The sequence below is a fragment of the Mauremys reevesii genome, linkage group 1 (assembly GCF_016161935.1).
Source record: "Mauremys reevesii isolate NIE-2019 linkage group 1, ASM1616193v1, whole genome shotgun sequence".
Lineage (NCBI taxonomy): Eukaryota > Metazoa > Chordata > Testudines > Geoemydidae > Mauremys > Mauremys reevesii.
Window position 1 is genome coordinate 281,200,225 of NC_052623.1, and position 72,089 is coordinate 281,272,313.

The 72,089-nt window shown below is 42.5% G+C and overlaps 1 protein-coding gene and 1 long non-coding RNA gene across 3 annotated transcripts; one reads left to right on the plus strand and one right to left on the minus strand.

The window, feature by feature from the left end:
• The first annotated feature begins 14,993 nt into the window (after window positions 1–14,993).
• Window positions 14,994–54,360, plus strand: EPYC (epiphycan). The gene is made up of 8 exons (XM_039497037.1): window positions 14,994–15,047; window positions 20,685–20,776; window positions 23,071–23,251; window positions 39,638–39,788; window positions 47,314–47,472; window positions 49,486–49,688; window positions 51,317–51,412; window positions 53,623–54,360. Exons 3-8 carry the CDS (start codon window positions 23,084–23,086, stop codon window positions 53,791–53,793), a joined length of 948 nt encoding a protein of 315 aa, XP_039352971.1. The 5' UTR covers window positions 14,994–15,047; window positions 20,685–20,776; window positions 23,071–23,083; the 3' UTR covers window positions 53,794–54,360.
• Window positions 54,361–58,124: 3,764 nt separating this feature from the next.
• On the minus strand, window positions 58,125–66,819 carry LOC120378472. Of its 2 annotated transcripts, none has more exons than XR_005587514.1 (4): window positions 66,398–66,819; window positions 64,409–64,507; window positions 58,591–58,984; window positions 58,125–58,178 (listed from the first exon to the last, which is right to left on the minus strand). It is a non-coding gene; the product is annotated as an uncharacterized LOC120378472 (long non-coding RNA). The 2 variants fall into 2 exon arrangements; XR_005587513.1 differs by having other exon boundaries at window positions 58,150–58,178; window positions 58,906–58,984.
• Between the last annotated feature and the right edge of the window lie 5,270 nt (window positions 66,820–72,089).

Sequence of the window (72,089 nt, forward strand, 5' to 3'; positions counted from 1 at the left end):
TCAGGGATCCAATGCTGAGCAGACCCTCCTGTCCTCGCTCCTACTCATGAGTGAGCTGTACCAGAGCCTCACAAGACTACTGTGTCACTGAGCTACAGGAGCCTCTGTGGAGTGAATCCTCAGCCACTTTCAGTCCTGAAGGAAAGTAGGGGAAAAAAAACAAACAAAAAACATCATGCCTCTGTGATTTTCCTAATACTCAGCACATCTACTCAGGCCTGGTCCTGATTTCTGGATGTGTCCCTTTCTTCTGATAAACAGTAGTTAAAATTCTGCCCAATAGGGAATTCCTAACTACACTGGCTCTGACAGAGCAAACCCTTTCACAAAGTTACTCAGATACTGTTTCTATTAAAGCAGGGGTTCTCAAACTGGGGGTTGTGACCCCTCAGGGGGTTGTGAGGTTATTACATGTGGGGGGGGTCACAAACTGTCAGCCTCCACCCCTAACCCCCCTCTTCTCCTCCAGCATTTTATAATAGAGTTAAATATACAAAATGCGTTTTTAATTTGGGGGGGTCGCACTCAGAGGCTTGCTGTGTGAAAGGGGTCACCAATGCAAAAGTTTGAGAACCACTGTATTAAACTAATAATAAAGAGATGACAGCTTTTCCTCATAGAACAAAGAGTATATGGTAACTGATGCAGTCAGTAGGCCATTAAAGTTTCAGTAAATGCTGGTTGCAGACTAATTCTCAGTAGAGAAAGTCAATGACAATCTGAAAGCAATTAAGCAAAAATATAAATAAAATAACCCTTAACAAATAAGATCTTTCAAAGCCACCCGATGAGAATCATTTTTAGGCTCTGTCAAGTTAGCAAAGTCATGTATCAGTCACAGGCACACATGAAAACATCATGCAAAAATCATACAAGAACTGGAAAAATGGGTTATGAAAAGCCAGTTCAACCAAAAAAAAGCATGAAGCACCAATGTAAATGTTTCCCCTGAAACATTTATTCCTCAAACATATGGCTAATGTCTGATCTGCATCCTGGTAGCAGAAATTCATTTTTTGTTTCTGAACCAATATTAGCCTTCACCTGTGTTATGCAAGTAGAAATCTGCACCTTTTCCGATTTGATACCGAAGGTGATCTTTTCTGGGAACCAATGATTTGTTAAATATATTACAATGATAGGTTTAGAAACCTGGTTAATGTGATATTTTACTCTGAGCTGCTCACATAATATTTCAAATAATTTAAAAAGTCTCACTGACAAAAAATAGTATTAATTTTCAAATGTGCCCTTCTGCCAGGTGTTGCTGGCAGCAAAGAGAGCCAGGTTCAGTTATCTAGGAGTTCCTTCTGAAAGCTTAAACCACACCAGCTGAAACCCCAATCCAGAAACCCAGGAAATCAAAATTACCTCCCTTGAGTGTCCTTGATAGGCAATACTTCCTCACTCACAAGTACTAATTTTGTGAAGGAAGGGAAGGATATGGAATAAACTTGGGAAAGCCAGAAATTACAACCTCAGGCAGGGCCGGCTCCAGACCCCAGTGCGCCAAGCGCGCGCTTGGGACGGCGTCCCGCGGGAGGGCAGCAGGCGGCTCCGGTGGACCTCCCGCAGGCATGCCTGCGGAGAGTCTGCTGGTCCCGCGGCTCCGGTGGAGCATCCGCAGGCATGCCTGCAGGAGGACCACCGGAGCCACGGGACCAGCGACCGCCAGAGCGCCCCCTGTGGAGTGCCGCCCTGCTTGGGGCGGCACAAATCCTAGAGCCGCCCCTGACCTCAGGCCTTCTCTCACTCATGAGTAGCTAATGAGGCAATGTATTCTAGCATTAGCTACCTCCCTCCTCCCTGACTCTGCACTCAGTTTGTTTTCCAAAGTCAGTGGAAGCCAAAATTCAGGCAAATCCAGTTCATAATGGAAGTGCTGCCTATTCTGCTCCAGAATAAGCAATTACAGTTTTGTTGCTGCATAGGTAAATCATCACTAGCGTTCATCAGGTAGGTTGCTGCTGCTTTGTATAGCTTCAGCCCAAGCCACCTCAGCACATATCCACTGCCTCAGCTCTACTGAGTCCTCAAAGAGAGATCAGTGGCATATAGAATCCTTAACATAAGTGAGACACTCCCAGCCCCTTCCCCCCAAAAAAGTTCTTTTTCTCTGTGTTTAGCCCTGTGCAGGGCTCCTTTACCTCACAATTTCAGACTGCAGTTCTGGTCATAGTGACTCCTCACCCCAGGTAACATCAGTACAGTTTACTGGCCCATTAGTTCCCACAAGGATAATAGCTTTACAACATCTCCAAACTTAACTGAACTTTTACCGAAATCACAAAAACTCTCCTATAATAGAAATGCAAACGACTGCTGGCCTGCTCACTCTTTTCCCCAACAGATGCTGTCAGAAAGCTCCCTCCCAAAGGGCACTTCTGAAGTTTTCAAGCAGCTCTGCGGTACTCTTCTCTGTGTTCACCAACAGTGTGTTCACCTCAGTATGCTCCAGAACACAGGGTTTATACTGACAGCCTAGAAGGCAAATCTTGTGTGATGTACAGGACCCTCCCTTGCGTAACGGAGCTCTGTGGCCATCTCCCCAATCCTGAGGTCCCAAACCCTCTCCACAGTTTCTGCTTGTGTCTCTCTTCTCAGAGAGGTCTAGTACCAGAAGACTTTTCAATATCTGCCCTGCTGGGACACTCTACCATTATACACCGACTGTCAGTGAGGAACCCCACCCACAGGGACATATGGCAGTAGGGAAAGAAGCAGAGTTTCAGACTGCACTTCTAGGGTAAGATACAGAGCAAATGTAAGTAGCCACAGAGCATGGTTACAGTCTCTGCTGGAGAAATATAGGAATGCCTGAATCAGATCAGATCTATGTAGTCTAGTATCATGTCTCTGACACTGGCCAGCATATGTTTCTAACATTTCCTCTATCAGAGGCTCCTCAACTCAGGATTCTCAGAGTTTTCCACAAGCATAAAGATTACCAAATGTAGGTCGGATAGTCGAGATCAGTTTTACCAGAGATCCCTGAGTAAACAGCTAACCCAGGCTAAAAAGCATGCCACACTAACAAGTACTGATTGTATACACCCTGGGAATAGGTAAAGTCAGCAACACATGAAGTGGGGGGAGGTGAGGCAAGGCAGATGAGTTCAAGCCCACTCCTGTTCACTACCAGTGGTTATTAGGATTGCAGCTCAACCCTACTCATAAGTATGACCCTGACTTCATTCCAGATGATTTAGGCTGTTGTATTACTATCTGGGCCAATGGCAGCAACAATTAAAAAAGGGAAGAATAGGCTCAAGCTGCCCAAAGTATAGATACCTATATTTTCTTTATAAAGCTGTGCTTATTACTATAAATAATCCACCTGATATACATAGTGTGAAAAATGCTTACAAGGGACAGTACCTAAACGTGATAGGAAATTTTACATGGCTGCCCGATTTCTGCCATCAGATACATTCACGAGGTCCTACTGAATTTCACCTCAATTCCAAAGAGTGGGTGGTCGAGTTCTGCTTTCAGATAATTACATACAACTGTCACTGGCCTCTCTCTGAGCCCTTTGACTCACTATTTACACATGGTACCATTGACAGCTTACTTCAAAATGTTAGTAGAAGACAACTATCTTTTAGGCCTGTATAGTCCTTAAACAAACAAACAAAAAACAAACAACTAAAGTTGGATAAAAGTGTTTGCATTTTCTAAGATTCTATGAAAAATGCTGGAATACATTTTAAAAAAAATGTATTCTAGATGTTTACAAGTTTAGAGAGAGGTGGACATTTTAAAAGAAAAGTAAAATAATACACACAAAGAACATTGTTTTAACTGTGAAAATGTTTCTGCATTTTTTAAACCAGCTCTACCCACAGCCATTTTTCCATGGTGTGCTTTCCCACAGCTTGTGTTTAACGCAGCCTCCCTTTTCCCATGGCCTATCTTTGCTCAAGCATTCTACCAAGGAAAGATGTCTTTAAGTTGAGATGGGTGCCATAAGAAGTTATTTGGCACCCAAGAGATGCATTGAATCATTGTATTTCCTGAATTCCCAGATGGAGCAGGAGTTGCAGTCGCTTATGCCACTGTGCCCTCCCACGAGGCAGACTTTCCACCCCGCTGACATCAATAACTGGAGTTCTGCCAGTTGAAAATATCATTAGAGCACAGAGTAGAGAACTGCTATTGTGATGGCTGCCATATTGGCTGACACGTACCCAAGATTGAACTGGGGGCCTCCAAAGCAAAAAAACCATGAGCTGCTACAGATTGAGCTAACGAGCTAAGTCTTTGTAACTAACTGCTGTAACTACTCGTATCATCTGTAGAGGACCTAAAACACTCACTTAGTGGGTTATGCTGTTACTGCAATGCACAAAAATCTATGTGTTACTACCTAAATGAAATTCACCTGATTTTGCAATAAATTATATGAAAAACATATGGCCATTAGGTCTGAATTTTAGAAATTAGATGAAACTAAGTTTGTACACTTCTGATCTTCACCTTGTAAGCATTTTTAGAATGACAGTACAGGGCATTAGACTCTGCAGGGATATTGAATGTGCATTTCCAAACTAAAAATAACCATAATTTCATAGTCAAACATTATATACAAAAAATAGGGTCTGTATAAAATTTACGGTAATTATAATGTGTGAAAACCCACTTATTTAAACTTTGTTTTCCAAATTTCAAATTTGCTCTGGATGGTGGTTGGCATTAATATCCTTGTGCTATGTAAAGGAATTCTAGGTGCTATATTTAGAAACTACAATATAACACACTGTCTTGAATGTGTGTGTGTCTCAACTCTGCAAGTGGATAGGACAAACTGCAACATACAGCATGTCCCATGGACAATTTAAAACTCTTGCATTACTGAATCCTGCTTCTGGTTGATTGATGCATCCCAAATGAAACTTTATAGTTTCTTTCAGTGAAGAATACAATAACTCACATCTGAAGTGTATTTGTTTAGCCAAGCAAGAAAATTCTAAACTAAACTTTTCCATCTCTGTGGCCAGGAACTGCATTTTCCTGAGAGGGTCTAACACCAATCCACAAGCTGGGCAGGAACTACAGGCCATAACTCTAAACGTTAATAAAGAAACATTCTGCCACACCACATGTTTGCATGCTCAGCAGAGCTACCTTATGTTCAGCTATGATTAAAGAAAGATCATATATTCCTTTTCCCTCTCTCAAAACTGTGGCAAATTATACCTTTTCAAATGTAAATTTGGTTTTAAAAGAATGGCAGTCTGTAATGTGAATGAAATATAAGCCAAGAAGAATCAGATCCAGCAGCTATTACTCAGGCCTTTGGCCTTTATGGGATTTCTGTCTGAGTAAGGACCGAAGGATTTGGTCCTAGAAGATTTCTATGTGATCTACTGTAAGTTCTTCAGAAATGTCCCCTGCTCCCCAGGTATATATTAGGCGTTGCTGAAGAAGTTCTGATAAAGTTAAACACCTCTCCAAACTATGCCAAAGCAAGACCAAGCCTTATTTTTGACATGCCAAACAGTACATCTAACTTTCTTCTCTCATTTAAAAAAATAAAAAAGTGTTATGTAGCTTTGAATTCCCAGATTCTGACAGAGTCCAGAGCTAGAGATGACAAAATCTCAAAGAAAGGGTATTCTCAGGGAGACCTCGGACCCAAATAAAAAGAAGAAATCTCATGAAAAAGACTGTCACTGAGAGATTCTTCAGAAGTTTTAGCAGACATTAGAGGTTTAGATAGTTTGAATTTATACCCTGTGAACTTTCAGATGCTTATTCAAGGCTAACAGCTAAAAATGCCATATGGTTTGCCCATCATTAATTTATATTGACAATCTGGCTTGTTTTTTATCTCCCTGGGCACGCACAGAAAAAAAATGGACTTGAAGCTGGAAGTGGATTAAGCAGGATCTCTTTAATTCTGAAGAACTTCCATGTCAATAGGCCTGATAAGGACCATTGAAGTCAATGGGCAGTGGATCAGACTCAAAGTTTACAGTAAGGACTGGGGATTTCAGAAGCAGGTTTTGTGGATTCTGTAGCATCTCTGCAGTGTGGCATCTGGGAGGCATCCATTCCTGCCCACTTCCTCCTCCTCTTTACCTCCCCCCATATATAAAATATGAAAAGCAATATGAAAAAACAATCAAATAGTTATATACAGAGAGCTATTTGATTTTGTACATTTTTTTTCATATTGCTTGCCTAAGTTTACTTTTTAACAAAGCTTGATGATGAGTCTTAAGAATTTCCAAATAAGTTGAATGCAATCCTGAAGACTCAGGATTGCAGTATCACTAGTCCTGGTTTAGTGGATACACACATTTATGATTCATGCCTCCATTCTGGAATATATTAAATTCCAGGAACCTTTGTAGACCATCTTCAGAACCCTGGAAAGCCAATGTTTTTAAAGATTTTGAGATCTCACAATTAGTGAACAATGGTAACAATACCTAGTATATATATATCAAAGCATTTCATAAAAGGTGTGTTATTGTTCTCACATTGTAACTAAGGAAACTCAGGTCCAGAGAAGTTAAGTGACTTGCCTTAGGTCACACAGGAAGATAGCGGCAGAACTAAAAAAGAACCCAATTAATAGGATTTTAATTTCTGAGGCTTTCCTATTAAATCATGTTCCTTCCATAAGTTCAAGAGGCGAAAGAGCTCGACTCCTATTGGTGAAAAGGCAAAAGTGATACCATACATAGCCGAATTTGCATAGGATACCTACCCACAATTCCTCTAATGACACTTGGGGAATCACCATAACTATATGTGAACTTCCAAGCAGCCAGAACTCTACTCAAGGGATGTTGGCTTTCCTCCTATACAGACTTTGCTGCAAGAGCTTTTATAGACGGAGGACTTCATGACAAGAAACAACATAGAGGTCATCAGCAGACACAAATGGAGTCTTTGCCTGCCAGAACCTTAATAAAGCTGAGTCATTAAGCTGTGTGACAGGGTGGCAGATGTCAGCAGAACACAGCAAGCAGCTTCCCTGTGTTGTGAGCTGGTATGGGTGTGTTCTCTCTCCATATGCTGTCCCAGCCCTGCACGAGTAGTTGGTTCAGCAGACCTCGATATTTCTACCCAACAAGAAAGACCACAGGCACTGTAGAGTGGGAAGTCAGCCAGGTTTATTGCCCTCAATGTACAGTATTAGCACCCTGGCTCTATGGTTACGGGTACACTAACATGTATGCCCAGTGGCAAGGATCAGAGGGGTAGCCATGTTAGTCTGGATCTGTAAAAAGCAACAAAGAGTCCTGTGGCACCTTATAGACTAACAGACGTATTGGAGGATAAGCTTTTGTGGGTGAATAGCCACTTCATCAGACACAGTGGCAAGGAGTGTCTCAGTCAGTAGCAGCAGTCTCTGCTGTTCCTTAGGCCACACAAAGGGTTAAGGTGAGGTACTCCAACATTTATAGACTGAGAAATGATTTACATACCACCTTTATGTGTTTCATGAATCTACTTGTTACCTTCCCTTGTATCTTGCTCCAAGTGTCTTGGACAAAACATCCCTATTCATCACTCTGTCAAACCCTCTTATTCTGTGTCAGGTTACATTGTATCTGTGCTAATCTTTTAGAGTGGGTAACTTCACACACATATTTAGTATCTGTTGCTTTTTAGGAGTGCCTGTGTTCTAGCAACACTAGCAATATCTTTTCCAAGGTCGTGTATCGGACAGTAAACTTGTAAGCATCTGCTTTACTACATGGCTTGACTTTGGTTCACGACATGACCTAACTTTGCTGATTATGATTCAGGCCTCAGATCTTACACCAGGCCCAGTGCTCAAGGCACTTTCTCTCTCTCTTCCCCCCCCCCCACCTTGGAACAAGAGACAGACATGCAAAGAGACACGTGGACTATTGCTACTCCTCACTGATCCCCACCATGACTAGGATTTGGTAGATTGTGTAGGTTTGGGGTTACTACTCCTGGGACATTCTAATCGGTGTGTGGGAAGGAAGTTAGATGGGCTACTGCCAGAGTTATTGGGAGGGAGAGTTGTTTTACTCTTTATTTGTGTATGTATTCTATTGCTATGTTTTCCCAGTTTATGTCTGGATCCCAAGACTGTGTCAGCTGCTCCTTGATGAGTGACAATATGACCTTACAGAGGCCCTCCACAATTATAAAATCCTCCTGCAAGTGCAGAGGGGGTAAAGAGAAATCTTACCACTATTCTCTGGGGCTTAAGTTCAGTGAAACATGTATGTGCTTAAATACCATTGATGCCAGTTGAGTGGGAGTAAGGAGGTGATTTTACCTCTTTATATGGTGGAACTGATACTAGAATACTGCATACAGTTCTTATGCCCACATTTTTAAAGGGATGTTGGAAAACTGGTGAAGGTGCAGAAAAGAGCCACACAACCTGCTCCAGGGCTGGAAGAGATGCCTTACGGTGACAGACTTAGAGAGCTCAATCAGTGTTCTTTATCAAAAAGAAAACTGAGAGTTTACTTGATAACAATGTATAAATAACAAGTACCTTCACAGGGCAAAAATACAAAGTACTAACTAGTGGAGAAAGGCCTAGTAAGAACCAATGGCTGGAAACTGACAAATTCCAATTAGAAATATGGCACATAGCGGTGGGGGTCATTAGTACTTAGAACAAGCTGTTAAGGTATTAGTGGATTCTTCATCTCTTGAAGGCTGCAAATCAAGACTGGATGCCTTTCTGGAAGACATGCTTTAGCCATACAGGTTATTAGACTCAATATCAGTATCTGGATGAAATTTTATGATCTGCATTATACCAGAGGTCAGACTAGATGCTCTAATTGTCCACATAACCTTCAAATCATTTAATGTGCTTGTAAGATTGTGTACTCATGACCTATAGTGTCCCTTGTGCCAGGGTGCAATGCTGTGAGGGTCCTTGTGCTGGCCATCTGCTTCTTGCTGGGTTTTCCATGGCTTAGCCTCTAGCCAAGTCACACAAAGTTCAGTCCCCTTCCAGGGTAAGAAAAGGTCCACTTGAAATTCCTAATGCAAAAGAGCCTTTGCCCTCCTCCATCTTGGGCAATTCCTTGGCCCTTCCTTTGGGGTCAGTTTCCAGCCCCACCCTGGGCTCAATTTCCTTCTATTGGGCTTCCATGCCCCTTCCTCAGGAGCTGGTAGGGGAACCCAGGCCCACTCTCTACTCTGGGTTTGGCTCAGGGACCCTGTATTAAGCAGTTAGCAGCATATCTGAAGAAGCAGACCTATCTCCAAGCTCTCTTGTACTGCCTCCCCACAGCTTGTGTTTAACACAGCCTCCCTTTGATTCTCAGGCCTCTGGCATATCCCTAGATCCTCCCATCTTCTCCTTTCTCTGCTGATCTAATAAAGCTCCTGGTCTACTCAGGCTCCACTAATGCTTTTACTGACCCTACCACAGGGCTTCCCCCACAGGACTCTAACCCGCTCCTGTGGAGTTCTTCCTTTGTTGCTTCTGGTCTTAGCAGGCTTTCCCTCTCTTCCTCCAGGACTTTGGCAGCTTGTCCTAGGGATCTCCCTAGTTTGTCAGCCCTAGCTCAGGGCTTCCCCCACAGGATCCTATGCTGCTCCCTGTGTGTCCACCTCCCTGACTTCTCGCCTGTTTAAGCCCTGTCTCAGACTCCCAGCCACTAGAGCCTGACTCTGCTCCTGGTGAGTTTTCCTCCCTGTGGGAGGGCACTGCTTCCTCTTCAGCCTGTCCCCTCAGCCAAGCACTCCACTGTGATAGCTTTTTCATGACCCTTTCACAGCTGGAATCGCTAATTATCCTTAAGATGCCATATCGCCATCAGCTTGGGGCTAGCTGGTACGCCACAGGCAATGCTGAGACTGGCTTGCCTTAAAGGGACAGCTAGTCTGTGACACTGAAGTATGGACATAAGTGAATTTGGGCCCAAGCGAGCAAGGTGGGGGAACTAAAATTATCCGTATTCATCACCCTCGAAGCACTATAATAAGTGTTAAGAAGTTGTCTGCATTCTTACCACCATGTGAGAGGAGACAAGGTGCCATGAAGAATCTATTACCTTTTCTTAGTATCCCTCTCCAATTAGAAGTAAAAAACTCTTAAGGAAAGGGTAGCACACTATAGATTTCAGTATGTAACTGACAATAATTAGAGATATGAGATCTCAAAGGTTCATCATGTGATGGCACAGGCCTTTCTCTTTCATTCATTCCTGAATAACAGCTAAGAGTCAATCTGTACAGATATTTCTGCCAAAATCTTAACTTCTTAAAAGAGAACTGAAAGGGTTTTTTTAAAGATGTCCCAGAATGTCAACTTTTACATATAGGAGAAGAGCTGGGCAGACAATTTACATCTAAATAAATTAACAAACATTTAAGAGTTCTCTCCCTGACCCAAAGATAAAGATCAATCTTCTCTGGCTTGAGGGAACTCCAATAATTTAATCTCTCCTCAGCCTGAATCAGAATGGGGTTATTGTTACTCTACAAGTGAGAATAGAATGTTCCCCCTTTGTTGTATCCACCTGCTCTTATTTTATGTTTAGATCATACAAGCTTTTTGGCTCGATCTTGATGGGCAAAAGGGAGTTATTTTCATTTGAGTTAGTTTAACCTGACTGAAAGTTTCATCAAGACTCATTTAAAGACTTATGAGTTGGTCTCATTTTAGCCAAGTAAACCACAATCTCTGGAGTCTCCCTCATATAGCCAATGAAATTATTGTGTGCAAATTAGCTGTAGAGTAAGGGCTGTGATTGGTTGAGTTACCATTTATATCAATATTCTAGGACACTTGGTATGGCATAGATATATGCCTTACTGTCACACAGGTGCAATTTGTAAAGTCAAAATGGCTGAAAACTTAAACATTGGATGGTAACAGACCAGTTGCTGGTAATCCCAGTGATTATTGAAGCTGGTGATATTCTGAACAAAAATAACTCAACCATGCTTGTAGCTGTTTTTATCACTTCACACTGACTCAGACATTCTAGATTTCAGAGTAGCACACACAGTGACCATCCTGAAATCTTATTACATGGATAACTATGAATAAATAATATCACTAGAAATGAGCATAAACAGTTTCAAAAGACCAAACATATTTTGCACTATTGCCCCAAAAGTGATTAGTAACCACTTTTCTCTTAAATCACTGATAACATGTTGACAGTTCAGGAATTTCATACTGATGTCACCTCTTCCCCAGAGAAATGCACAAACACATAAAACTACTCTATTTGGCATTCAGAGACCAAGAGGAGAGCACACACTTATTGGGGAGGTACTCTCTTGCTCAAGATCCTTCCCTGGACTTTTGTGCTACTTATTGACTATAACTGACTATAATAGCAGTGAGCAGGAAACTGGATGGGAATAAAGAGACCTGGATCTGCCACAGACCTGCTGTTTAATCTGGGGCAACTCATGTTACACCAGTAACACTATTTGTAATGATACTCACCCTCCCTTGTAAAGATTTTTTCAACCTATGGATGAAAAGCACTATACAGGGCTGAGTGCCATTATTATTGAGGGAATTAAGAGATAATCATTCCTTAAAAAAATTGAGATGCAACCAGTGGAACCATATATCTGTTAACCAGAGGAGTTTAGAGCTGCAATAGAACTGGTACTTTCCAACATGAAATACAAAATCCCAAATTAATCAATTGAAGTTACATTGATTTTACTTTAACTCTTTTCCCTGTATTAAAATTCAAATTAAAGAGGAGGAATTCCTTGCAAACATTAGCTTTAATTAATAAAGGATGTGTCTGCCACCAGAAAATCAGAAATCCAAAAGAAATAGGTTACAGTTGGAGTTATCTATAGACACTTACGAAAATAGTGCAAGTATGTATAGAAAGAAAAGTGTATGTGTAAAGCAATAACATGACGTAATATAAGAAGCATTACCACTTCAGCCATGAATTCTCTTCTACTACATGCAAAATGTATTACATACTATATAGGGTTCTTAATGCAATCAAATTAGCTCTTTTTGTTAAAAAAAGTTAACTCCTTGTCTGCATTTATGGATGCCCAGTGTCTGCCTAGAGAACAAGTTTAGAAATCAGATTTAAAATGACTAAAGAAAATTTTTAGCATTTCCATTATGACACACTTCTAACAGTTGTCTGATTAAGTATAGGTGGTACCCTTTGCTTCAGGCGAATCCCCAACAAGATCTGTGAGAGTGTTAGGGAATCCATGGTGTACACTGTTACCTGAGGTTCTTACAACCCAAAGCTCTTGGTAACTTTTACTCTGTGAGAGGCGGTGTCAGGAAATAAATCAGGGAAGACACGGCCATCCGACTGCTACATGGCTGGCACAAACAGGACAACACAAGAGTGTTTTCACTTAAAACCACACTTTACTTAGTCTCAAGCACTTACACACATCCACAACAGATTAGTAAGTCACCCCCAACCCTTGATAATTACCAAAGCTGAGTGTGGCTCTCGAGTGACACAGCGGCAGGCTTCCGGTGGCCAAATCTTCTGTCTGCTGGTGGGGACCGCAAGATGTATCCCGAGGGAGAGTCCAAAAAGAGTCCCCAAACGAGTCCAATTATCTCAAGCTTTTCCCCCTTATTTATATATTAGTAATAGAATGACATATCCCTTAAAGAAAACTTGTTAAGCAAGCAGTTCCAATGGGCAAGCAAGAGGATCCTTCTGATTGTTGATTAACCAGGTGTGGGTTTTTCCAGAGTTTGCAGCCTTGAGACCCCAATAGACATTCCTGAGGCTTATCCTGCTCTGTTAAAATGCATGTATCGGCAACTTCAACATAATTCTTATCAGGAAGGACGCAGGGCAAACTGCCCTTTCTGTGGCACCCCAAACCTCTCCGCCTCCTGCCTTGGTCAAGCTGAGACTGCTGAATGGCCAATTTACAGCTTGTTGACTAGGCTGCCTTTCATAATAAGCCATAGTGCTTTCAGGCACTTTACTGGTTTGCCAAAGTCTCCCTGTACATACACCTACATGGATCAAGACGGATGACACAGCTGTAGCTGGCCTGGGTCAGCTGACAGGCTTGTGGGGCTTGGGCTGCAGGTCTAAACATTTCTGGGTAGGCATTTGGGCTCAGGATGGAGCCTGAGCTCTGGGACCCTCCAACTCTCAGGGTCCCAGAGTTCAGGCTCCAGCATGAGCCCAAGATTTCACACAATGATTTTTCAGCCCTGGAGCCTGAGCTCAGCTGCAGGGTTCTTTTTAATCCCTCTGTAGACACAGCCCATATTGTAAATGGGCAGGAACCCCTAGCTTTTTCAACAGGGGCCAGACACATTGAATTCCTCTCCTGGATGTACTTTAGTTCTATGCAGGTGACAATGTGGCCTTAAGCTTATTGTTCTCATTTTTGATGGATCTTTTACTGCTTTTACTATATGATGGAAGATCTAGGGGAAGATCATGCAACCTTAGCTTTGCCAATTAGTTCATCCTTATTCATGTGAATAATCGGGATGAAATCAAAGCGACCCCTCACCTGGGGTTCCATTCTGCCCTTCTTACTTATGCTGAACACTTACTCCACATGAGAAAGGGTGGATGACTTGGACCCTAATGGTCAGATAAGGACTGTAGGATCTGGCCCTTAATAGGAAAGACACAATGTATCTCTTTTAGAGACGGACCTAATTTTCAGCTTTTACCCGTAAAATACCTTGTTTCTTATTGTAAAGTTTTTAGATCTGAAGCCTGTGATCCCAAAAGAAAACAAAGCAAAAAACAACAACCCCCTAATCAAATGGATGCTGACAGCTGGAAACACATGCTGAATATTTTATATGGCACATTGTGGAAGAGCAAGATGACACTGAAGCTTTGGGACTGAATTCAAGTTCTCAGTCAGAGGCCTTTCCATCTCCCATAAAGCTGAAATGCAAACAAAAACTTTTGCAAAACAAGTAAATAAAGTAATTCATTTAACTTTGTCATCTAGTAGATATCAGGAATGCATGTTAGATAGTAATGTGTTAGGCAATAAACCACAGCTGCATGTAGTTGCATCTAAGGCCTTGATCCAAAAACAAATGAAGGGAATAAGAATCCCTACATTGACTTCAAATGGGCTGTGAACCAGGCCCTAAGTTAATACATGTGAAAGCAAGATTGGCAAGTGATTGACAAAGTTTATAAGGTTTATGGTGCTTTAACATAAGAAAGTCCTGTTAATTTCATACTGTATATGGAAAAATAGATCTAAAGTGTATGCTAGCCAGTAACCTATTTCATGATCCTCTGTAGTAACAGACTGCAAGACTAAGTCTACACTACAAGGTTAGGTTGAATTTAGCCATGTTAGGTAGATTTTATAAGCAATGCAGCTACACAACCAACCGCATTCCGCTGATCTAAAGGGCTCTTAAAATCAACTGCTGTACTCCTCCCCAAAGAGGGGAATAGTGCTAAAATCGACCTTCCTGGGTCGAATTTGGGGTAGTGCAGATGCAGCACTGTGCAATTCGATGGTATTGGCCTCCAGGAGCTATCCCAGAGTGCTCCAATGTGACCGCTCTGGACAGCACTTTCAACTCCGATGCACTAGCCAGGTACACAGGAAAAGCCACAGGAACTTTTGAATTTAATTTCCTGTTTGGTCAGCATAGAGAGCTCAGCAGAAAAGGTGACCATGCAGTCCCAGAATCACAAATGAGCTCCAGCATGGAGTGAACAGGAGACACTGGATCCGATTGCTGTATGGGGAGAAGAATCTGTGCGGGCAGAACTCTGTTCCAGAAAAAATGTATCTTCTTAAATTCTAGAATGGCATGCAGCTGATTATAGAAATTCTACTCTCCTGTTCTCCCCACCTACCCCCGCCCCATCATGAACATACAGCTAAGGGTAGCATAAAATCCCTTCTTTACCTGTAAAGAGTTAAGAAGCTCAAATAACTTGGCGCCTGACCAAAAGGACCAATAAGGGGAGAAGATACTTTCAAATCTGTGGGGGAAGGTTTTTGTTTTGTCTCTCTCTCTGTGTTCGCTCCGGGTCTGCGAGGAATCAGGGCAGGAAAAATACATCTCCCAAAGCCATACCTGAACTAATCATCTAAGATTACAAATTGTAAGTAATAGGAAGGAAATGCATGAAATTATCTTTTGTTTAAGCTTGTGAATTGTCCCTATGCTAAGAGGGAGGTTTATTCCTGTTTCTTGTAACTTTAAAGTTTTGCCTAGAGGGGAAGCCTCTGTGTTTTAAATCTTATTACCCTGTAAAATTACTTTCCATCCTGATTTTACAGAGGTACTACTTTTACTTTTTTCTTTATAATAAAGTTCTGTTTTTTTAATAATCGGATTGGTTTTTAGTGTCTTAAAAACCCAAGGGTCTGGTCTGGTCTGTGCTCACCTTGTTAACCTATTTGGTTGGTATATTATTCTCAAGCCTCCCCAGGAAGGGGAGTGAAGGGGCTTGGGGGAATATTTTAGGGAAACAGGAACTCCAAGTGGTCCTTTTCCTGAATCTTTGTCTAACTCACTTGATGGTGGCAGCAGTACCCATCCAAGGACAAGGAAGGATTTGTGCCTTGGGGAAGTTTTTAACCTAAGCTGGTAAAAATAAGCTTAAGGGGTCTTTCATGCGGGTCCCCACATCTGTACCCCAGAGTTCAGAGTGGGGAGGAAACCCTGACACCCCCTGAAGCTGCAAATGTTTCTATGCTCCCCGTATCAACTCCATCCCTGAGGTTATCGCAGATTAGAAGGCGAAAAAAATGCACTTGCAATGACATGTTTTCAGAGCTCATGCAGTCCTCCCACACTGATAGGGTACAGCTGAATGCATGGAGGCATTCATTGGCAGAGGCCAGGAAAGCATACAGTTAAAGTGATCAGAACATGTAGGAGGAGATGCTGAGACTAATGGGGGAGCAAACTGACATGATGAGGCATCTGGTGGAGCTGCAGGAAAGGCAACTAGAATACAGACCCTGCTGTATCCATTGTGTAACCGCCTGCCCTCCTCACCAAGTTCCATATCCTCCTCACCCAGATGCCCAAGAACATTGGGAAGGGGAGGTTCCGGGCACCCAGCCACTCAACTACAGAGGATGGCCCAAGCAACAGAAGGCTGTCATTCAAACAGTTTTGATTTGTAGTGTGGCTACAATAAGCAATGTGGCCTTGTCCTTCCCTCCTCCCCCACTCCAACCGGGCTACCTTTTACTAGTCAGCGTTGTCAGTGATCTCAATATTTTTTAATAAAGAAAGTATGAATGGGTTCAAAACAATAGGAACTTTATTTCCTGTGCCAGCTGGGCCGAAGCAGGGAGGAGGATTGGCTTACAGGGAAGTATATTCACTAAAGGGGGCAGCTTTGCATCAAGGACAAACATACACAACTGTCACATCATAGCCTGGTCAGTTGTGAAACTGTTTTTCAAAGCCTCTGATGTGCAGCGCACCTCGCTGTGCTCTTCTAATTGCTCTTGTGTCTGGCTGTTCAAAATTGGCCACCAGGCGATTTGCCTCAACATCCCACCCCACTATAAATGTCTACCCCTTACTCCCACAGATATTATGGAGCACACAGCAAGCAGCAACAACAATAGGAATATTGCTTTCACTTAAGTCTAAACTACTCAAACAGCGCCAGTGCTCTTTTAAATGTCCAAAGGCACATTCTACCACCAGTCTGCACCAGGGCCGCCCAGGGGGGGGGGCAAGAGGGGCAATTTGCCCCAGGCCCCGCGTCCCGCAGGGGCCCCCACGAGTGTTTTCCGGGGCCCCTGCGTCTCCGGTTGAGCTCCCGCAGCCATGACTGCGGCAGGTCCACCGGAGCCCGGGACGAGTGGACCTGCCGCAGGCATGACTGCGGAGGGGGCGCTCGTCCCGCGGCTCGGCTGGACCTCCCGCAGGCATGACTGCGGCAGGTCAAGCGGAGCCGCGGGACCACGGCACCCGCCGCAGTCACTCGTCCCGGGCTCCGGTCGACCTGCGGGAGCTCAACCGGAGCCAAATGCCGCCCCCCAGGGAAAGGGACGCCCCACGCACCTGCTTGGAGCGCTGGGGTCTAGAGCCGACCCTGAGCGGGGGCCCCCCCGCCGCCGAAGACCCCGGGCCCCCGGAATTCTCTGGGCGGCCCTGGTCTGCACTTGCTCAGCCTATAGTTGAACTGCTCCTTACTGCTGTCCAGGCTGCCTGTGTATGGCTTCATGCGCTACAGGAGCAAGGGGTAGGTTGGGTACCCAAGGATAACTGTTGGCATTTCAACATTCCCCACAGTAATTTTCTGGTCTGGGAAGAAAGTCCCTTCTTGCAGCTTTTCGAACAGCTCAGAGTTCTGAAAGAGGTGAGCGTCATGCACCTTTCCCAACCATCCCACACTGATGTTGGTGAAATGGCCCTTGTGATCCACCAGGGCTTGCAACACCATTGAGAAGTACCTCTTGTTGTTTCTGTACCGTTTGGCAAGGTGGTCCAGTGCCAAGATAGGGATATTCGTTCTGTCTATCACCCCACCACAGTTAGGGAACCCCATTGCTGCAATGCCATCCACTATGACCTCCATATTTCCCAGAGTCGCTACCCTTGTTAGCAGAAGGGTATTGATTGCCTTGGCTACTTGGATCACAGCAGCCCCCATGGTAGATTTGTCCACTCCAAATTGATTCCCGACTGCCTCTAGCAGTCAAGCATTGCAAGCCTCCATTGGGCTATCACCACTCACTTCTCAACTGTCAGGGCAGGTCTCATCTTGGTATTCCTGTGCTTCAGGGTGGGGGAAAGCAACTCACAAAGTTCCATGAAAGTGGCCTTACGCATGCGAAAGTTTCGCAGCCACTGGGAATCATCCCATACCTGCAACACTATGTGGTCCCACCAGACTGTGCTTGTTTGCTGGGCCCAGAATCGGCGTTCCACTGTATCAATATGCCGCCATGATATCCTAATTGCCACATCCTGTGCTTTCAGGAACATCAGTATCCATGTCCTCCTCACAATCTTCATTGTGCTGGCAGCTGGCTTCCTAGCCAGGCTCTGCACATACTTCAGGATAATGCATGAGGTGTTTACAATGCTCACAAAAGCAGTGCGCTGCTAAGTGGGCTCCATGATTGCCGTGCTATGGTGTCTGCATGGAGAACCCAGGAAAAAAGGTGCAAAATGATTGTTTGCCATTGCTTTCAAGCAGGGAGGGTGTGGGAGAGGGGAGACTGACGACATGCATCCCAAACCACCCATGACAATGTTTTTGCCCCATCGGGGATTGGGAGCTTAACCCAGAATTCCAATGGGCAGTGGGGACTGTGGGATAGCTACCCACAATGCACCACTCAGTGATGCTAGCCACAGTATTGAGGACGCACTCCACCGACCTAATACGCTTAGTGGGAACATGAATGATCAACTGTATAAAATTGCTTACTAAAGATCGACTTCTATAAAATCAACCTAATTTCATAGTGTAGACAGGCCCTAAGTGTCAGCTAGGGAGTCAGGGATCTGGGGTCAATTTCTGGCTCATCTACAGACTTCCTGTGTGACTATGAGTATATCACTTAATCACTATATGCCTTGGTTCCCCATCTGTACAATGAAACTAACAATACTTCCTTTTTCTATCTGTTTAATCTAAGCATTTTTTTTTGGGGGGGGGGGGGGGGGATGGAATGTCTTTTACCATGAGTTTGCACAATGCCTAGCACAATGTGGCTCTGATCTCAGTTGGGCCTTCCAGAGGCTAATAAAATAAATAATAATATAATGTTTGAGAGTGAATGTATTGCTGTATAGTCAATAAAGCATATTGTAGTAGTCTGGGAGGAGTCCAGAAAGCAAGAAAAATGAGTTAAGCTGAGGCCTGCAGCTAAGGGGATTTAAATTGTATTTGTCCTGATAAAGGCAAATCACCAAAGCACCACTCCTACAGAGCCACAGATGTAACGAGTCGCAGGTTCTAGGCTACAATATGTCTAAATCAACCTTACTATGTTAGGAGTATAAGAAACATGGATCTCCCTTTATGATCAGCTTACCTTAAACAGTTACCAGCCTTAGACAGGCTCACCAAAGCATGAGGGATCAGGGCCTTCTGTGTAACAGAAATTCAAACACTGAACAGCATGCCTGTCTGGAAAGAATAATTCTATAAAGGAAAAAGACATATGGAAAGTGAACTGAAGTAGAAAAAATCCTTCACAAATACATGAATGAATAAATCAATTCAAAATAAATTAATGTAAAGATAGAGCATAGGTCACTCTAGTATCCAATCAGCAGGTTAAAAAAAACAAAACACTTGTATAACCAATGGAGGTAGAAAATGAGCACTAGATTGCTCAGGATGGTGCTTACTCATTTTGCTGCAGTGCGTGAAGGTACAACTGCTTGCTTTGAGGCCAAGTGGTAAATGCTCAAAATGAAATCAGCTCACTCCTTTCAGAGGAGAAGTACAATCTGTTAGGCTTGAGGCCAGTGTTGCTTGATTCAAGAGCAAAGAGATGGAATTATTTGTAGAAATAGCATATTTTAAAGTGGGCCTACTTCCGCATTCACTATCTCAATTGTCTAATGGAGGAAGCAGTTGATATAATGGAAGGAGACCCAGGGAAATGAAATGACAAATACACTATTCTCTTAGTTAAGACCTACCTTCAGAGAGCAGAATGAATGGTCTTTAAAACAAAAGGGCAATTGAAGAGGGGATATTATCATGAGATAGGGACCACCATCATTTAAACAAGAGCTATTTCCCAAAGACTGGGAAAAGAGTATTTGGATGAGGTGCTTTCTAAGGATATTGCTGCAAGAGTGCTCAGTGAAATGTAAGAAGAAAATATTAAGCAGTACATCTGAATGCACAGTATCTGTACTAAGCTCAAATTCAGTTCATACTGTCAGGTATGCTGAACCAAAAAAGAAATATTACTTGCAGGGAGAACTATTTAATATTTAATCCAGTTTGCTAGAGGCTTGCACTTACAGCCAGGGAAAATATGCATCCTCAATCTAATGGGACTCAGTGTTTGCTTGCAGAAGCCTGACTATGTGTTACTTTTTGAATGTTTTACATGGCTTAGCCAAAACAGGTTTTCCACTTGGTAATAAGGGGCCACATTCAACTCTCAGTTAAATCATTGTAAATCCAGAATAACTCAACTGAATCTGGACTAATTCTATTGAAGTCACTCAGGTGTAATTTAAATCAGGATTTGGCCCAAAGTTAAAATCAATACAAATACCTTTTAAAAGTATATAGATATTATCCTGGATTTTGTTACATCTAAATTACATTTTCTTTTACCATCAGGGATATCCTGTAATTAGGTATATTCTTTACTTAATATCTGAATATTAAATAGCAATAAAGACAAACCCTTCTAAATATAAAAAACCTTGTTGTTCCAAGTCTTTGATTCCATTTGTTTCATTGCATTAAAGCATCCAGTACATCCTTGCATAGATGTAATACATAGAATGCAAGTAATTTGCTTTTTCCTTTATTGCAGAACTTAAATGAATGGACCCTAAAATTAAAAGTCTCTCTCTTTCTGCTCCTGAGATTTGAGGCACATTGATGGATTTTTTATTTTATTTTTGTAACATGCTCTGTAACTTCCGAAGTAAACTGTACTTGCTTATAATACTAGCTTTGTTTGACTTCACTTCAGTTTGATTCAGCAACATTAATATCAAGACCAAAAACCTTCTCAGAATGAGGTCTCCACTTGAGGGTAAAAATTGTACCACCCTCCCACAGGTCCAAAATCCCACTGCCATTGGTCAGGGTCAAATACCACAGGCTCTGCATTCTGAGTAACTCTGTGCCACTTCAGAAAGTAGAAGCCAAAGGTAAGTTTTACTACTTCTTTTCTTGATTGGTAAATTGGATTCTTAAAGATGGAAATGTTTTTGATATTTGTTTTATTATATCATGGAAAATAGTAATTCAAATGAGGTAGATTGCTGATGCTATTTACTTTATTTTTTTTCTTTAAACATTTCTTAGTTCCTTCCCGTGAAAGGTGTACATGATCTTCAACAAAATATTTGAACTGACAGCTACAGTAGATGCCAATATAATTACAGTGTGTTCCAATCTCTGATTTATAAAAAAAGTAGAGAGACACAAACTTTGCAAGCAGGTCCAGATACTACAGTAGCAGTTATAGACATACAGTTTAATAGAGGTGAGAAGATAACTGATTACTTATTTTGTTGCTGATATTCTTGTTACGTGAGATGAAGTATTTAAAAACTCATACATTTAAACTTTTATATCTAGGAAATGTAAACATGGTTTTAAAATTATTTGAACATAAAGAAAACAGACAATTCTTAAATGATTAATTACATGTAATATTGATATACAGGAACTGCTCAGAAAAGTTTACACAATGCAAAAAGAAACCTATGCCTGATACGTTAGTGATAATACACAGCACACTTGGACCTTTGGGGATGAATGCCAGAATCAAGCCAACCATAAAATGAGGCCAGTAACAATCCTGACAAAAATAGGGAACAGAAAATAAAGACAAGGAAAAACAAATTATTTCATGTTTTCTTTGGCTATTAAACCAGCACCAACAATTAAAAAAACTGGGACTACACAACTGAGTGAGGCCATAACGAATGTATTCTTATATTTGAAGGCTCTGTAATAGAATTATTTGTAAAACACCAACTTTAATAATCTTGTAAGACACCATTGAAAAGCTGCCATTCAATTAAGACTTGCTCAAAGACTAGCTAAGCTGTCCCTAGGTTTTCCCAAAAGCAGATAAAAAAATTGTTTGAAAAAGCACTGGAAGGAAAAATGAGTGCCTTGTGCAGTTCATCATCCCCACTGGAATTTCATATCCTCGTGCCTAAACCTGCTTCATAAAGACCTTCTTTCAAGTAGCTGAAGTTCAGTCTGTTGCTCAAAGTATGCAACCTCAAAAGGAAAGTTTCTCATGAATTTCTTATCTCTCATACACTGGGTAGTTTAAGCAACTAGAATTTATAAGTGAAATAATAAGATACCATAATACAACTGAGGATTGTACATAGTATCTTTGGGAGTATGGCTTATTAGCCCTTATTGGATCTAGTCAGCAATTATTACTGTCAGTACTCCTGTTGAAATCAATTGTAGCTATAGGTAAGTAAAGGATTGAATAAGGAATGCTAAATAGAGCCCTACATGTGGATATTGTAGATAATAGTGAACGGATCACTTTAGCGTGAGAGGGAAGGAATGTTAATATTCAGTCCTATCCTATTTTCTACTGATTTTATTAAAATATGGAACATTTATATCAATTTCACACGTTCGATATTCTAGCTGGGAAGAAGAGGTGACTATCACACCCCCAGTTTTCATTGGAGCTAGTTAAAAAAATGGAGCGAATGGGTAAGAAAAAAATGGAGCATACCATTCCTTTAAGTAGTGGTGGGGACATTTTTTTCAGTTGGAGATCTGCAGAAGGGATATTTTTTAAATATATCATGCCTTCCAACCAGTTGAAATGCCATATTTCAACATATTGGTAAACAGAGTAAAAGTACTTGAAATAAGATACTACTAGAATGGTGGAAAAAAGATTCTACTCTTGTTGGGTTTGTAGGGGAAATATAGAATTCTGTTGCTGGACATTTTGAAAAGTGAATCATTACTGTGATGTATAAAAAGTCTACTAATTTGGCCCTTGATTAGCTTCTCAAGCATCATTTTATGCTGGAATTGAAAGGGCCAATGTTGTGAGAGTCAAAATGTATTCCTCATTTAGCTTTTCAGATCTATTCTCAGAGGCATGTTTTGTCAAAAAATCCTCTATTAATGCTCTCATGAAACATGTGAAAATCAGTGGGCCAGATCCTAAGCTGTTGTAAATCAGCACATGCCCAATGAAGTCTGCAGAGCTATGCTGATATATACCAGCAATGGATCTGACTGAATGGTCCTGATTCAAATGAAATTGTAAGGTATATTCACATTAAAAAATCATCAATAAATACTTTCAATCAATGATCTTGGAATTTTTACAAAAGCTCCTCAGCCTTCAGAATTCTTGATAAAATTGCATATCCTGCTTGTATAAGATTGAAATTTTGCAGGTTATTTGCAATTATATATTTATGCATACTATGTTTCCATTTAGAAAGAATTGAACAATGAAGACATTTGCAAATATTTTTCTGGGACTTTTTATCTTTGAGACCATTGTGGCTGCTCCTACAATAGATACCTTAACTTATGACTCTGAAACCTATGATGTAGCATTGGAAGACTTGGATAATCTTTACGACTACAATGAAAACCTCCCCGTGGATCAGGCAGAGGTAATCTGAACTTCACTTGTTTTGCTTTTCCCAAAAGTACAATGCATAAATGCATTGGTTATTTAGGATTTTTTTTTAACTATTCATCATTGAGACAGGTCTATTTGTGTGGTGGCTATTGCATACAGTTGACTCAGTTTTCTGTTTAATTTAATATACCATATTTAACACATGATTTCTCCCCATCTTCACATGTGGTCCAAGATGTGACCCTGAATTTTTTAGAGCTAATCCTTGAGATTATAGCCAATAGCCTCTGTTTCCCTTAGCTTTCCTCACTTGGCTCTGATACATGTTGGAGGCTCTCATGGTGGTACCACTATGTTAGTGGGACAAAACCGAGAAATGGAGAAAGTTGGGATGGAAGAAACATCCACAGCTCCTCATAAAGTGGGATAAAGCGAGGCTGTTTCCTGAGGTTGTATTATGGAACAATGGATACACGGGATACAGGTATTTCAGCCCACAAGCTCGTTCTATAACTGTTGGAACAGAGAGGAAGGAAAGGATGAGGGAAGGAAAAGGGAATAAGAGAAAAGAAAGAATGGAAGAAAAATAATTAAGGAGAAAAGACTAAAAGAGAACATGATTAAACTGATTATAGTCCACTCCTGCTGTAAGGACTTAGGCAAACTCCCAAAGAGGCAATGAGGGGTTGCCTGAGTCAGCACCGAGTGCTAAGAAAATATGAAGAATAAAAGAATGTTAACTAATGTTAGATTTAGATAATAAAAACAAGACTTGTATTAAATATTATATGTTGGGGGTTCTGAATCTGAATCCTTCCTGTGCCATCAGATGTTGATTAGGACACAAACAAAGCAGTCCCATCATGCTGTTTGCCAGAAGGACTAGCTTGTTGTGTTTCTATAACTTCTTTATGTGGACAGGTTTTTGGCCTCTCATTTAGCCCCTAAGCTGGATCACCAGTGAGTGCTTCTTGTCTGGCCCTTACCCTTTGACATGCTCAGTTTGGACGGCCCTGCCAGGAGTAAAAGTTCCTACCCGCACAGCTCTCTGGGTCATTGGAATGTGCAAGGTTGCATCACAGTGTAGTCCCAACTCCACAAAGTTTTGGTGCTCATTACCTAACAGAATTATACAGGTTTACAGGAGTTGTTATTGTTTTAGGGTTTCATAATCGAGGACAGTAACTGTAACTAACATTTGGTAACTATGTAATAAACATTTCCCAGCAGTCAAACGGTAGGCCAGAGTCAGATAGTGTAAGTTAGCATAGGTCTATTGAAATCAATGCTGAATACTAGCATAGAATCTGGCCCTAAGATCATAAACACTCATTGATGTAATGCAGGGGAACTGCACTGTTCCTTTTAAAATAGGGAGGAAGATTTCTGCTAAGCCAAGGATCAGCCTTTATGCAAAAAATGCTTGAAATGGGTTTAAATGTTCTCAAAATACAAGGTCCACAATGAGCTGGTTGCTCTTCGGGGTGTTTGCAAACAGCCTGCTAATGATCATCTTCCTTCCCTGCTCCAGAAGCAACACAGTCATGGTGAAAAGGTGGCTGACTCTCCCCTACAGAGATGACTTCCCTTAGTCTATCTCCCCTATGCACAGCCTCCATTTGCAGACACCCAGCTCTCCCCACACTCATGTTTCCTGCATGCCTTCCCTGAGAAATTTACCTCCACTCACCAGAAGCTCCAGCTGCATGGCAGCTGAGTATATTTGATGTTGATTAATATGTGATACTTATGCCATGCTTCCATCTGGGAAGAAAAAGGAACCTACACCACAACTGTAGGGCTTCTCATATTTAAGAGAGACAATTTTGTGATGTCTTAAATAAACCACCGAATGCTAATGGTGAATCAAATGAATCCCATGCACTCTGTTCTCTTTGTGAGTCACCCAGTAAGCTCCCATCTCACCAAGACATGGAGTGGCTCTCTTTACCAAATTCCAACAATTAAGGATCGAAACAGGGCTAGCCTCTTGTGGCTCACTTCCCGCTAAACGGTAGTGCAGGGTTCAGTTTTTAATTTGTGCCAGGGCTTGTCTGGACTGAGTCCTGGCACCTCTAGGCTTGACCGTTCATAGCCCTGGCATCTCTGGGCTCCCAGACAGTAGCCATCACTCTCCAGTTGCCAAGCTCTGAAGACGGCACTGCCATCAGCAGCAGTGCAGAAATAAGGGTAGCAGTATATGGTGTATTGCCATCCTTACTTCTGCACTGCTTCTGGCGGCAGCACTGCCTTCAGAGCTGGGTGCCCGGCCAGCTGCCACCACTCTCTGGCTGCCCAATCTGTGCTGGGGCTTACCAGGGCTGAGCCCTGGTGTCTCTTTCATTACAATTTAAGCAGTGGCAGGGTTCTCAGCCCAATCTTTGCTCCCACCAACCAAAGAGAAGAAGTCTCTCCATCTCAATTTCCCTCCACTTCCCTATGAAAGTAATAAATGGGAGGGGTGAGAGCCCCTCAATAGGAAAGAAATCAGAGCTAGAAAAGCCCCATTAAATTTTTTTATCAATTTCTCTCCTGAGGCAGTATTGTCTCCTATTACTGAGCAGTTAAGTCTTATTTTAAATTCCTTTAGTGATGCATCATCCGTCACAGCACTTGGAAGGTTTTGTAATTTAAAAGACCTCCCGGTAAGAATATTTTCCAGCTATCTAGCCAAAAATTTCCTTTGCTTAGTTCCATCTCTTTACCCCTTCCATGTCCCATCCTGAACAAGTCAAGGCACTCATAGTTCCCTGAAGTCAATGAGAGTTCTGAGTGCTCAGCACTTTTTGAAAATCAAGCCACTATAAAGTAGGTGTTTAAATATGGATTTAGATGCCTAGGCACCCAAGTTTAAAAACTGTGGCCATAAATTCTATTTTAATTGCTACAAACAAAATTTATCTCCTCATTCCATCACTCCTATGCCTCCTATCTGACATGGAATCCAACTGTACTTATAGATCTGAGCTACATAAAGGGCTTTGTTTAGAGAAATTATTCATACAATTCACACAGATTATAGATATTGGTGTCAAGTGATGAATGAGTGAGTGATAGTGCAAAAACTCAGGCTAGCTTTAGAATCCCAGTCTATCCCATTTATGGATGGCTGCTTAATAAATAATAAAAATTGGAGATATACCAATCTTCTAGAACTGGAAGGGACCTTGAAAGGTCATTGAGTCCAGCCCCCTGCCTTCACTAGCAGGACTAAGTACTGATTTGTGCCCCAGATGGCCCCCTCAAGGATTGAACTCACAACCCTGAGTTTAGCAGGCTAGTGCTCAAACCACTGAGCTATCCCTCTCCATAGACTTTTTAGGGACCTGACACTTCCATTCACTTCAGTGGGCTTTAGATCAAGCCTTAGACTTAAGGCACTGCAGATAATTATTCTACCTCTTGCATTAAGGACTTTAAAGTCAAGTGACTTGTGAACCTGTGAATTTTTCAAAGTGCCTAATTTACACAACAACATCCCATTAAATGTCAATGGGACCTAGACACCAAAGTCAGTTAAGTGCTCTTCAAAATTCTACCCAACAGGTATTATACCGGAGTATTCAAATATGCAAGCACCAAGTTCAGTTAGATCTCCACAGACTGGGAAAAGAAATAAGGGTATTGAAAGTCTCAGTTCATTCACCATCTAGGTCAGTGGTAAACAGTGGGTGAGAGAAGAATCAGGTCCATTTAAAAAGAAAGAAAGTGTGTATTTGATATTCTTTTATGGAAGTCCATCTCTTCATGGTGGAGATCATGTTGTCTGTGAAGTGAGCACCATCTCAGCACTGAATTAATAGACCTGGAAAATGACAACCCTTAGACATTTATCTTGAACACAAGCACAAATAAAGAGCTGGTTGTTTTTTCTAGACTTGCAGGAGTCCACTGATGTGAAGCTGCTGGAAGGAGCATAGGCAGATGATCTTGCAATAATGTGAAGTCATATGAGTGTGGTCTCAGAACTGAATGTTTGAGAAACATAGTCACTAACACTTGCCCTTTGGGGTTTGTTGGTAGGATGTATCGGGATGAGTAAGCCTGAAGAGAGGTATCTGTAGGAATGTTTGAGAGAAGAAAACCATTTGGGAAGTAGGCTAGGAAAATGGCAGCTGTAATTAGTGGAAGAGATCATGGGGGTTGTTGTGGGCACTTTTAAAAAATTGCCTTGTTGGCCAGATTTATTTATTTAAGTATATGAGCTCAGAGGAGAGATCTGGTTGGGTAACTTAAGCAGCCTGCTAGAGGCAAAGAGGGCCTTAAAGATCCTATCAATTTATTTCCTCTGATTCTGAGAAGAGTATATTTCCTTTAAATTTTGTGCTTGGGGTCCAGGTCCGGGGTTCATTTCTGTGTCTTCTGTTTTAGAGATTCTTTCCTTGGGGAATCTTTGTATGCCAGTGAAAATAAATGTATACCTCTATGGATTTTGTGGACTATTTTCTGTGAATCAGGTCACCTAGCTCATGGTTGTTGAAGTTATCTCCTGGGAAGCCTCTGATTTGTTAGTACAACTTTAATGTTTGTAGAGTTAACATGCTACAAGGATGCTGTCAGTTACCACTGTATATGCATAATAGACCTAAATTCGTCTCCTTCAATGTGTTCATCTGGTATAATCAGTGTGTGGGAAACACGGTATATGGATGTTAGAAGGGTAATATAGATGAGGTTTTGTATTACTTAGGAGAAATGTACTCAATCCTTAATCAGAACTGGGGGGCAGTATAATAGGTAAGGTTACATTTTGGCTATGAAACCCAAAGTTCCTTCTAGCACCATTGCCCTGAGACCTGCAAGTTCTACTATGGCTTTGTAGTGGAAGGAAATTTATTGTCGGAGAGCCTTAAGTAAAAGAAAGAGGTAACTCAACTAGAAATGTATGTGGTGTTTGTAAACAGACTAGTGCCAACCATAGACAACAGGAAAAAGAAAATAAACTTAAGAACCAGGAAGAAATGCTGAGGTCCTAACAGAATGAGACTAGGAAGGAGAGATTTAAAAGGCAGCCTTCAAACTTTTTAAACAGGGTTTATCTTCTGAAACTGACGATCATAGTTTAAATATAAGTTGAAATACCATATCTTTTCCTCAAAATATTGTTATTAATGATTTATATTATAGTAGCAACCAGAGGATCCCAATCAATATTGGGGCTTCCTTGTACTAGGTTCTATAAAAACCATATACAAAGTCATATTTTCTTCCCCAAAATTGGTATAATCAAAAGACCAGACTGTCAAAGGCACTACTCATGTGAGTAAAATGATCACTGATTCAGGGGTTCAGAGACTTTCATTCAAAGAGGGCTTACACTGAATTCTGTTAAATGAAAACTTCATTTGAACAGCACGTAAGACAATATTGAGAACTGGAGACTGATTTATGCATATTTCAGCTAATAAACTCAAAGAAAATCCTAGCACAGTCTGATTAGGCACATGTAAATATACTCTGTAATCTCTTTTCCTTACAGCAGACAAAGCTGCTTTACAGCAGAAGGAAGGACAAATTAAGACTACATCTAACTATGAACTAGGGGTGTGATTCCCCCACTGTTGTAGGCTTACTTGCATGAGCTTGAGAGGTAGCACAAACATAAATAGTAGCGCAGCTGTGGTAGCATAGGCCATGACAAGTACATACCCATGGGGTTCAGGTGAGTATGTTCTCAGCCCCACTAAGCCATATCACCACTGCTGCTACCCATACTACCAAGGCTATTTATACTTGTGCTAGCTTGATAGGAGCAAGCCTTAGCATGCCTACATGAGCTAGGAATCACACCCCCAGCTTGTAGCATAGATGGAGGGATAGCTCAGTGGTTTGAGTATTGGCTGGCTAAACCCAGGGTTGTGAGTTCAACCCCTAAGGTGACAATTTGGGAATTTAGTTGGGGATTGGTCCTGCTTTGAGCAGGGGATTAGACTAGATGACCTCCTGAGGTCCCTTCCAACCTTGATATTCTATGTAGCCTAAAAGGTATTGAGATGCAGTAAAATGTTTCCAAATGAGATGAGGAAAATCAGTGAGCCTGAGAGATACAAGTTGGTTATACTAGATAACAGGAGCAAGTTTAAGAGCAGGGACAGAGATAGGGCAAGACAAATAAAGAAAGTGGGTTGGGGAGTTGATGGCAGGAAAAAAGGGTTAAAACAATATCCTGTGATTGGTATTGGGAGTGTGAGGTGGGAAACAGTCACAAATCCATCCAATTTAGGCTTAAATAATTTTGACCTTAATTTATACAATTTCAGACAGATTTGTTGTTATGTCTGCCCATATGTTTATGCCAGACAAACAGATAAGAGGGACTTGGTAGCGGGCCCAAGTTACCACATTCCTGGGCACTGGGAAGGTCTCCTGTACTTCATGATGGTAGTCACTGCCTCAGATCTAGTCCTTCAATCCTGTTCCTTCAGTTTCTGACCTGGTGTTTGCCCAGTTTGTGCCTTTATCACTTTGGTTAAGTAATGCGGAAATATATAGAAAGACCCTTCTCAAATGATTAATATGCTTAATGTTGATTGGTTTTAGGTAATATGCATGTGGAAGTTTCAATTTACACAACTTTTGCTACTTATACAATTTTCATATCATTCTACTTCTGTGTCACCCTGCTCTTGGGATTACCCAGTAAAGCGGGCTTCTTGTCATTATAGGTTTATATATTTTATCTAAAATCTTCCAGCACATGTTGTCTTTGTCCTGTCATCAATTACATCAGCAATTCCTTGTGAAAGGAGAACAGCACTCATGTCAGGAAAAGCTTTGGCCTAAATGTAACCTTATCTAAACTAATTCACTATCCATAATTGTAAATTACTAAAGTGTAACCAACAAAATTCTTAATCTGAACATTCTGCAATTCTTTATATTTCAATATTATTTAGCATGTGTGTATTATCAGACACACAGAGGCAGTAAAAAATGCCACAGCCTCAAAATGTCAGCATTTTCTTTATCTTCTTTAAACATAGGTTTTGAGAGACTTTCACTCAGAGTCCAACCCTAGGTTTGCAAATCATTATAAAAAAAGCTTTGTTAGTAATTTCCCCTGTATTGCATTTTAAGGGGTGTCTTAATTTTAGGACCTTAATAATCAAAACTGGGGAATAAGAGCCTACAGAGAGGATGGCTCAGAAGACTGGTAATTGTCTGCACACTATTTTATCACATACTTATTGGCTTAAACTTTGATTAAGTTAAGTTATTATTGCTCAGCTGCCCACACAAAACAAATTTGTGGTGGTAGTTTAATTCATAGTGTACAGGCACATATAACTACAAAAATTCCACCTGCAATTGGCACACTTGTTGGCAATCTCATTTGAGAAGATGAGGACTGAATAGGAACGAAGATGAAGCTATTAACTCACTCCTACAAGTGAAGGCTGAGGTACATTGTCAAGGTAGTGTGAGGAAGCTTGTACGGCTTCTACTACCTACGCTGTACTTTCTTGAGCTAGATAGAAGACTTCAGGGCATGTCTATATAATGCCGACAGACCCTGGTCATCAGCAGGCGGGATCAAACCTGGGACCTCTGGAGCTAAATATATGAGCCTCTCCTGCATGAGCTAAAAACCATATGGCTGTTAGCTAAGGCTGTAGAGCAGACTCAATCTCGCTAAGTAGTCTTGGTACCACTAAATGGGACAGAACACCAGCCTCAGGAGGTGTGAGGTATATTTACACTTACCAGGGAATCGACCCTGTGGTGATCAATGCACCGGGGATCGATTTAGTGGGTCTAGTGAAGAACTGCTAAATCGACTGCTGATTGCTCGCCTGTCAACTCCAATACTCCACATAAGTCGATGGGAAAGTGTCTCTTGTCAACCCAGTGTGGTGTAGACATCTCAGTAAGTCGACCTAGGCTGCATCGACTCAAGCTATGTTAGTCACATAGCTGGAGTTGTGTAACTTAGGTTGACTTACCCCCGTTGTGCAGACAAGGCTTCAGGCTGACAATCCAACACCTTTCATGAGCATGAATTTTTAAGACTTTCCATTTGATGAAGTTAACATGGTGCCAGGAAATCCTCAATCAACAGGGGAATTAAAGCTTTCACAAGACACCATTTGTCCTTTATCTTTACACTGAAAATCTCCTGATTTCTATTAGCTTCTTATATAGCTCAATTGTGATGGAGGTATACAAACCCCACACTGGAGGAGGGGTTAAGGAGCTGCTCTGGGCCTGGGTGCTCAGACCTATGCCAGCTACAAAGCCTTCATAGGCTGGAGAAAGAGCTTAAAAGGGGAAGCAAATTAGCTCAGTGGCAGACAGGCAGGTGACCTGAACTCCTCTCCCAGGAAGGAACACCACAGGTACTCTTGTTGCCTCAGGCCTACTGATACTGATCTGACCAACTTGCAAAGGAGGGACTGGTGACTTTTGAAGGTCAGAAACTTTATCTGTTCTGTTATTTACTTTACCCTGTGGGAAGAACAGGCAGTGGTAGGAAGTGATCTAGGGAGGCAGCTATAAAGCACCCCAAACTGTAGGGTTTAGCTGCCTATGACTGGATCCTGGATTGGAGCTTGGTGGAGAGGGTGAACCCAGGCTCTCCTACCAAGATTTAAACAGTGGAGTATAGCAGATGTCTATCCCTCAGTGAAGAACCTAGCTGGGGAAGCCCCTGACCCAAGGAGGAATCTTCAAAGCCCTTGCTGACTTCAGAAGACTTCCACATTGTTGGACTTTGTATACCCCAAAAGGGGTGGACTTGAACATGTGACCTGGCCCGAGGGCTGAGCCTCTGAAAGGACAGAGCTCCACCACCAGGTGGAGCTATAGTGAGAAAGGGGACACCTGGAAAGACGACATCTCCCAAACCCTGGCCTGAGCACTAGGCAGCACTGGTGGTAAGTGTTCGCACCAAGGTTTAACTGCAGCTCTTAAATTTGTTCAGTTATTTCATGATTGCCTTCACCCACTAGCACTCTTCAAAAAAATATCAAAGCTCGTGGATATTAAAGGATAGTCAAAGTCACATGGCTGCAAATCTGTAATTGTAAGTAATTGATAGAAGTCCTGGAAAATCTGAATTCAAATTCTGCCGTAGAGCATATGGGTAGCAGATCAGCATGTCTATTCCCTGCCCCGAATATGACCCCTACATCATGTGGAAAGTGGCATGCACAAGACCTTGAGCTGTCACAAAATGATCATCATGGTCCCTTTTGACCTTAAAATCTATGACTGACTTGCAAGAGCAAGGAGTTCCACTCTGACTAGGAGTTATCTGCCTTCCACTCCTTTGCACCTTCTGAGCTGCAAAGAGGCCAGATCTAAGTATCAAAACTGGCCCAGTACAGCTTTATACAGTACTATTGCTACCACTGGGTTTTTAGCACTGGTCCAACCAAAAGAGCTGCTGAAGGCTGACTTATTTCACACATCTAATACATTTCTAAACAGAACATCAGGACCAGAAACTAGGGCACCTGAAACTACAAATGAAATTGATAATCAGGCTGGATGCAGTCAGGGTCAGAATTTGATTTCATTGGTATCAGTGTAAACCCAGCATCTCACAATTTAAATCTGGTACAAATATAACAGAAGTGGTAAGTAAAGCCTCAGTCATACCAGTAGAATCAGTGGTTACTCAGGATTTACACCAGCATGTCTGAGATCGGCATGCAACCCACAAACTCTTGCCCTTGGAAAGAGGTGCTTCAGGATACCTATTTGTGATTCTGTGGTCAAAGATGAATGGAACGAACATTCCTGCTTCCCATAAGAGATTCAGTGGAAGAACCCAGGAATCTTCCTGTTTCCATGGACAGCTGCCACAGACATTAGCTTATGAAGAATCACCATAAAACTAATTTTGTTTGCACAGAGCTATACATATAACAGTGTACCTGCCCTGAAGAACTTGCCATCTAAATAAATGTTACTTTAACATGCAATTTGCTGCTGTCTCACTGGGTTATAGATTTTAAGATAAAGAGGAACAAAGAAAGAAACTAGGCTGAGGCAACTTCTGTAATAAACATCTTAAATTGCTAGGCATTTTCTTGTATAGTAGCTGCCATCTTCTATACCATGCAATCTCCCTCTCTTCCTTCAAATGCCTCCCCAAAACTCATTTGCTTTCAATTAGTGTTTCATCACTCATTTCTGTTCAGGGCTATTTGTTCTCTTTTGTCCCTCACCATACAAGTTCATAAACATCACAAAAATAATGTAAAATAAAACAGCAAAAAAATACATTAATTTGTGTTATGAATACTCTCCCACAATTTTACTCTCTGCCTGTGAAATGCTATACTGTGCATATGGACATATGAAAATTGGTTTTGAGTGCCTCATTCCATGAATAGCATCTAAAGAAAGCTGGGATGCTGGTGGAAGAGAAAGTCTACAGAACATTGGTACTGACTTTGGGGCTTATCCAAAGCCAGCTGATTTCAATGGAAAGAATCCCATTCCTTTTAATGGGCTTTGGATCAGGCGCAACATGAGTAAATATCTACCTGAGATGAAGAGTTATACAAAAAGTCTAACTAGAGAGTAATTTTAAGAAGTATTGAGCATCTACAATTCAAACAAAAGTCACTCTGAGCTGGGAGTGCTCAGCACTTGTGAAAACCAGATCTTAAGTTATCTAAGATATAGACCTACAATTTCAAAGGTGGCTAGTAATTTTAAGTGCTCAACTTGATGTGCCTGAAAGAGGCTTAATTTTCAGAAGTGGGTGCTCAGCACTTCCTTTTAGGCATACCACGTTGGGCATCCAAATTAAGTTGTCGCTTATGAAAATTTAGTACATACTGTGTAAATACACAAGGAGAAGAACTACAAGATGCTATGTGGGTATCTGAGCTTAAAAGATTTCATGGTGTTATATTAAATTCCTTGAGAAATAGTTTGACCGTGTGGTTAAATATTCTGTCATAATGTGTATACACAAAGGAATAGAGTTAAGATTGTATGTGCAATCTTAAGTTTGTCCGTTGCTTACCTTTCAGGGTATAAGTGTGCAATCTTAATGTTTTCTCTCTGTGTGCATAAAGGGATATATTTATACACAGTTTGCTTATGTTGTGGTCTGTTATGCAAGGCACAGGAGATTTGTAACGATTTAAAGAATCAAAATATTTAACAAAGAAAAACAAATTCCTATAGAAAACAAAAAAAAACCCCACATAATTTGGCCCTCTGCAATTCCTTTCTTATTTTAAGAAAGTGAAGAATTTTACAGAGAAAAATCCTACTAAATCATCTAGAAATATTTTTGCCTGAAATATCTAATAAGGCAAATCCTGCCAAAAACAAACAAACATCTGAAAGACAAAGGGCCATTTGAAGAGTCTAGGAAACATCTTTCTCTTATTAAAATTTTGCGTGATCTATCAAATATGTAAAAGATGGAGGCCTGCAGAACTCAGAAGCTTGATAATAAAAAACAAACAGACTTCTACCTCTAGGTCACTGGTTCAAATCCAACCCCTGTGTAGTGGCCAAGAAGTGTCCATAGTTTGTGACTTGTTTGTAATACATATCAGAGGTTTCTGTCCATTTTCTAGTGGAGAAGTGTCGACATAAAAATCACCATTTAAACTGGCATTTTCCATGACAACTTCAGCAGAGGTGCTAAGAATTAAATCGACTTTAAGAATGTCTCAACAACTCTGTTTGCAATAGCCTCTCCAGATCAGTGTTTGAACTCATTGGCAGGACAAGTATAGGGAAGCTCCCACTTTCCAAGCTATCACTGCTCTGTTTGAAGGAAATACTGTTTCAGTCATGTATCTTTCATAAGCACTACATTTAAAAGACCTGTAATATTACACAGGAACACAATAGGAGAAATGATGATCTTATGCTTAAGGTACAGGAGTGGAAGCTGGAATAGCAGGATTTACTTCCTGACTCTGCCAAAGATTATCTGTGACTTTGGACAAGTCACCTAGAGAGAAATTCTGGCCCCACTGAAGTCAATTGGAATTTTGTCATTGCCCTCTACGAGGGCGGAATTTCACTCAATTTTCTTCAGTTTCCCCACTGGAAAACCAGGGATAATATTTATTTCAGAGGGGTTCTGTGGGACTTAATTCATATCAATGAAGTGCTTTGAGATCCTCAGTATATGTAAGTAGAAAGACTACATACTGTAAACATCAATGTTCCAATGATGTGCCTAAAAATATGGATCATAGGGTATAATAATGGTGTGGTAGACAGGAATGTTGGTAGAAAACCTATCTTTATGACCTGATCCCTATCATATAACATAGGCCACATTTACAAGAAGTTATTGGACATCTGTCAATAACAACTATCTCTGAACCTCAATGGCTTTCTTCCCCAGAATTTTCTTTGCAGTACAATTTCCATATCTTACTTGAATAAAAATGTGCACAAAGTCATTACTGAGTTTGGAAACACATTTTGGATGGGTTCAAACTTTTCCAAATCTGCACTTACAAAAGTGAAACTTTACAGATGTCCACAAAACAAAGGAAGTTGACTTCTGTGGATAGACATATGCAAACACTTTTGCACAACACCCGTACAGGGTCAATATGTTTGGAATGCATCTCTCCCTCTAGGCTCTCTCCATTCAGAGAACATCTGCCCCTATTTCCTGTGTTCTCTTGGTCTTTTTGATTTGTCCCCTCATCCATTCCTGTTAAAGCTGTCTCTCAGCCCCACAGATTGGAACAGTATGTTTTTGGTAGATACACTTATAAGGTGCATCCTTATTTCCTATTACCCCAAGTTGGCAAGCACTCATTTGCTGTCTTTTGAAGTTGTTAGTTTTTCCCTTACTCCATTTGCTGTTTCTCTTACACATTTAGAAACATTAGTGCTTCCTAATTCCAGCACCACCTGCTTTCCTTTTAATTATATTGAAATGATAGTATCTGTGAATTGTTTCAATCAAAACAAATATTGCTGCTTTCCATACACAGTCATTAGGACAAGATAAAAACATAGGGCTTGATTCTGTGTGATATTGAACACCTATGAACTTCTAAACTGCCTCACTGTTTGCTGTCTTCAGTGGAACTCATCACTAGAGCTGGTCAGGCATTTTGGCTATTTTCCCATTGAAAACTATTGAGTCGTCAAAACTGAAACTTTGCAGGAAACAGTCAGTTCTGACTTTTTTACTTAAATTGAAAAAATCAAAAGTTTCAAAATCATCAAAACAAAATGTTTCAGTTGACTGGAAATAGTTCTCTTTTCAGTTTGTTGATTCATGGAAGTTTTCAAGATTGACTTTTGTCCCAGTTTAGGATAGATTTTTTTTTTAAATCTTGATTTTCCCAGATTTTTTGGGGGGGAGGGCAAACAACAACATTTCCCCCCTTTAGCTCTACTCACCACCTCACAGTATTGGGACCTGTAATCAACCCCAAGTTTAAAACAAACTATTTCTATTCAATGAGTATAATGTAAATGGATGCCAGGATCTCTTCCATTCAGCATCATGGTCCTTAACATTACAAGCACGAATACAAAATTACAGTAAAATATTTAAGGAGATTATAATAAGTGTGTTTTGTATTCCCGGACAATCCTGGAATCTGTCTTTCCAAAACAAATATACTGATGGCATAATCAAGCTAAGTACTTGTATGGGGGCATATGCACAGTTTTGTTCATGTTTAGGACATAGACCAAGTGCCATGTGTTTGTGTTCTTATTTGTCCTTCATGAAAGGCCTGATTTAAAAAAAAAATCCTAGCAGTAAAAGTCCTTCCTCCTCCTTTAAATGCAGGTAGCTAGGATTTATGCACAGTAGTTCAGGCTATCCAGCAACCCACACTCAACTGGAGCCAAGGAGATAAGAATGGATGGGCTTGGCCCAGGAAGGAACAGTGCCAAATCACCTGCGAGATGTGGGGATTCAGCTCCTCTCCCATGTCACCTGGTGCAACTTGTGTAAAGCCCCAACTAGTTTGTAAATCTGCCATTTCCCCCCAGCCAGTTATTGTGGTATGAATGCCCCTCTCCAGCACTGCTCACATATGGGCACAGGGGAGTGAGTGTTAGATTCTCTCCTGCAAGTGCAGGGTGGTGCAGTTATCTCCACACTTGTAAAGGCAGGTTAAGTATGCAAATCATCTTGACAGCACCCATCCAAATTGCAAAATAAACCATTTACTAGGAGAAGAAAGCTCTAGGACTAGATGCAGGCTGCCCAATAATAATTGTATACAGCACACAGATGCCTGTGGTTTGGTTTATAATTTTCAGAACACTTCAGAATTCTGAATCTGGACTATTCTTCAGTTCAGCTTCTCTAGTTTGAAAATAAATAAATCAAAGTGGTTTAACTAGGGAGTCCACTATGGCCAGCACACCAGCGTGTGATGTCTGTTCCGTAGTCTGGGCTGATGCAAGGACAGGCAGCTATATTCCATTCTATAAAGCATTCTTTAAACACGATACTGAGATGGTGTCAGGCCTTGTGGAGAGGACTTTACTCTTTTGAGCTAATTTTCCTGATTGTTACTCACCCCCCTCCCCACCCCTCAAAAAAAGATATTCCTTAAATACCTACACAAAGTAACGATTTATGGAACTGGGGCAACAAATGAGGCATTTCAATTTGGTCCAAACACTAAGAGGCTACCCTACACCTTAATATGGAGGAACATACGCCAATGTATTGAACAGTTTACAGGAAGAACTAGTTCTAGCCCAAGTCCTTGGGGCTCATTTTCACTGTACAAACATAAGGCCCAAACAAGTAGTCCAGGGGTAGGCAGCCTATGGCATGCTTGCTGATTTTCAGTGGCACTCACACTGCCTGGCTCCTGGCCACCGGTCCAGGGGGGCTCTGCATTTTAATTTAATTTTAAATGAAGGTTCTTAAACATTTTAAAGACCTTATTTACTTTAAATACAATAGTTTAGTTATATATTATAGACTTATAGAAAGAGACCTTCTAAAAACATTAAAATGTATGACTGGCACGTGAAACCTTAAATTAGAATGAATAAATGAAGACTCAGCACACCACTTCTGAAAGGTTGCCAACCCCTGAAGTAGTCCTTTCTAAGTCACTTACTTCAGTGGGAGCTGAGCTTGAATTTTATAAATACTTGGCAGTTATCTAGCACCTTAAATGTTCTAAGCACTAGACAGACATTAACTACTTGTTCCTTATCAAATGAAAATACTAATATTCACCCACCCTCAGAAGGGCATTTCAGGTAGATAAGCATCATTATTTCCATTGTACATATGGGGAAATGGAGTCAGAGAAGTGAAGAGACTTGTCAAAGACCACACTGAGTCAGTGGTGGCAGAATCCAAAGTAGAATTTGTGACCAATTGATTCCCAATCCTGCATTCATTCCTTCAGACCACAATGCCTGTTTGCAATGGTAGGCTTCTCCTATACTCATTTGCCAACACTACTTTGTTCTGTGATAGCAGCAGATGTGACACTAGAATCCATAGGTGCTGAACCAGGGGTGCTCCCTCACCCCCTGGCTTGAAGTGGTTTCCATTATGTACAGTGTTTACTGTTTGGTTCAATAGACTTCAACATCCCCACTATACAAATTGTTTCAGCACCCCTGCTAGAAACCAGACACATTTATTTTTCCTTAAAGTAGTTTCGGAGCAACATTGACAGAATGCAGCTTTATAGTTAGTATAGTAACAAAAATTGGTTCTTCCAACTTATTAGGTGGTGGGACTCAGGGAAGGAAAAAATGGTTTTTAGTGACATGGCAGGGTTTACCAAAGTTTAGAGGATTTTCTTGAGTGTAGATCTTCATGCTTATTTAAATGCTTTTTATCTTCAACCCTTCCTTTTTGTATCCTCTGCAATTGCTGACGAATAAAGCTACATAGTGCTGTCAACCATTCAGACAGTGAAAAAAGGTTGACAAACACTGAGACTAATTTATTCTGACTCCCTTTCCTGTTTTAAGATGATGGTTCTTTTAAAGATATTACAATTCAAATGTGATATACATGTGCTGGTATGTTTTGTGGATTTATTCTGGCAGATTTTGCCATTCTAAATTCAGATGATTGGCATTTTTTTTGGAGCGTCTTAGTAACTTTTCATTTGTCAGACAGAACATCATTGGCTGTATCACAAAACTGGCTCATTAATGCTATCTTTGAATAAGCATGAGAAGAACTTGGTTAATAGAAGTTCTCATTAATGCAGAATGTTTATAATATTTTCCCTGACAAAGAAAATATCTGAGGTGCAAAGTGAATAAATGTGTTTCAGTTTTATAAGCTCTACAGTTGCAGACCAAGTCAAAGTCATCTGGTAGCTGCACTATAAAACGCAGATGTACCATTGAGTGTCAGAGCATGTCTGGCCTCTAGTGGTAGAATCTGATCAATGAAGCATTGTTAGAACAGTGAATACAAACATGTAATGTACCTCCTTAATATAACTGTGTTTCTCCCCAGATAGAGATTGGAACCGTGTTACCTTCTGTAACTAGAGAGATTCATTCACCACCACTGCCAGAAGAAGCTGAAGAAGAAGCATCAACACCAAAACTAACTGATGGTTCTTCACCACAGGGGTCAGGAGTTCTTGGGCCCCAAACACATGATGGTTAGTGAGAAAAAAAAGCCATACCATTGCATTGGGTTGCTTTCCATGATGCACTGAGTCTGGTGGTGAGTTTGCTTTTTATTAAGCATTTATCTAATTTGGGATGAGTTGTCATCTATAAAACTAGTTAACTTTTTCCCACAAAAAAAATTCTCAACAGAAGTGGAGTGTTCAAAAATAAAACTTTTCATGAAAAAAGTCATCAACATTTTCCATTTTTTGTGAAATTGTGACAATTGAAATTTTTATCAATATTAAGTTCAAGATCATTTTTGAACATCTGTTTGATGATTTCTAACAATTTCAGTAAGCCTTTCCATTAAAAATATTGATTAAAACATTGTGGTAACTCTGGAAAAAGACAGACAAGTTTCCATTCTTAACTTGCAAAATGGAAATATGGGTATTTCCTGTCTTTGACTATTGCTAGTTCGAATGGAATCTTTGATAAGTCCCAAGGGAAATTCCTTTAAAAAAAAGTTTATAATAAAATGCAAGCCCACCAAACCACAAAACACCACTACACCAAAGATCAGTAATTGCTATTGTCTCAAATACATGGAAGTTGGGGGTTCACCCGTTTTGGTGGCTGCCATGACAGGTCTCAAGGTTATGCAGTGAGAGATGCAGCCAGGGAAGAGCCTGCAGATTCTGTTTTGTACCTTGCTCATCAACATGACATCTGAGTGCCTAGTGGGACAAAAGAGAGGAGTTCCTATTTCCAAATGTCTGTGTTTAGTGGATGGAACGGAATCACTCCCAGACTCAATTTTTTTAAATGCCACCAGTTGGACTCTGCCAGGATAAAGAATCTGTACTGATTCAAAACAGAATGGGGGTGGAAGGTTCTCTGGACAATTCTGAAATATCCAATGCAATTTTCTCCATTTTAGATTTTCAAACCTTTCAAAAGAGTTGTTATGCAAAACTTCCCTATGTTATGTATTATGAAACTGTCATACTTCACAGGGACTAAGGAGGATCTAGCAGAAAGAGAGATCTTCCTTTTGAAAGTGTGGATAGGGAACACCTGTTCTTATGTCAGGCATTGGTGCTGCTCTGCCAACTAACAGGAAGGCTGAGAGACCCAGGAACTCCACCTTCTCTTCCTGAATCCACTTCAGAGTCCCTTGCCTCCTAAATCCACACCAGCCCAGGAGGAGGAGTTGTAGTCCCCAAGGAGGGAGAAGAGGCAAAAGTCTGTCCCTGTTTTAGCTGCAAAGTCCTGTCTAAGGTGGCTATCTAAGACTCTGAACTAAGCCTGGTTGAGAAACAACAACTCCATTTCATGAAAAGTTTAAAGGCTTTAATATTTGTTTTGACTCCAATGAGGAATGAAATCAAAACCCTTTTGATATTTTTTCCACATAAAAAAAATGAGAACCCCACCCCAGAATAGACAACACACCAATGATAAGGGTACTCACCTGGGATGTGCGAGATCAAGTCTCAGGTTGATACTCTGAATGAGGCAGTACAGAGACTTGAAGGTGGGTCTCCGACAGGCCAGGTGAGTTGGAGGCTATAGAGGCAGTCTATCTCTCCCTCTCAATTTCTCCTGTTGCAGCTGTTATACCCCACTATGTATAAATAGCCATTGGAGCAGAGAGACAGAGACTGACTCTGTAGCCCAGTGATAATGGCACTCACCAGCAATGTCATTTGAAACAGGGACTGGAATCGGGGTCTTCAACTGCTTATGTGAGTGCCCTGATCACCACACTACTAGCCATTCTAAAGTCTGTGGCCATCTCTATATCCTAGACCCAAGAAACCATTTTGGTTGAAACTGATACATTTTCAAGAAAATTGTTTTCACAAAATGGCATTTTTTGCCAGAAAAAAATTGTCAGTTTTTTTTTTCAAACAGCTTTACTCTAAACTCACTTAGGCCCAGATTCACTACAACTGATTCAAGGAGGTTTAGGACATGTAACTTACACCTCTCTGTGTCAGTGTAGCGGGGTGGCTACCCGCTCCTGCCCTTTGGGGCTTTAAAACAGCCCTGGGAAAGGGCTTTTGGCTGGGCTGATTGGGGAAGTGGCTGCAGCTGGGGCCACGCCCCAAACAGAGTCTTATAAGAAGGCAGGGAAGCCAGACAGTCTTTCTCTGGCTGTAGAGAGAGATGGGCCTGGCTGCTTAGGAAAAGAGACAAGGTACCTAGGGTGAAGCAGGGCTGGGGACAGGCTAAGGAGCTGGGGAGCTCTGGCCTGGAAAGCCCCAGGCTGTGGCCTAGCAGAGGGCTAAAAGGTACTGGGGGGTTGCAAGGGGCAACCCAGGGGTAGGCCAAAGCAGCAGGTCCAAACCCCCTTTGCCGATGACGAGTGCTGGCTACTGCAGTCTACCCCAGTGAATGGGGGCTAGATAGAGACTGGGCAGTAGCCAACACTGAGGTGAAGTGGGGATAGTAGGGTGGGGGTTCCCCTAGGGAGGGGGAGACCCAGTTAAAGATTAAAGGGGCACCAGGGTCCTGGGAGGGACATGGGGCCAATAGTAAACAGGTGGATCACCGGCCTGCAGAGGATGCTCCGGGCTGGAACAGAGCTAATTCCCAGAGTTACGAGCAGGAAGCGCCGCAGGGGTGAGTACGACCCTGTTACAGTCAGGTTTGCTCCTTGAAGCTAGGTCAAATCACCCAGTGGGAAGGAAGGCAAGAGGGCAGGCTGGAGTGTAGTTTGCCTCTAAGATATTGCTCCTGGATCCCTGAGCACTGCAGACAGGTTCCAGAATAAGGGAAGATGTTAGCCTGTGGCTCCTCTCTCTGCTTGTCTGAAGAGGGCAGGTAGCAGACCTAGTATGCCCTTGGAGGGGTGTCCCTCAGCTAGGCACTGCTAGCAATTATCATGGTCTTTCAGTGATTGACCTTTTTACAGAAACAAGCCTTGTTATCCTAGTTGGCCAAGATGGGTCAAGCCAAAACAGGCAACTCCAAAAAAACCCTAAAAGCCAATCCAATAAGTACTTTTAAATGGTAAGTTCCACTAACTTTCACTAACCACATTGCTAACTGAACTGTTTAGTAAAACTGACTGTCACAGGGTGAGCGCAGGCTCTCCCATTTTTGTGCCTGCACCCTGTGTTTAGGCTTGTTTAATAAAGAGTGTCCACACCCTCATTTGTTGAATCACCCCAGTGTCTTTATTTACAGTGCTCGTGCAGTGCCAGGATCCCCCAACAATTAGTGCCCCACAGACCCTCCCTAGGGTCTCAGGGCCCTTGAGGCGTCCTTATTTGCAAGGAGAGAGAGATACTGCCCTCCTGTCTCCTCCCAGGCTAGCCTCCCCACTGTTTGCCCAGGGCTTTTACAACCTTCTCCTACCTCAGCCCAGCTGTCACTACTTAGCCCAGCACGTTCATCTGAGCCAGCCCTCATTAGGGCTTGCAGTTGGGCTCCCTGCTGAGTACCTGCATCTCTACCCCTGGCCTACCGACCAGACAGCAGGCTGTAGCCAGCATTTTGGCAGGGCTTTAAAGGGGTTTTACCCCTGCTCTGCCACACTGACAAAATAAATTTGACAAACAAAACTATCCAACACAAAATGCTCAGTTGGTTCCATGGCCAAAACAGGTGAGAAACAGATGAAGTGGAGCAGGAATATTTATACCCTCCATCAGTGAAATGTTAGGTTTCAGGGATTTACACATGCCCACTAATATTCACTACTCAAAATGGTTTGAAGTCCATCTGGCCAAGCACACGATTTCCATAGTGTGGCTCTGTGGAGGAAATATTAGGAAAAGGACCCACTCTAGCCTTCCATATCCCACACCTTTTAGTAGGAACCTTTTGTGAATGAGGTGAAATGGCTTGAGTTTCAATTTTCATGTTCCTCCTGGGGCAGCTAAATGTTTTCTTTGCAAATGCACATCTTTCAAGCAGTTTTAGCTCAAGGGATGAGAAATCTTTCCTGAAGTCAAGCTTCTGGATCAGAAATGTTAATTAAAAAACAATGGGAAGGAAATTGATATCCTGTCTCTATAAGCCTCTAAAAAAAACTCATTTCCTCAATAATCATCCAAAAGATACTGTTTACGGAACTAAACTTAAGTAACTGTAATAAGTTTCAAAGCCACCACATTTGAATCTTTAGGGTAGCATAGCATCTGAGGAGTTCAATGTGACTATAATCTCATAACCCTAAGAAGGAAATGTCAAATTAATTCTATTTCTCATATGAAACTCTTATGAAAGTGGATTGCAGTTGTTGACTGCTGTTCTTATCACAGTTTTAATCACCAGAGGAATCTATCAATAACTTAGATGTTTCATATTACTGTGTATTAAGTTCATGTTCAATGGGTTCCATTACATTGAACTTTGAAACACTAAGTTTTGACTGGCCATATCATGTTGAGCCACTGTTAAATAAGACTTTGCAATCTAAGAAAGGAATTAGCCATTAAAGACACCAAGAGGATTGTCCAGCGGCAACCCATACAGATAAGTGAGATGATGAATTCCAGTTCACGTACCTAATCTTTGTAATCAAAATTATAGCAAGAATGGAATTTGCACACAATATGGATTGTGTCCATTGTGACCATTCATAGAAATCTGACAATCAGTGGAACGTGATCCGTTCCACTGAAGTTTTAAACCTTCTGCTCTTCTGGGGATGCCACAGGACCAGGGTATGTCTGGGATGTGTAAGGTTTAGTTTCCCCATATAATTGTTAGTTCTACAAAAAAATAAAAATAAAATTAAAAAAAATGGATCCTACACTCTCTGGGGCATATATAGTAAAGATAACCACAAAATCTAGCATGTGGACAGATGTCAATATAGATAACCCCCCCACCCCCATCCCAAACTATACCTTATTAGATTCTGTACTTTAACTCCTTTATGCAAAAGCCTAAGGCCAAGACTAGCAAGTGGGACTAGCATAATCATACAGTGGTAGGCAAGTAGCTATCACCCCTTGCATGGCTGCTTATGGTAAAGGGGAAGCATGTAGGTAGCTACTCCTCACAATAGCAGTTCCTGCACTCTTGCCCTCTTGGGAGAGCAGGTGTAAAAGGGAGGGAGAATCAGAGTATCACACCAAGCCACAGAAAAGGTCTGGAGTACCAAGGGGAGCATTCTTCACCCGCTCTGTAGCCTCAGGGGAGCTCATGCCTACATGAAGGACAATCTCCCCAGTATTGCTCCTGAGCATGCAGAAGCCTGCACAGCTCTGTACTGCTCCCTACCGAACACTTGTGGCTTACAACCACAGTGTAGCCCTAAGAAGAGAGACAACAAGCCTTGCGCCATGAGTTGAAGGTAAACAGACTGACAAGAATGCTTGGGCCTGATTTTCCACTTTGTTATTGTAATCAATAGTGTTGTACCCATGGCAGGGAAGGAGACTGGGGGAGTACAGCAGAGTTGAGTGTCCCCAGTATACTAGAGTATGAATCTAAGAATTGAGCCAAATAGCTCCAAATGATTTCAACTGTCATGACAACACCTAGGAAGAGAGGGAGCGAGTTTCCAAACCATGCAGCGGTTTCTAGATCAGTGTCAATACCTTGAATTGCTCCTCAAAGCAAATGAGAAACAAGTGAGATCTTTGGAGATGACATAATATACACCCTATTGCTAGGACGTGAAACAACCTTATTCCGTGCTAGCTGCAGACGTCAAATGGTGTTAGTCAAACACAGTGGCATAATTTAATCTGGAGGTCAGAGACATGTAACTGTGACAAGGTACTCAGAGGATTAGTGTCCACCATCTTCTAATAAAAAAAATAGATAAAAAAGGGTATTTTGGCCACTACTATAAGCTGGAAATCAAGAAGTGCTAAGGGATCCAAGACCACCCATATATAGTGAGCCTCACACACACACACACACACACACACAGCCCCCACATCTTTGGCATACCATCTACATGCTTCCCCTTTACCTATAAGCATCACCTCCATTTTATCTGGACTGAGTTTTAATCAGCTAATCTCATCTATGCCTTGTTTACAGCCAGACCCTTGGAAAGCAGAGAGGCCGTACCATTTGGATTCAATAAAAAAAGAAAAAAGTAGAGCTGGGTATCATCCACATACTGCTGGTAATAGAAAGCCACAAGCATCCCCAGTAGCCTTCCAAACACGCTGAATAGGAGGAGGTGACAGAACAGAACTTTACATAAGAGAATTCTCAAAGGGGATAAGCAACTGATTCCCCCACCCCAACCATCTCAGAAATCAGAGAGGAAGGAGATCCCATCTATCCCAGCAGGGTGTAACCCATAGCCAATGGCACTGAAGGCTGCTGCCAGAGCTAAAGGAATCAACATAAATATTAAACTGTCTTTCCTGAGAGAGGAAGCCACTCCTATCAATGAATGCAGTGTGATTCTTTTGCCACTAGCAGAAAGCCAGACTGAACAGATACAGGGAAATCAGAAGACTCCAGCTGTCATCCGAACTGCTTCACCAAAACCCTCTTTGTTGCTCTTCCCAAACGAGGAAGTTTAGAGACAGGACAGCAACTGACCAGTTTACCTAAGGAAAGCTAGCATCTTTTATTCTCCCTTCTAGAGGCATTAATCTCAACAAATACAGGGCCAAACCACCTCCCCTCACACACATACACACTTGGTTTTACTGTCCATTACTGCATCTTGTGAATTGTGGTCTCTTTGCAGGTAGAGAGCAGTGAGAGTGGATGGAGATGGATCCCTCCATTCTTGTGACTGCTCTCCCAGCCTGTGGGTTGGAGGAGCAGCCACTCCCCATTTGCACTGGTTGCCCAGGATGTTGAAGCCACTGGATCTGCATAAAAATAGTTCACATGGCGTGGTCCTGGCCTGCCTCTTTCATCACCTTCTCAGCTGACCCACTAACCAATGAGCCAGTTGGGAAGATCCTTTACTCTGCGTGTAGATGTGCTCAGGGACCCGCTTGCACAAGGGCCACCTCCTTGTGCCTCCGCACATCCCTTGTGTGAGGCTTAAGTGCCGTAGAGGCTCTCCCATCAACCTTCACACCACGGAGGAATCTCACCCTTTGTGAATAGGATCCCATATATACATATACATTTTTAGAAGCACAGAATAAAAATGTCAGCTACTGTAGGATTATTTGATTCATTTTCTATTCTGAGAAACATGTTAACAGCTACAGTTCCTTTAATTTCTATCACCATCACAATAAGTCAAACAGGCTAAAGTATACAACATTAAAAACCTTCAAGTTTGGAAGGAATATCTGGAACATAATATGTTCTACACTTATTGCACAATGTGCTATTTTCCAGTGTTTATTCTGTAATGAAAGAGGTGCCAGGGCTCAAGCAATGTTTTTACTTTCATAACTGATGTGGCAAACCCAGAGGTGCCGGGGCTATGAACCGCCAATCCTAGAGGTGCCAGTCCTCAGCCCTGGGAGGCCCTGGCACAAATTAAGCACTGCTATTTTCTTGATGATAATACCAAATTCTTAGTTAATATAGCTTTTATAAAACTGACCCAGTCTTAATATTCTCACTGCACATGCACATTTTTCTTCACATAATTGCTTTCCTTTAATTTTTTCATAGGTCTTCCGACTTGCCTTCTGTGTACATGTCTGGGGACCACAGTCTACTGTGATGATCATGAACTCGATGCTGTTCCTCCACTGCCCAAGAAAACCACCCATTTCTACTCTCGCTATAACAGAATCAAAAAGATCAACAAAAATGACTTTGCTAATCAAAGTATGGGTGACAGTTCTGATGCAGCTGGTTTCCCTTTCTTTTTTCCTTTTTTGCTTCATGCCATTTTAAGTGGTAAACTGTCTTATATAATCAGGGGCGGCTCCAGGCACCAGCAAGCCAAGCGCGTGCTTGGGGCGGCAAGCCGCGGGGGGCGCTCTGCCGGTTGCCGTGAGGGTGTCAGGCAGGCTGCCTTCGGCGGCATGCCTGCGGAGGGTCCGCTGGTCCCGCGGCTTCGGCGGACCTCCCGCATGCAAGCCGCCGAATGCGCAGGACCGGGGATCCACCGAAGGCAGCCTGCCTGCCGTGCTTGGGGCGGCAAAATGCCTAGAGCCACCCCTGTATATAATCTTATGTCAAATCATTGATGTCAGTGGGACACATGCTGAAAGTTTAGCATCTGGTAAAGTGCTTTGCTGTATTGAGGTCTAAGCCTTTAGTAGCTTGACTTAGATTCACTAAAATTCAATCCTAGAATTAGTGCAAATAGTACAATACAAATAATTGACTGTTTATCTATGCACTTGCTAGCATTTCTAACTAACATTAAAGGGGAAAAAACCCATAGAGAATTTAAAGTACAGTGGTTAGTTCTCTTCTTTAAAGAAAGCAATTATCATTTAGGCAGTATATCCAGCAATTAGAAAGAGTAAGAAGGGAATCTATGTAAAAGCTTAAAGAAGTTTCTTCTTTTAAAGATATTTATTGGTTTGCTCTGGTATGAACAGGAAACCCTTATGGAAAAGGAAATATTGAGGCTAAGGTTTTCAAAAACGTGCTAAAGTTAGGCTCCTTGAGGCCTAAATTGTCAAAATCAACTAGTGATTTTGAGTCCCTCCATTTTTTAGGTAAGCAACTTATGAGGCCTTAAAGGGGTCTGATTTTCATAAAAGTTCAGAGCCCTCACAATTGATTTCAGTGGAAACCATTGGGTACTGAAAACTTTTGAAATCAAGCCAGTTTCTGGGAACCCAACTTTAGCCACCCAATATTGAAAATCTTGTGCTGACTGACTTTGGTTACAAAGTGAAACACCAGTCCCGAACCGTTAAAGTAGTGCAATGCACTTAAAAATTAATCATTACTTTTATATTAAATTGAAAATGCCCTATTTGACAAAGTAACACAAATGTATTCTTGTTGAATAAGACTGCTCATCTCAAACATGCTTACAATATCCAGAGACACTATCAGGCTCACAAACAACCTACTGAATTTTTTTTGTGGACCCTCTCTCCCTTTTTAATAGAAAATATGTTTAACCAAATGAAAAAAAATATTTTGGTTTTGTTTATGAAAAATTGCTTCATTTTGGTAGAAAAAAATCAAAACCCATCATCATGTTTTACTCTTTTCTCCTGGAAAAAGGTAGAAAAAAAAAGGAGGAAGTGGGTAATGAAAGTGTTTGGATGGAAACACTTTCTTTTTTAACCTCCCTCCTTTCCTTTTTCCAGTATGAAAAATATTTTGCTCTGAAAAACTTTAAAAATTTCAGGAAATTTAGAGAATTTGACAACATTTCATTCTGAAATTTTCAATTATGAAAAATTTTGAACAAAAGGAGTCTTTTATTCAATTTCATAAGATACTTTTTTTTTAAACCAGCTCTCCTCAGAATCTCTCAAAATAAAAATTGTTCCAATTGTGTAATTTTGCTCTCAATGGAAGACCCCCTGCACACACTAAAGGAGCTTACTGGACCTCCTAGAAGTATGTTCTGCTCTTGAAGCTCCCATAAATTGCATTTGCGCTCATTATTAATGGAAGCTGGCCCCTTTCAGAAGAGGAAAAGTTCTTCAAGCCTCAAATTGGCATTACTGCATTATTAAAGACCTCTGGGAGAAGTAATCAATGCTCTACCATACAAGTACATGTGTATAATTAAATACCATACAAGGGAATGTTCATATGTAATTAAAATGCATTTGCTTTTTTGTTTTTTTCCTTTTTAGGTTTTAAGACAGTCAGAAATAAGTTCTGGAGTGCTCTAAATATTTTATTAATTTTCTCTGCCAGACAATTTAAAGAGGATTGATCTGACATCAAATTTTATATCCGAGATCGATGAAGATGCCTTCAGGGAGCTGCCCCAGCTTCAGGAGTTAGTGCTCCGCGATAACAAGATAAGGCAGCTCCCCGAGTTACCTCCTTCCCTGACATTCATTGATGTTAGTAACAACAGGCTTGGCCGCAAAGGAATAAAGGAAGAAGCATTTAAAGTGAGTTTGGGATTGACAGAAAAATCACAGAGCACAGAGGTGCTATGTCCACTTTTGTGGGCAGGCAGAGCCTTGGCTCTCCTGTCCAACTTGCTCAGCAGTGTAGCTATACTGGCACTTTGTAGAACGCACACTTCAGGGCATATATGTTAACTCCTTCTCTGGAACAGCAGGTAGACTGCAACTTTCTGAGTGACACCCTTCCTCCTGATAGCAAAACTATCAATGTGCTGCTCCTTACTCCAGGCACATCACTAAATCACAATCCAGGCCTCGATTTTAATACATCTAAATAATGAAAATAGTTGGCCAGATTCTCATGCCTGATCTGACTCATACACTGTCCGGTTATCCCAAAGGATTCTAGCTGTACTCAGGGCCGGTGATTCCATTAGGCGACCCTAGGCAGTCGCCTAGGGCACCAGTGTTCGGGGGGTGGCATTTTGTACGCTCCCCACAGGGTGCATGGGAGCTTCCGGTTCCACTCCTGTTGCGCCGCCGAAGAAGGACCTTCTGCCGATGTGCCGCGGAAAACAGCGGCAGGCAATTGAGCAGCTCAATGACTGCCGCTGTCGCCTGTGGCATTTTGGCGGAGGGTCCTTCTTCGGCGGCGCGATGGGAGCGGAACTGGAAGCTCCGACGCGTCCCATGGGGAGCGCACAAAATGCAGCCCGACGAATTCTGCCTAGGGCGCCCGAAACCCTGGCGCCTCTCCTGGCTGTACTTGATCAGCTATGAATTTCATGGGAAAGTGGCTTTCAGACAGCATAATAAAGTTTGCAGAATCAGCTCCTGCACCAACTACTTCCTCTCAGCCTAGCACCTAGCGTGAGATGGGGAATGCACAACCCAGCCCCCAGGCTCCCTGATAGCCTCTCACTCATGCATTCAAGAGGGTCTCAGACATGGGAGAAAATCTGCCCCACCATTCCATACATGCACACTTGTCATCCTAGAGTCTCAAAGAGCTTGGCAAATGTTAATTAATTCACAACAACCAGTGAAATAGGTAGGTAGTCTTATGCCTGTTTTACAGATGGGTGAATTGAGACACAGAGTGGTTTGTTGACATCCCCAAGATGATCATTAGGGATGAGAACTCAGGAGTCCTGATAGTCTGTACCTTGGTGCAATTAGAAGATACTGCTTATCCCTGACTTGCCACTGTTGATACGCAGGAGTCCATCTTACTTTTGGGGGTGGGGGGTAAAGATTATTATTTAGATCAATTTTGTTCAAGCAAAATGTATTTCTGACAAACAATAACCTGATGACTCCTCTAAGAAAAAAAAAACAGGCCCAAAGGAAGGGCTTTCTGCAGAAGCTGGGACGGATAGTATGTGCATTTTGACACAATGATGAGGTGAAGACTTCACTTAAATATGTATTTGCCATTCTCAGTTGCTTTACGAAGGCAGCTGATCTCTGATAGTAACTGATCTTGGCAATGCATGTTCCTATCTATATTTCATTGTAATTTTTTTTAAACGTAGAGTCATGTTGATTTTAAAGGAATTGGCAAGTTCAGTTTCTCATTACAAAGGTGGATGTAAAACTTACTGTCTCCTTCTTGGAGATTTTACAAAATTCTGGTTTTTTAGGAAACACTCCCCTTCCTTCTCTTCCAGGATATGGTTGATCTGCATCATCTTTACATCACTGACAATAACCTGGATCACATCCCACTCCCACTCCCTGAAAGCCTCCAAGCTCTTCATCTTCAGGTAGATTACAAAACCAATTGATTTTTTAATAGCAAAACAGAACAACAGATATAACTGGGAGGGCAAACCAATATTAGTGCTTAGTGGTTTGGTTTTTTTAAACTTCAGGTAAACTCTTATTATCCAAATGGATCATGGGACATCTGAAACCTTAGGCTAATTGGGGTATTGATTACATGAAATTCACTCTCTTTCTACTCATTTCAGAGTCAGGTGACAAAAAACGAAATTTGAATAATCCAAATAGTAGTCCATCTGGATATGAATCATTAAAACTTATCTATGCAATGTATATATATTCAAACAGAAAGGGCCAGATTCTCCACTGATATAATTTAGTGTAGGCAATGGAGCCATTTTTATTTACAGGATGCAGGAGCTGACCCATAATTCAGAACATAAGAACATAAGTCTAGCAAAACCATTTTATCATTTGTCATGGGGTACTTTACTCACCACTAGGTGGTACCTTCTACTGGATGCTCTGAGGATTAGCTTTTTACAGGTCCAACACCCCGTTGTACTGCTTGCTGCATCCCTGCCACCACTCTTTCTTACACTCTGTGATTTAGGGTGCTCTGTCTTCATGCTTAGCCCTCCAGCCAGGTCACTATAGCCCTCCCCTTCCAGGATAAGAAAGTCCCACTTGACAACCATCCTAGGCAGTCTGAATTCTGCTGCCTGGTCTGTGCCACTTCTCCTGTGGCTGGTAAGGGAACCTAGGTCCACCCACTATTCCAGGTTCTAGCCCAGGGACCCTATACCTAGCAACTGTGGTCTGCTTTCCCTCAGGCTCTGTTGGGTCTTTCCCTGGATTGCTTCTAGCTCCCCACTCTTTGGGTGTACCAGCTCAAACTCTTTCCTCCCAGGAAGAAGCTGCAGACTACTGAAATCCATAGCCTCAGACTCCCCCCCTTCATCCCTTTTCTGCTATCAACTTACTAGCTTTATACCAGCCCTTCCTGTTCCGCCCCAGCTAGGCTCCATCTTCAATCAGTCCTTCAAGGCCTGGCTCTTCCCCAGGTGCAGGCTATCAGATTAATTGGCCTTTCCTCAGCATCATGGGCTGGTGTGTGGTCAATACCCCATTGCATATTCATACTTGGATTCCTACTTTTAAAAAAAATAAAATTGGGGGTAGGGAGGGATAGCTCAGTGGTTTGAGCATTGGCCTGCTAAACCCCAAGTTGTGAGTTCTATTCTTGAGGGGGGCCATTTAGGGATCTGGGGCAAAAATCAGTACTTTGTCCTGCTAGTAAAGGCAGGGAGCTGGACTCAATGACCTTTTCAAGGTCCCTTCCAGTTCTAGGAGGTAGGATATCTCCATTATTTATTTATATTTATTTTATAAAGACCTATATAGAATAACTGTATTTTAACAATGTTAATCAATTCTATTGGTTGCACATTGCTAAACTGGGGCAACATAAACCACTACATATTGAACAATTGTACAGACAGGCAACAAGCTGGATTCTCTCCTGCACCAATATCTGGCTGGCACAAAAGTGTGGGAGGGGCTCTCTATAGTGGTTAGATGCTCCTCATTTTGAGACATGCCATTTTAGTTCTAAAATAATCTATGTCCCACAGAAATTTGGTGTCCTATCATTTTTATTGGTGAAAATTGTTTACCTCAGAAAGAGAATCACAAAGCTGGGGTTACAGGAAGAGTTAGTTACACTAAATGAATGAATCCCACAGCATTTTAAGCTTCTTGCATGAATTGTGGGTGTGTACGCCCTTTATTTAGGGCCTGTGACAAACATTGTATTTCAGATCTGTGCCTTGGCAAGTTGAAAGGTCTGAGGATGTCAAGCGGCTGGTTATAGTTCCATGATTCTTTGGGTTGACCTCTGGGCATGATTTTCCAGCTGGAATTGCTCTGGTCTCTCACCTTCCCACCTTGCTCCACCTTGTCTTCTTGGCCTTTTCCCAAGAGTGCGAGGGGTTGTTTCAGGTTGCAATTTTATATCAGTTGAGAGCTCACCCTAGCCGGGAGAATTGTCAGTTGGCTATCTGCAGCCAGAATCTCTCTTTTGCACTGTGAGCAGTGCAGAGGCGCTCGGTTTGGGAGACAACCTGGTCGTTTGTGCTTATGTTACTTTCTTTTTACAACACAGAAAATGTGTCAATAAATTGGTTTTCAAAGACAATTATTGTCAAACATATACTTTTGTCTTTATGGATATTTTTGCTTTTCTTTTTAGAACAACAACATTCAGGAGATGCATGAAGACACTTTCTGCAAAATGAAAGATGTTACTTATGCCCGTAGAGCTCTAGAAGACATCAGACTGGATGGCAATCCCATCAACTTGAGCAAGACTCCTTCTGCTTACATGTGCCTACCCCGTTTGCCAATTGGTAGCCTCATCTAAGCTTCGACAGTAGCCAGCACTGTTGTTTGACATGCCAGTGTCTATGACAAATGAACAAGTCGTTGCTACAGAAAGCCCAATACATATTATTTTCAAAGTTCATTCATTTGACAGGTTTTTAATCAGTAATTAAATTAATGAAAAAGACAAACAATAATGTGAAATGCTAAAAGATGTACTGAAATATAGACTGTGCAATGCTATAGATACCAATGCATTCAATACAACAACTGCATTGAATATATAGAAAAGGGGGATCAGAATAACGGAATATGTATAACTTGGATGCAAACAGATGTAATGTACGCATGCTAAAATTTAATAATTTTATATAGATTTAAATTAATTATAACACAATAAATGAATAACACAAAATGCACTAAATCCATGACATTTTCATTCTAATTGGCTTCATACTCTCAGTGAAATACAAATATTTGCTTTCTACTTGTCTTCTAAAGCACCAAATTGTTTTGGAGAAATACTAATAATATTCCAAAATATTTGGAAAATGTTGACCCTTCCCTTGCATCAATACCAAAATGTGAAGAATAAACATATACAAGTAAATAAATGTACATAAAATGCTTCTCAGTGCTTTTTTAGTAATAATTGGGCATTATAATCTTGATGAGAAACAAAGCCTTGTTTTCTATATCCAGTTCTTTTAGAGCAATAATAAAATCCTCATGTTAAATGGCCTGTTTGGAAAATATTGAACTTTAACCTGTATCTGTTAAAGAAGCTGAAGAACTTTACCTGGAGTACCTTGATAGTCAGACAGAACATTCCAGTTGAATAAGTTCAGTTTTGGCATGTGAGCTAAATCTCCAAGTATATATATCCATTTCTTTGAGTTCTTCTTCATTCCTCCTGGCGTCTCAGCAATTAGGATCTGGAAATTCTCTCACCCCGGCAATTCTGAAGAAATCTGTTTTCTGTTGAATGTTTAATACCTTCCACTTTGTAACATGATGGTCAGAAACAACCTGATGGATTCAAGAAGCTGGTCACTCATAAGAGTAAAGAGAGAAAAGTGACACCCTGAAAATCTTTTGAAATATTTCTGAAAAAAAAGTTTATGCTAGCCAAAAACAAAAAATATCTTCCCACCTACAAAAACTAAAATTCATTTGGTATGAAAATTTGCCTGAGCTTAAATGAGCACGTGCACCAGAATGCAAATGCAACAGAAACACTTCCCCTACACTTCTGCTGAGCCAGGCAATGGAACACTGCGTCTCCCTTTCCCATGCTCGCTGAACCACAACATGGAAGTAGGCATGCTGGGGACATGGACAGCAGGTTGGTTTGTTTGTGCATGGCATGAATTCAGAAGGGCCAAAATTAATGCTGGACGGTCATAGCAGGCTACATCCACTACTCCCCCACTAAGCTGGACAGTATTTTTTTGAAAGCTAGATAGGAAGGATATAATTTCTTCAGGACTGCAGCTTCTGTTCTCATTTCATCAGTTTTCCAAATCCTGATATATCAGGGAATGCGGGAAAATAGTTTATTTTTGCATTCTCCAACCCCCTAAACATGCTTCCCCCCCAAAATAATATGCTATATCATCAGCCTTTTCATTGGTGAGGCTTCTTTTTGTCCTCACAGGGCCCTGCTGTCTCAGGGTATGTCTACAGTACGAAATTAATTTGAAGTTATTTTATTTGAATTTCCTGAATTGAGTTCATACATTCGATGTTGTGTCCCCACTAACGCGTGTGAATTCGGCGGAGTGTGTCCACAGTACTGAGGCTAGCATCAAATGGCGGAGCGTTGCACTGTGGTAGCTATCCCACAATTCCCGCAGTCTCTGCCGCCCATTGGAATTGTGGGTTAAGCTCCCAGTGCATGATGGGGCAAAAACATTCTCACGGGTTTTTCTGGGTGTGTGCCGTCACTCGCTCCTCCCTCTGTGAAAGCTACGGCAGACGCCATGCTGCCAGCAGACAGTGCAGCACGGTGCACCGCCTGTCTCCTGGTATGTTGAATCCACTTCAAATGTCCTCTCCTCTTTCTATCTACTCTTTCATCTAACCATTTCCCGTCATTTCTCGGCCATCGTGAACAGAGCCGCACAGCTTTTGCCGCTTTCTCCAGATTGTCTGTGCTGGGCTCCCGTGGAAGCTACAGAAGGCAACAATTCTCCACCGTTTCTCAGCCATCATGAACAGAACTGCACAGCTTCCGCCGCAAACTCTGCTCACACTTCCGTCGCAAACTCTGCTCTCTCCCCTTTCTCCATGTTGTCGGTCCTGGGCTCCCATTGAAGCTACAGAATTCCCTGCTGTTTCTCGGCCATCGTGAACAGAGCTGCACAGACAATCTGGAGAAAGCAGCGGAAGCTGTCCTGGGCTCCCATGGAAGCTACAGAAGAAAACCATTTACTGCCTTTTATCGGCCATCTTGAACCAAACAGCTCATTTCGCGCCCTTTTTCAAGGATTACCTGAGCAGGTGCCATTGCATGGCAAACATGGAGCCTGCTCATATCTCTACTGCAGTTTTGACCATTGTAAATACCTTGCGCATTATCCAGCAGTATGTTCAGTACCTGCAAAACCAGGCGAGGAAACGACGACAGTGCGATTACTATACCGATGAGGACATGGACACAGACGTTCCTAGATGCACATGTGGTGATTGGGAGATCATGGTGGCATTGGGCCAGGTTCATGCTGTAGAACACCGATTCTGGGCCTGAGTAACAAGCACAGACTGGTGGGATTGCATAGTGTTGCAGGTCTGGGATGACTCCCAGTGGCTGCGAAACTTTTGTATGTGTAGGGCCACTTTCATGGAACTTTGTGTCTTGCTGTTCCCTGCCCTGAAGTGCAAAGACACCAAAATGAGAGCAGCCCTCACAGTTGAGAAGCGAGTGGCCCTATGGAAGCTTGCAATGCCCGACAGCTACCGGTCAGTCGGGAATCAGTTTGGAGTGGGCAAATCTACTGTAGGGGCTGCTGTGCTGCAAGTAGCTAATGCAATCATTGACCAGCTGCTATCAAGTGTAGTGACTTTGGGAAATGTGCAGACCACTGTGGATGGCTTTAATGCACTGGGGTTCCCTAACTGCGGCGGGGCAATAGACTGAATGCATATCCCCATCTTGGCCCCGGCACATCGTGGCGGCCAGTACATAAACAGCAAGGGGTACTTTTCCATGTGCTGCAAGCACTGGTGGATCACAAGGGACGTTTCACCAACATCAATGTGGGATGGCTGGGAAAGGTGCATGACGCTTGCATCTTCAGGAACTCTGGTCTGTTTGAACAGCTGCAGGAAGGGACTTATTTCCCAGACCAGAAAATTACTGTTGGGGATGTTGAAATGCCTATAGTTATCCTCGGGGAACCAGCCTACCCCTTAATGTCATGGCTCATGAAGCCGTACACAGGCACTGTGGACAGTAGTAAGGAGCAGTTCAACTATAGTCTGAGCAAGTGCAGAATGGTGGTGGAGTGTGCTTTTGGATGTCTGAAAGGGCGCTGGCACAGTTTACTGACTCGGTCAGATCTCAGCACAACCAATATTCCAATTGTAATTGCTGTTTGTTGTGCGCTCCACAATATCTGTGAGAGTAAGGGGGAAACTTTTATGGCGGGGTGGGAGGTTGAGGCAACTCACCTGGCTGCCAATTTCACACAGCCAGACAACAGGGTGATTAGAAGAGCACAGCAAGGCACACTGCACATCAGAGAAGCTTTGAAAGCCAGTTTCATGACTGGCCAGGGTATGGTGTGACAGTTGTGTTTGTTTCTCTTGAAGTTACCTGCACCCTATATATTTGAAAGGAAATAAAGTCAAAATTGTTTAAAAACTGCTCTTTATTATTTGAGGCACAACGCATTGAGAGAAATTAGAAGGTAGACTTGGGGGAGATTAGGGGGGTGGAGGAGGAGGGAAGGACAAGTCCAGAAACCAAATCAAAAGTTTGCATATGCCAGCTTTCTGGTGCTTGGGCGATCCTCTGGGGTTGAATGTGTAGGTCCCTGTAGCCTCCCTGATCGTGTTCTTGGGCGTCTGGGTGAGGAGGCTATGGAACTTGGGGAGGAGGGAGGGCGGTTATACAGAGGTTGCAGAGGCAGTCTGTGGTCTTGCTGCCTTTCCCGCATTAGATCCACCATACAGCAGAGCATGTCAGTTTGCTCCCCCATGAGCTTGACCATAGCATCCTGCCTGCTCTCAATGCGCGCCTCCCTCGTCTCTTCGTGTTCCTGTAATACTTTACGGGACTCCGCAATTGTTTGACTCCATGCATTCAACTGGGCCCTATCAGTGCAGGAGGACTGCATGAGCTCGGCAATTGTTTTTTCCGCCTTCTAATCTGGACCAGCCTCTGGGATGGAATAGATAGGGGCCGCATTGAAACATTTGCACCTGTGGGAGGAGAAAAAGGGAGGATAGTATTTTAAAAAATACATTGCAGAGAACAAAGGGGACACTTTGGTATGAGTAAGCCACCACACACGGCCGGGCAACAGAATTCATCTTGCAGGCAGCCTCTAGGGGCACATGGGGTTCTGCTTCTTCTACATTCATTTCAATGCTTTCAAACTGCTGGGCCCCCTTTCCCACAGCAAGCAATGCCTGGTGGGTTTGCCATATAAAAGGAGGGCCTGCGGGCTCTCTGGGATGATCACTGCACACAACAACCCCCCCCCACACACACACCCCACCCCCCACCGCGTGGCTCCAATCAGGCATGAGCCATTTATTCTAAATGTGAACAACCCAGCATGGCTTGGTTCCCCCACGCCCACCGTGTGGCTCCAATCAGGCTCTCACTCACCAGAAGTACCTTTGCCAGGGTCATGGAACAGGAGCCGGCCTTGGGAGTGAGGGGAGGCTATTGGATCCAGCGTTAAGATTAGTTCCTGGCTAGGGGGGAAAACGGATTCTGCATGGTCGCCTATGATGGTGGACTGTGCTGATGGTCACCTATGCTGCTGGTGACCAAACAGGAAATGAAATTCAAAAGTTCCTGGGGCTTTTCCTGCCCACCTGGATAGTGCATTGGAGTTGAGAGTGTTAACTAGAGCGGTCACAAGGGAGCATCCTGGGATAGCTCCTGGAGGCCAATAATGTTGAATTGCGTCCACAATACCTTTAACCTGGGATTGCGATCTTGATTGAAGCGCTACTCCACTTGCCAAGGTGGAGTACAGAAATCGAATTAAAGAGCCCTTTAAATGAAAAAAAAAGTTTGGTCATGTGGACAGAATCTTTTTTTTTTTTCGAAATAACTCGGGTAATTCCGAAATAACAGGCTAGTGTAGACCAGGCCTTAGACAAATAACTGCTGGGTCAACAGTTTCAAAATCTCCCCCTACTTCAGATAAAAAAATCTTAATCAGCAGCTTTGTGTTTGGTAGTCCAAGGGTCACAAACAGACATCACATGCACTGCATTTTACAAGATAGGGACTCCACATTGGTTTGTTCTGCAGCCATTTTGTCTAGTCCCTGAGGCTCATTTTACCCACCTTGTCATTCATTATTCAATCTGGGAGAGAGAGGACAATTTCCTCCAGTATCTTTGAGAGATCTCACTGTTTTAAATTTAAGTACCATTGCGGGATAGGGATTTTAGCTAATTCTATACAGGAGGGAGATCATAGCTCTCCAGGAACTAAGCACAGCGTGGGGGATGTGATTACACCTCCAGGGAAGTACCATCGCCTGGAGAGGCTTGCATATGCTGGTTCAGACTAGATTTTTTAGAAAAAAAGCACACAAAGAAAGGACTTTTGGATAAATAACCTGAATTTAAGTTGACTCAGGGCCTGCTTTATGATCTAACAATCAGACAGAATCTTATGCCCAAGGAAGACCCCAATCCGTCATGGGAAAGGTTGGAAGGACTTGACCTATTCATGGAATCATAGAATAGAATCATAGAATATCAGGGTTGGAAGGGATCTCAGGAGGTCATCTAGTCCAACCCCCTGCTCGAAGCAGGATCAATCCCCAACTAAATCATCCCAGACAGGGCTTTGTCAAGCCTGCCCTTAAAAACCTCTAAGGAAGGAGATTCCACCACTTCCCAAGGTAACCCATTCCAGTGCTTCACCACCCTCCTAATGAAAAAGTTTTTTCTAATATCCAACCTAAATCTCCCCCACTGCAACTTGAGACCATTACTCCTTGTTCTGTCATCTGTTACCACTGAGAACAGTCTAGAGCCATCCTCTTTGGAACCCCCTTTCAGGTAGTTGAAAGCAGCTATCAAATCCCCCCTCATTCTTCTCTTCTGCAGACTAAACAATCCCAGTTCCCTCAGCCTCTCCTCATAAGTCATGTGCTCCAGCCCCTTAATCATTTTTGTTGCCCTCCGCTGGACTCATTCCAATTTTTCCACATCCTTCTTGTCGTGTCAGGTCCAAAACTGGACACAGTACTCCAGATGAGGCCTCACCAACGCTGAATAGAGGTGAATGATCACGTCCCTCAATCTGCTGGCAATGCTCCTATCAGGGACGGTGCAACCATTTAGGCAAACTAGGCGGCCTCCTAGGGCACCTAGTGGTTGGGGGTGCCTAAAAGCCTGCTCAGGTGAGTAGGTGGAGTGGAGGTGAGCTGGGGCGGGAGCTGTGGGGAGGGCTGCCTGCAGTAACGGGGGGGGGGCGCACAGGGGAACCTCTCCCTGCCCCAGATCATCTCCACATTGCTCCTCCACTGAGCACACAGCCCCCGCTCTAATACTCTTCCAGTCGACGCTGCAGGCCTGGGAGGGGAGGAGAATTAGAGCGGCGCCGGCATGCTCAGTGGAGGGGGCGGAGTGGAGGTGAGCTGGGGCAGGCTGCCCAGGCAGCGTTAGCTGCCGCAGAAGGGGGGGCTTCCTGGGTGGGGGGGTGGCGGGCTCCCCTGGTGGGGGGCTGGGTTAGCTGCCATGGGGAGGCGGGGTTAGCTGGTTGTGGGGGTGGCGCAAGGTGGAAGTTTCGCCTAGGGCGCAAAACTTCCTTGCACCGGCCCTAGCTCCTATTTATACAGTCCGAAATGCTGTTAGTCTTCTTGACAACAAGAGCACACTGTTGACTCATATCCAGCTTCTCGTTCTCTGTAACCCTAGGTCCTTTTCTGCAGAACTGCTGCCTAGCCACTTGGTCCCTAGTCTGTAGCAGTGCATGGGATTCTTCCGTCCTAAGTGCAGGACTCTGCACTTGTCCTTGTTGAACCTCATCAGATTTCTTTTGGCCCAATCCTCTAATTTGTCTAGGTCCCTCTGTATCCTATCCCTATCCTCCAGTGTATCTACCACTCCTCCCAGTTTAGTGTCATCTGCAAACTTGCTGAGGATGCAGTCCACGGCATCCTACAGCTCGTTAATGAAGATATTGAACAAAACCGGCCCCAGGACCGACCCTTGGCAGCCGGTATAAATCCAAGTGCCCCAACTAGAAATGGAGCCGTTAATCACTATCCGTTGAGCCCGACGATCTAGCCAGCTTTCTATTCACCTTATAGTCCATTCATCTAGCCCATACTTCTTTAATTTGCCAGCAACAATACTGTGGGAGACCGTATCAAAAGCTTTGCTAAAGTCAAGGAATAACACATCCACTGCTTTTCCCTCATCCACAGAGCCAGTTATCTCATCATAGAAGGCAATTAGGTTAGTCAGGCATGACTTGCCCTTGGTGAATCCATGCTGATTGTTCCTGATCACTTTCCTCTCCTCAAAGTGCTTCAGAATTTATTCCTTGAGGACCTGCTCCATGATTTTTCCAGGGACAGAGGTGAGTCTGACTGGCCTGTAGTTCCCCGGATCCTCATTCTTCCCTTTTTAAAGATGGGCACTACATTAGCCTTTTTCCAGTCATCTGGGACCTCCCCCGATCACCATGAATTTTCAAAGATAATGGCCAATGGCTCTGCAATCACATCCGCCAACTCCTTTAGCACCCTCGGATGCAGTGTATCCGGCCCCATGGACTTGTGCTCGTCCAGCTTTTCTAAATAGTCCTGAACCACTTCTTTCTCCACAGAGGGCTGGTCACCTCCTCCCCATACTGCGCTGCCCGGTGCAGTAATCTGGGAGCTGACCTTGTTTGTGAAAACAGAGGCAAAAAAAAGCACTGAGTACATTAACTTTTTCCACATCCTCTGTCACTAGATTGCCTCCCCCATTCAGTAAGGGGCCCACACTTTCCTTGACTTTCTTCTTGTTCCTAACATACCTGAAGAAACCCTTCTTGTTACTCTTAACATCCCTGGCTAGCTGCAACTCCAAGTGTGATTTGGCCTTCCTGATTTCACTCCTGCATGCCTGAGCAATATTTTTATACTCCTCCCTGGTCATTTGTCCAATCTTCCATTTCTTGTAACCTTCTTTTTTGTGTTTAAGATCAGCAAGGATTTCACTGTTAAGCCAAGCTGGTTGCCTGCCATATTTACTATTCTTTCTACACATTGGGATGGTTTGTTCCTGCAACCTCAATAAGGATTCTTTAAAATACAGCCAGCTCTCCTGGACTCCTTTCCCCCTCATGTTATTATCCCAGGAGATCCTGCCCATCAGTTCCTTGAGGGCGTCAAAGTCTGCTTTTCTGAAGTCCAGGGTCTGTATTCTGCTGCTCTCCTTTTTTCCTCGTGTCAGGATCCTGAACTCAACCATCTCATGGTCACTGCCTCCCAGGTTCCCATCCACTTTTGCTTCCCCTACTAATTCTTCCGTTTGTGAGCAGCAAGTCAAGAAGAGCTCTGCCTCTATTTGGTTCCTCCAGCAATTGCACTAGGAAATTGTCTTCTACACTTTCCAAAAACTTCCTGGATTGTCTGTGCACTGCTGTCTTGCTCTCACAGCAGATATCAGGGTGATTGATATCTCCCATGAGAACCAGGGCCTGTGATTTAGTAACTTCTGTTAGTTGCCTGAAGAAAGCCTCGTCCACCTCATCCCCTTGGTCTGGTGGTCTATAGCAGACTCCCACCACGATATCACCTTTGTTGCTCACACTTCTAAACTTAATCCAGAGACTCTCAGGTTATTCTGCAGTTTCATACTGGAGCTCTGAGCAGTCATACTGCTCTCTTACATACAGTGTGACTCCCCCACCTTTTCTGCCCTATTTTCTGCACCATTCATGGGGATGCTTGTTATGAGCCAAGGTGGTTATGAACTTGTAACCACAGAAAAAAAACCTTGGTGGGGTTTGAAGGACTGAACACCTGCCAGAGCTCTTGTTGGAGTTGGGATGATCTTTTGTAAACTTATTAGCATATTTTTTATTGTTTTAGTATGTTCCCTCTGTTGATTCTTTCCCTTTAAGAATAAATGTGATTGCTTAGAGAGACTGTGTGGTAATTTATACCTATGGGCAATTATGCTGCTTAGAGCATAAATCAGGCCCATTTAGGCAGTCTGACTTGGTGGGGAATTCACAGTGTAGACAAGCAGCCTGGAAAAAAAAACTGGTCAGGAGGTAGTGGGACACCACCACCAAAGAGAAGTGACAGCTGGGGAGCCTGAACCCTGAAAGTGGTTGCCTTTGGTGGATCATAGAGGGGGAATACAGGTGCAATTGCTCTGAACTGTGAGATAAGCTATATGTAAATTTTTGGCAGTCAAATAGAAAGCAATGTTAGGAAAAAATGATCATTTAACATTATTTTTATCTGCTTCACACAGGCAATTAGGATTTTCCACTACTAAACACTAATGGCAGAGGTCAAATTACATTGGTAAAGTGCAATATGTTTCATAACACTGTGTTTAAAATTTTTGAAAAATATGCAGTCCCTCCTGTTAACAGTGGTTCTGAAGGAAACCATTTGTTTGGCTGCTCTAGTTAGAGAGACAGTCCAGGCAAAACAGTGGGACAGAGAAGCAAAGGAAGAATGTTGGAAGAAAGGGGTGGGAGTTATTCATACCCATTTACCGAGGCCTGAATATATGAAAAATAGGAATCTCCCTTTCCCTCACTGCATACAAACCACCTGTCTTTTCTGATTTATGTTTTCCTGCTTTGTTTTTTATACAATGACATAAAAATCAGTCACAGACACCCAAACATTACTAATATTTCTGATTAATCATGGGAATCTTTTAAAAGTGAATCCAGTGTTCACCATTTGAAATGCTGGATCCAGGGCCGGCTCCAGGCACCAGCGCAGCAAGCTACTGCTTCGGGTGGCTCCTGGAAGAGGGAGGCACGTCCAGGTCTTTGGCAGAAATTCGGTGGCGGGTCCCTCAGTCCCTCTTGGAGGACCGGCTGCCAAACTGCTGGTGGCAATTTGGCGGTGGGTATGCCGCAGGCGCGGGACCGGCGGACCTCCTGCAGGCACACTGCCAAAGGCTGCCTGACTGCCATGCTTGGGGGGGCAAAATACATAGAGCCGCCCCTGGGTACCAGGCACTAAAGGGTTCTTTAATCTACGGGAGAAAAGTATAGCAAGAATAGCTGGATCAGACAGAAACATAAGAGCCCAATGATCTGATGCCTCGTGAACATTAACTAACTGCTCTGGTAAACTTGATAGTGTGGTGTTCACACAAAGGGGGTAAATTTTCAACATCGTGGCTGGGGGGAAAGTGTACAGCTTTCAGTACACCAGGAGCAGAAGGGCATATCAAACCTCTCTGTATATCACACTGAAAAACATACATACCCTTTCTGTGCCAAACCAAAATACCTGAACAGTGAACAAAAGCTTTGCTGGAACTTCTGTTTGCCAGATACTCAATATTGTGGCAGTTGTCTGGAAAATCTATTAAGAATGAAAGGACAAGGGACTACATTCTTGTAGGACAACTGCTAAAGGGAAACAGAGTCTTTTATCATTGTCACACATTCAAAATTACTCTGCTCAGTAATGACAGAAAAATCTTTACCACCTTACACTGTAGGATTACTTAAATGGAATGGACTGTTCACTAGTCTTCTTCCTAGTGAACAGTCCATCAGCAAAGATGTCATCATTGTTAGCACACTTTGTAAAAGCCCAAGATGCTTGCATTTAACAAGTAAATAGCAAAGAATAAATAAAATAAAATAATCATCTTAATAGAGAACCATGACTACTGAATTACGCTCTCACCCATATAGTTGACCCTTCTGAAATGGGCTTAAGGTATGTTAGCAATATAGTTTGGGAAATTGAGTCTATTCTGTGAATAAGGAAGACCTGTCTGTCTGGCAACTTTCTTAGTGCCTGATCCAAAGCTCAAAGAAGGCAGTGGAAAGACATCCAGTAACTTCAATAAGCTTTGGATCAGATCTTTAAACAAAGAATGAATAGAGATATCTGCTATAATTAATGTGACATGCCACAGATGCTGGAATGATATGTCAGAGCATCTCCAGACTAGCTCATTACGCAACAGAGTCTAGTTCAGAGACCATATTTGTAGTTGAACCTCGCTCAACTGCATTAAACAAAATTTAACATCTCTCCTACCCTATTTGCAGTTCATCCCAGTAATTGTTGGGCTATGTAAGTTTTTGTTGTGGTTGTCTCCATAATAACTAAAAGCAAATGAGGTCTGTTTTCACATAGATTGTATGAAGTGTTGTTGTAGCTGTGTTGGTCCCAGGATATTAAAGAGACAAGGTGGGTGAGGTAACCTGAAGAAGAGCTCTGGGAAAGCTTGTGTCTTTCACCAACAGAAGTTGGTCCAATAAAAGATATCATCGCACCGACCCTGTCTCTCTAATACCCAGACATCTTCAGTTAATCATTTTACACAGACTACTACTGCCATCATGTGTTGATACATTATACAACTTTGTATTAAATCAAAGCCTTATATTAAAGATAAATGTACTTGGCCTCCGTTCAAGTTTGCTATGCTCATCACTGTGAGCATCTTTCCCGTTGTAGTCCCAGTATATCAGTCTGCTAGAATTTTCCCCGGGGCCTCCTTACTGAATACTAATGGAATACATGGAATTGGTCTGAGAGTAAAGCAAGGCGACATAGTATGAAATTTTGTTTGTTAAACCAAAAGAAAAAAAACTAACTGTAATTCCTTTTGCTACACTCTGTTTCAAAAACAGCATTTTAAACATACTCCATTCTTAACTTTTTTCTTCCGATTTCGTATTTAAATAAAGAAGAAGCCTGCCAGAACTATTTAGTGATGACAACTTTCTGAGACAGATGATACTGAGGCATAATATTCAAAAGCCCTCAATTAGTATTGCCTTAGTTATCTCAGAGATTGCAGCTTCCTTTGTGATAATACCACATATGACAACTACAATTACACAGGTACCATGAAACTAGCGACCCACAGGAAGAGGCATATAGATGGGGGGCATGCAGATATATTAGATAGCTAGAAGGCAGGGATATGCTGTAACCTATAGTCTCCCAAAGCTACCCCTCCACATTCAAAAGAAGGCAGACTGCAGGACCCCATTACAGAGCTTTGTGGGCTGCATTTTAGCCCATGGCCAGGTTTTATTTTTGGAAATCCCTAAAGGCAGAGTACATAAAGCAACATGCTCCAGTGATTGGGCATGGGACATGGAAGCAGGAGAGCTGGGTTCAATTCCTCTCCCAACCATTTGCTCCTTGTGACCATGAAGAAGACACTTAACCTCTTAGTGTCGCATACATCCTATCTATACAATGGAGATAATAATGATCACTCACCCTTATAAGGTGTTTTGAGAACCTCAGATGGAAATCTCGGTATATGTAGCAAAATGTTGACTGGTATTAAAGCTTGGGGTGGGGCTGGGGCCTGAAGATAATAAAGGGGTGACACACAATTTTATTTCTCAGCCCCAGCCTCCTGACCTGGATCAGAGTCACAAAGGTTAATATCCTTGTCACATGACAGAGGCCAGAATCCACTGACTTCGGGGATAACTGCAACACTTGGTCTGACCTATCCCAGAGTTTGGGGTGTTTGGATCAGGCATTTTGTCTCAAGCCCATCTCTAGTTAAAACCCATGCACAAAGCATGGCAGGTGTGTGGGGTCTGAACACGGTGCAGTTGCCCCGCAGCCTCGGGCAGCAGGCAAGAGATTTGGCTCTCCTTAAGCCTCCTAGGCAAGAAAAACAATCTCAGGCCCCCTCTGGGCAAAGTGCCTGTGGAATGTTCAGTCACAGCCCCGCCCATTGCTTTGTGATTGGCTGCCTGTTGCCCCCGGTGACTGGGATGCTATGTTCAGTGTGGACAGGACTCCTGAGGCAAAAGGAGGCCGCCACCCCCGGTGGCACTACACCCGCGGCCTGTTGAGTCTGTGCAGGGACAAGGGACCAGGCGGCATCTCACACCGGGGGCTCATCATGTTACGAGCCGCTATAGGAGTTGGGCATAGCCCCAAGGCAGGAGGAGCTGGAAGGAACAGCAGCAGACAAGAACAGCAGCTGCAGGAGACCAGCTGGTTAAGGCCAGGAGAAGCTGGCAGTAGCAGAAGGAATCAACAGTACAGAGGGAACTGGCAGTTGCAGGAGGATGTGGAGCCAAGGAAGCAGCTGGTGGTGCAAAAGAAGAAGTATCTGGTGGAACAGGATCCTTACATATCCCTGACTAGCAGGTGGAGGAGCCGGCATTGGTGGCAGCAGCTTTCTATGCAGGGTCAACAAGATCAGTGGCCTGCAACAGCAGGCAGGGCCCTGGTGTGGGGGAGAAGAAGCCTGGGAGGGTTTTCTCACTGCCACTATGGCACTGGGCAGAGGCAGCCAAGGGCTGTCCATCCCTCTCCTAGGTGGTACCACTACAGACTCCCTAGAAGGAAGCGGTGTTGGTGGATGGGAGGAGGCAACAGCAGGGGATCCTGGAAGAAGAAGCAACCAAAGCACTGGAGTACAACACGGCGCCGTGGGGTCCCCAAGTTCCGTGTACCAGCAAGTATGCGTGAAGCTGTAGCTGCACTGCTACGACCCATGAACCTGTGTGGCTGGCGTGCACCAGGGATGCGTGCGCCAAGGAACACAACCCAGTTCATCATGCACCAGGTGTATCAGGACATGCGGCGGCAGGAGAAGGAAGCAGCAGCAAGCAAGGGAGCAGCAGCAGTGTCCACTATAGTTGGGGAGAAGCCAGCGATACAGCATCCCAGAGAAAATAACATCTGCAATCTGGTGGCAGAGAACTTCTCTCACATGGTGACCCTCTCTGCCATGAGCCCAGAGAGGTGCATCTCTAATGGGGAGAGAAGTCAGCAAAGCCAATTTGGGCCCTTCTGTCAGGACCTGGGGTCCCATCTTGGTATCTGCTGTGAGACATAAAATAGAGTCATGGGCAGTGCAAGGAAAGTGTCTGACTCGTGGAATCATCAGCTATTAAGAGCAGTCCTGCTCTTGACATTCAGGTCCCTGAATAAATATATATCTGCACTCCTAACCATGCTGCCTACTGCCTAGTGATTCACACACACTGAGACAGGACCAGGATGATGAAAGATACAGAAGTGCATGGGCTAGTTTTGTGTAGATGTGTCCTTTAGCCTTGATAGGTTCCTCAAAGGTCTATTTAAGTCCCTCTTTTGCACATATATCCCATTCAGGAAAGCATCCCTATTCAGAAAAGCACTTAAGCACATGTGAAGTCAATAGGATTCATGCACATAATTAAAGTTAAGCATAAGCTTATGCATTTTCCTGAATAGGGATGGACCTCCTCAAGTTCTTAAGTACTTTCCTGAGTCAGAGCCCTAGTTAGGACATTAGCTGGGAGAATCTTATTTAATTCATTAATTTATTTAGATTTATACAAATATTAAAATGTACTCATCCAGGGCTTTGGGTAATTTTGGGGTTTATATACTAAAAAATCCCAATAATATGATAAAAATAAATGCAGCAGCTTCCCTAAAACCAACAAGATAAGGGGGGAGGGAATCACACTCCAGCCACAGAACACTACTGTCAATGGGTGTATCCTGACCCTCAGCTCATCCTCCCCTCACAAAAAGCCTGTAAAAAGAGAGAGGCTTCAATCTGTTAGATGATGAAAGTGATACCACAGAGTTTGTATCAATAGTCTGATCTCTCGGTGACAGAGACATGGATTGTGAATGCATAATCCTCATCAGAGAGAAATCATTGCTAACTCCAAGACAGACAGCCATAGAAAAAAAGCCTTCCTGGCCACTGCTGCTATATGATCATCTAATCCCAGCTGGGGATCCAACAAGACCCCCAGATTAAGAATTTGAGTAACAAGTGACAACCATATAGCAAAAGTTGAAAGGGCACATAAAATCCTAGCCATATCTCCCAGTTCCTTGTGCCCACCCCTCAGGCAGCATCACTTCTGTCTTATCTTCATTGAACTTCAGCCTGGTCCAGAAGCTTCCTTTTGTATAACTGAGTTCTGGGTTGGGATTGGGAGGTAATGAACTGTCATTTGTGTTGTTGAGTTTGAAGTAGGTGGGGTTGTAATTGTTTCCCTTCTCCTTGATAGCCCATATTCCTCTTTCCCTTGCCCTAAATATAGGGCCCTACCAAATTATCGGCCATGAAAAATGCGTCATGGACCATGAAATCTGGTCGCCCACCATGAAATCTGGACTTTTGTGAGCTTTCACCCTATACTATACAGATTTCACAGGGGAGACCAGTGTTTCTCAAATTGGGTATCCTGACCCAAAAGGGAGTTGCAGGGGGGTCTCAAGGTTATTTTAGGGGGGCAGTGGTATTGCAACCCTTACTTCTGCACTGCCTTCATAGCTGGGCGGCTGGAGAGCAGGAGCTGGTGACAGGAGAGTGGTGGCTGCTGGCTGGGCGCCCGACTCTGAAGGTGGTGCCTTGCCAGCAGTAGCGCAGAAGTAAGGGTGGCAATACCATACCATGTCACCCTTATTTCTGTGGTGCTGCCTTCAGAGCTGGGCAGCCAGAGAGCAGCCACTCCTGACTGAGGGCTCAGCTCTGCAGGCAGCAATGCAGAAGTAAGGGTGGCAATACCATACCATGCTATCCTTAGTTGTGCACTGCTGTTAGTGGTGGCTCTGCCTTCAGAGCAGAGATCCCAGCCAGCAGCCTCCGCTCTCCAGCTGCCCAGCTGTGAAGGTAACACCTAGGGTTGCCAACCCTTCTGGTTTTTCCAGGAGTATCCCGGAATCGGGCTCCATTTCCCGGAGGCTATTGAAACCAAACTGGGAGATTTAAGGCTACTTAAAGTCTGGCGGCGCAGTGGGCTAAGGCAGGCTCCCTGGGAGCAGGGGTCTCTCCACACTGCCCATGCTCTGAGCACCAACTCTGCAGCTCCCATTGGCCGCAGAAAGTTGTCTTCCTAATCATAGGGGTTGATAGCAGAAACTTGTTTCTTCGGCTCATTATTATTTTTAAATGGGGGCCTAGCATCATAGTAAACAACTGGAGCACAATTCCATAAAAGTGGTCAATAGTACAACCATGGAACTGTTGGAAGCATGACTACAACAGTATGAATAGGCATAATGACTCAAGATCTGAAGAGTCAATTTTTGCTTGTTTATGACTAAATTCTCAGGTCATTGATATTTTAATGACCAGTTTGGATGGAACTGCCTATTAATTTTGTTTGTTCCGCTGTGAGACTAATTGCGGAGAATGTAATGCAGTGCAGTTGATTCAAATTCCTTTTAATATGGCTATACTTTTTCATTGGCTTGAATTAATTATAGAATATTTCCCCCAGAACACTATTCACAATTTATCTTCACATTTTGTCATCTTTTTGTGCAGAGTAACAAAGATGGAACATCAGTATGGTATTGTTCAAAGTTTGCCATGCAGGAACTAATGTCTGGCATAAAACACAAAATATGAAGCCATTTACAATGTTTACATTTTTTCCTTCAGAGAGTTTTTTTTTGTTTGTTTCCTTCCTTATTTATTTGTTTGTTTTTAAGCTAACACTTTAATCTTCCTGAAATTCTTGTAATCTTACAGTGAAGCTGTTGTTAAGCCCAAATCTGAATTACATTGATTTGATTTATTCTGTTTTCTCCTGGAGATATAGTTGAGGGGAAAGCACACTGCTGTACTGCTCAAACATAATCCAAAGGAACATGGGTTAAGTATTGTTTCTGAGAAGAATTTTAAGACAGCGAAATCAAAGTTCATTGCATCTTTCAGTTTTGCCTCTTGTGATAAGAGATGATGGATTTTAGAGGCAAACGGCATTGTATGTCATTTTATCTCCAGAGAGCAGAGAGAAAACCTTCACTTTGAAGTTATCTACTGTAACAGAGGGAAAGGAAGTGACCAGGGTTAAAAGAGGGCAGAAAACCCTAAAACTATTTTAACAGTGAAACAGCATTTAACAAATGTGTGATGAAGATCTTATATATAGTGTCAATCCATGGATATTAGAATTGGGGGATAGGAAGCCCATTATGAAATATAACCAAGAGAAAATCTAAATAGTTATTAACATTGTTTAAAAATGTGACCAGAGATATAAAAATATTTTACTCTAACATAGCATTTGGCCACTAACTTCTAACAGGTCAGATGCTGTGTCAGCATCATGACACCATGGCATTGGTTCAAACTATTCCTTTTTAGCAAACTACATTTTGCATCTAGACTAGTGGTCTAGACAAGTAGCATCTAATTAATCTTTAGGTGAGATGTGATTTTTTTTAAATGTCATATTTCAACTAAAGAGTCACGTGTTCTATTTAATTATAAAGATCACGTTTCTTAAGAGATGAATAATTTCATATATAGACTCTCTGAATATGGTTACATACTATATAATAAAATTGAAATGTCTATGAGGTAACTGAAGTGTTCTGACATCAATGTCAATCTGAACTTGACATTGCTTCACTTCTAATTTGAAAAAAATAGTTTCTCTTTTATTTAATCTAAAACCACAAGTATTTTGACAGCATATAATTAACATTTAGAATAAACTCAGTTTTATAAAGTGAGCAATATTGGGTGGTGTCATTAATGATACTGCTTGTCATTACGGATCTGTCAGGATTTCTAAGGTATGTTAGGGAACTTGTGAGCATTATTTTCATTGAGTATATGTTTGCGATACAGCAAGTAGGAAAACGAAATCTTATACCTCATTGAGTTTGAGATCTCCAAGGCTTCTCCCAGACTTACTTCTCAATTTGCCAAAGCCTAAATGTTGGCCACAATGAGTGACAGAGACCCAAAATGGGAATGCAAAACCATTAGTCATGCAGGAATATTAATATGACGTGAGATTTATTCCTTTTGTGTAAATACCTTGTGTTACTTCATTTTAATTATCATTATTTTTGATGTCAATAATTTTCAATAATAAATGAGGGGACACCAAAGTGATGTGGAACAAAAGTAATATGGGATAGAAATAAGGGACATTTGCTAGTAAGCTCCTAGGATCCCACATTCTTCCTTCCGCTG

Bases quoted from the DNA above. Each gene is read 5' to 3' on its own strand.
- EPYC (XM_039497037.1), top strand. From the start codon at position 23,084: ATGAAGACATTTGCAAATATTTTTCTGGGACTTTTTATCTTTGAGACC. The intron at 23,252-39,637 runs GTAATCTGAACT...GTTTCTCCCCAG, and splicing joins TCCCCGTGGATCAGGCAGAG to ATAGAGATTGGAACCGTGTT. The intron at 39,789-47,313 runs GTTAGTGAGAAA...ATTTTTTCATAG, and splicing joins TGGGCCCCAAACACATGATG to GTCTTCCGACTTGCCTTCTG.